General features: G+C 46.7%; 2 protein-coding genes across 2 annotated transcripts in view; both read right to left on the reverse strand.

The window, feature by feature from the left end:
- Nucleotides 1-3,922: 3,922 nt before the first annotated feature.
- On the reverse strand, nucleotides 3,923-54,682 carry LOC124009342 (zinc finger FYVE domain-containing protein 9-like). Its single transcript, XM_046321034.1, is given in 20 exon segments — nucleotides 3,923-4,662; nucleotides 6,185-6,367; nucleotides 6,840-6,945; nucleotides 8,761-8,923; nucleotides 10,314-10,388; nucleotides 11,068-11,218; nucleotides 16,130-16,234; nucleotides 16,413-16,495; nucleotides 16,587-16,811; nucleotides 21,667-21,822; nucleotides 23,048-23,170; nucleotides 23,506-23,617; nucleotides 27,513-27,676; nucleotides 27,801-27,977; nucleotides 33,097-33,196; nucleotides 34,818-35,077; nucleotides 35,080-36,627; nucleotides 43,679-43,786; nucleotides 43,990-44,304; nucleotides 53,855-54,682. Coding segments are annotated over 18 exon segments (3,963 nt in total). The 5' UTR covers nucleotides 43,749-43,786; nucleotides 43,990-44,304; nucleotides 53,855-54,682; the 3' UTR covers nucleotides 3,923-4,500.
- An 11,886-nt stretch (nucleotides 54,683-66,568) lies between these two features.
- Nucleotides 66,569-72,089, reverse strand: part of LOC124010244 (PDZ domain-containing protein GIPC1-like) — a 60,426-nt gene continuing 54,905 nt past the window's right edge. The window contains exons 5-6 of the mRNA XM_046322697.1: nucleotides 68,662-68,743; nucleotides 66,569-67,984 (exon numbers count right to left, since the gene is read on the reverse strand). Of these exons, the coding sequence (XP_046178653.1) occupies nucleotides 67,833-67,984; nucleotides 68,662-68,743 (234 nt within the window). The 3' untranslated portion in view covers nucleotides 66,569-67,832. The remainder of the gene's footprint in view (nucleotides 67,985-68,661; nucleotides 68,744-72,089) is intronic.

Below are 72,089 nucleotides of genomic sequence, written 5' to 3' on the forward strand. Positions count from 1 at the left end.
GCGCTCCAGAGCGTCTGCCCCCTTAAATGTAATGTCCCCCTCCCGCCCCAATATGTCCCCCCTCCGCTCCAATATGTCCCCCTCCGCTCCAATATGTCCCCCCTCCGCTCCAATATGTCCCCCCCTCCGCTCCAATATGTCCCCCCTCCGCTCCAATATGTCCCCCCTCCGCTCCAATATGTTCCCCCAATTTGTAAGTCGCTCTGGATAAGAGCGTCTGCTAAATGACTCCAATGTAATGTAAATGCAATATGTCCTCCCTCCGCCCCAATATGTCCCCCTCCGCTCCAATATGTCCCCCTCCGCTCCAATATGTTCCCCCTTCCGCTCCAATATGTCCCCCCCTCCGCTCCAATATGTTCCCCCCCCTCCGCTCCAATATGTCCCCCCCCTCCGCTCCAATATGTCCCCCCTCCGCTCCAATATGTCCCCCCTCCGCCCCAATATGTTCCCCCTTCCGCTCCAATATGTCCCCCTCCGCTCCAATATGTCCCCCCCGCTCCAATATGTCCCCCCTCCGCTCCAATATGTCCCCCCCTCCGCTCCAATATGTCCCCCCCTCCTCCCTCCAATATGTTCCCCCTCCGCTCCAATATGTTCCCCCCTCCGCTCCAATATGTCCCCCCTCCGCCTCCAATATGTCCCCCCTTCCAATATGTCCCCCTCCAATATGTCCCCCTCCGCTCCAATATGTCCCCCCTTCCGCTCCAATATGTCCCCCCCCTCCGCTCCAATATGTTCCCCCCCTCCGCTCCAATATGTTTCCCCTCCGCTCCAATACGTTCCCCCCTCCGCTCCAATATGTTCCCCCCCTCCCCCAATATTTCCCCCCCAATCCGCTCCAATATGTCCCCCCTCCGCTCCAATATGTTCCCCCCCTCCGCTCCAATATGTCCCCCCTCCGCTCCGATATGTCCCCCCCTCCGCTCCAATATGTTCCCCCAATTTGTAAGTCCGCTCTGGATAAGAGCGTCCCCCCCTGTAATGTAAATCCAATATGTCCTCCCTCCTCCAATATGTCCCCCCCCAATCTCCAATATGTTCCCCCTTCCGCTCCAATATGTCCCCCCCTCCCCCCTCCGCTCCAATATGTCCCCCCCCCCGATCCAATACGTTCCCCCTCCGATCCAATACGTTCCCCCACCTCCGCTCCAATATGTCATGTCCCCCCCCGCTCCAACATGTCCCCCCTCCAATACCGTTCCCCCCTTCCGCTCCAATACGTTTCCCCCTCCCGCTCCAATACGTTCCCCCCTCCGCTCCAATACGTTCCCCCCTCCGCTCCAATACGTTCCCCCCCGCTCCAATACGTTCCCCCCTCCGCTCCAATACGTTCCCCCCTCCGCTCCAATACGTTCCCCCCTCCGCTCCAATACGTCCCCCTCCGCTCCAATACGTCCCCCCTCCGCTCCAATACGTTCCCCCCCGCTCCGCTCCAATACGTTCCCCCCTCCGCTCCAATACGTTCCCCCCTCCGCTCCAATACGTTCCCCCCCGCTCCGCTCCAATACGTTCCCCCTCCGCTCCAATACGTTCCCCCTCCGCTCCAATACGTTCCCCCCTCCGCTCCAATACGTTCCCCCCTCCGCTCCAATACGTTCCCCCTCCGCTCCAATACGTTCCCCCTCCGCTCCAATACGTTCCCCCTCCGCTCCACTTGGTTCTAATGTTTATTCTAAAGAGACTTCAGTGTACAGCTTATAGGTTCTAGTGTGACATTCCAGAATGTGTATTTGGGAGGGAAAAAAGGAAAGATGCTTTTAACTTGTATATACATGTTTATTATACTACAGTTTGATTGGTTTAGACATTTGTAGTGAACGGTAAAGATGTACAGGGTTTTTTCATACAGATGTTTGTTTTGTTGGATTGATGCTATCAAAATGTTAAAATGAAGAAGAAAACAGGATTTTCTGAAAATCCAGCCATGTTCAAGGCTGATCCAATGGATGTTTTTGTGTTGGACTCGATCCACACGACGGCAGAATGTTGTCTGCAGAGAAGTTGGTTTGCTCTCGTCACCATTGCGAGCTTGTCGAGTTGGTTTCTGGATACATGCAGTACAGAGTTCTGGTAGAAAGTCTGTTTAAATTCAATAACAAAATGCTACCATCAAGAAAAACAAAAACAATTACACCTTCGGGTAACGCACACCTGAAGTAATGCCAGGGAGGGAGGAGAGTCAAAGGGTGTGTTCACTAGTGTACACCGTAAGCAAACGGAAAATGATTGGTCATAACAAGAGAGTTTCTATTGGACCATTTTAGGTAGGTCCCGCCCCGTTTCGTAAGGTTCCAATACATTCATGGAAAATCTTGGGACGAAAAAGAATCTTTCAAATGTTTCCTATTGAAGTTGCACACTGCAGTGTGAGGATAAGGAAGCCACTGACACACACACAATGACAATGATCGTCCCCCCCTCTCCAGAAAACTGGGTGCTGTTCATTAGGGCATGTTACAGAAAATAATTATGCAAAAGACACACAAAAAGAAAAGTGTTTCTTATTGGACAACTCCAACGCCGTATTAAATTAGCGCAAAACGTTTTACAGTGGAAAATGAAAACGAGTGTTCCTCATTGGACAGGTAGTTCAGTTAGTCCCTTCCTGTCACAGTCCGTTTTCTTCCGTTTGGTGCCGAATGAACACGACCCAGGAGGAATGAAACCCTCCAACAATAACCATTTTAATGTAAATTTCTCCATAGCAGTTTGTTTATTCATTGTCCTCATTATACTACGTCCTCAATTACTGTCCTGCCAAACACATTTATTTTATCGTCACAATCAAATGACTATCTTTAATACATACGGTATACAAACGTATACCTTAAATGATGTTTGTCAATGCATCTCCTGCAGATATTCATGCGTGATTGTCTGAGTTTACAGATGAGACTTGTCTATCTATCGTAGCACTGCTCGTTCATATCGTAGGCATATTGTTTTATACCAACAAAACCACAATGGTCATGTCTCAAGTTCTTAATAATATATTGATCTTTGTTTACACACAACTTCAGATTTACCGTCACCATCTTTACGAAATGTCAGCATGTCTATTGGGGGAGAGGGGCTTGTTCTGCCAAATTTATAGACAAAAATAAGACATTACAGTTTCTCATCCTCAAGAACAGAACTACATTATTCTTACAAAATCTGTTTAGGTCCTTATTCACACAGCAGAGGGCAGTCCTGGGCTGCGCTGCATCCCAAATCTATGGACCCCTATCCCTTATATAGATCACGACTTTTCACCGAAGACCTATGGGGTCAAGTTGTGCCCTAAATAGGGAGTAGGATGCTGTGCTGCATCTCTGCTACAGGAGGATCCAGTGAGACAACTACAATTGTGCTGTCTAGAAAACATTCCAACAACACAACCAGAGCAAACAAACTGTAGTCGGTCCACGTCAGGAAATAAAGAATCTGGTGATCATTGGATAAAGCTAAAAGAGGCCAGACTTAAGACCCCTGAGGAGAGTCCTTCCTTTTCTTGCATCCTTCCTTCAATCCTTCCTTAAACCCTTCCTTCCTCTGTGAAGAGTTGTGCCTGTAGGCACCGACACTGAGCACCGGGGTGCAAAATGAAACCACATCAACAGGAGGATGCTTCCTCTCTCTCTCTCTGAGTTTCTTTAACCTTCCTAGCTCACCGGACCGCGTGATGTCCCTGTCAGCGGAGATAGAAGTGCCGTTTCATCAGGCAGAGCTCTGGACACCTCTCCAAAGGTCCTCAGAGCACCCCATGCTACAACAAGGCCTTCAGAGAATAACATTTCCCAGAGTGCAGTGCTTATGCTTTGTCCTCTAGCTACCACAGTGGAACTGGAATGCTACTCAGACTTCCTGGATCATGTGATCTGGTCCACAGAGAAGGGTGCAGAGAGGGAGAGATGATAGCTAACCAGCAGAGGCTGTCCGTCTGGAAGGGATAGCAACATTAGCTAGCTGGTAGCTAACCAGCAGAGCTAGCTGTCCGTCTGGTGAAGGGATAGCAACATTAGCTAGCTGGTAGCTAACCAGCAGAGCTAGCTGTCCGTCTGGTGAAGGGATAGCAACATTAGCTAGCTGGTAGCCGACCAGCAGAGCTAACTGTCCGTCTGGTGAAGGGACAGTAACATTAGCTAGCTGGTAGCCAACCAGCAGGGCTAGCTGTCCGGTGAAGGGATAGCAACATTAGCTAGCTGGTAGCTAACCAGCAGAGCTCGCTGTCCGTCTGGTGAAGGGATAGCAACATTAGCTAGCTGGTAGCTAACCAGCAGAGCTAGCTGTCCGTCTGGTGAATGGATAGCAACATTAGCTAGCTGGTAGCCAACCAGCAGAGCTAGCTGTCCGTCTGGTGAAGGGACAGTAACATTAGCTAGCTGCCCTGCTCAGTTTTCAGCCCCTCTGAAGGGATGGGAGGCGAGGCAGAATGGGAGGGGGAAAAAAAGAGGTGGTGGAAGAGAGAAAGGGAGAACCAGGAGACGGGAGGGGGGGGTCCGTTGCATCCGTCTCCTAGGAGATAATCTCCAGGATGTAGAAAACCAGCTCCATGATGACAGGGCCCTCACTGAGTTGACATGCCCCGCTGTGGATGACAGGGATCAGGGTACTGTCCAGGTCGCTCAGGTAACGGGGGAGGAGAGGCTGGCCATTACTGCCCGCCAGGTAACCCACCTAGGAACAGGACAGAGACAGGTAGTTATGATTGATCGATCTATATTCATGGAAATTCTACACAATGTTGTGGAAATTACCACTTGAAGTCAATCTTAAATGAATAATTTTTTAAATGGTCAGCGCGCACCATAGTGAACGTCTGTCAGAAGCTCAAACGGGACGGTCCCGTTAGTTCCCTTATATACTGACAAGTCATATTTGTATGATTTAGCTTATTCATCAATTCATAATTAATTCGTTTGTTTCATTCATCTGACAGACCAATGCCACACGAGGCTTCTTCTCTACAAGCGGGAGACCTTGAAAAACGGAGATATCTTTCATTCTCAAAACAAGGTTTGGGCGTCCTGCCAAATTGCAGATACTGATAAGTGAGGATTCATTCGTTCAGTCACTTGCATGAACACAGAAATGGGTTATTAGAACAGGACATGAATAGAACACAGACATGGGTTATTAGAACAGCACATGAATAGAACACAGACATGGGTTATTAGAACACAGACATGGGTTATTAGAACAGCACATGAATAGAACACAGACATGGGTTATTAGAACACAGACATGAATAGAACACAGACATGGGTTATTAGAACACAGACATGGGTTATTAGAACACAGACATGGGTTATTAGAACAGGACAGGAATAGAACACAGACATGGGTTATTAGAACACAGACATGGGTTATTAGAACAAAGACATGGGTTATTAGAACAGGACATGAATAGAACACAGACATGGGTTATTAGAACAGCACATGAATAGAACACAGACATGGGTTATTAGAACAGCACATGAATAGAACACAGAAATGGGTTATTAGAACAGGACATGAATAGAACACAGACATGGGTTATTAGAACAGCACATGAATAGAACACAGACATGGGTTATTAGAACACAGACATGAGTTATTAGAACAGCACATGAATAGAACACAGACATGGGTTATTAGAACACAGACATGGGTTATTAGAACAGCACATGAATAGAACACAGACATGGGTTATTAGAACAGCACATGAATAGAACACAGACATGGGTTATTAGAACAGCACATGAATAGAACACAGACATGGGTTATTAGAACAGCACATGAATAGAACACAGACATGGGTTATTAGAACAGCACATGAATAGAACACAGAAATGTATTGAAAAAGCACAAGAAACATTTCCAATCAATCTATCCTGGGCGCACATACACACACACACACATACACAGGTTACTGTAGAACACAGCTACATTACTCTGTCACCTAGGTTACTGTAGAACACAGCTACATTACTCTGTCACCTAGGTTACTGTAGAACACAGCTACATTACTCTGTCACCTAGTCCAGCACCAAGTCATCACAAACAGCTTGTTGTTTCTTACCCTGGTTTAGAAGACAATTAACAGATGCTTTGGCTGCCATGATTGGCAGAAATCGTTGTGCTCTGCTGTCACAAGGGACAGAGGGATCTGGATTGTACCTTTGATGACAATATACAACAACAACAACAAACTATCTACCTGCTCTGAGTCGAGGGTGACGCGTAGGCTCAGCTTGGCCATGCCATCCTCCTTCAACAGTTTCAGGTGAGGGCACAACGCCACACAGAACGCCCTCGCTACGTTCTCCGTCAAACGGCTGTGATCAGCAGGGTCACTCAGACCGTCGGGCTGAGCCTGGTCATCACTCTGGAGGTAGAACACCTGGAGAGAGAGAGAGAGCGAGAGGGGGAAATTAGACATCAATATTTTCAACACCAATCCATTCCTTTTAAATCCATGAAGGGGAATGAACCATCCCTTCAGAGGGGCTGAACCTCGGGGGAGAAGCCTCGCCTCCCATCCCTTCAGAGGGGCTGAACCTCTGGGGAGAAGCCTCGCCTCCCATCCCTTCAGAGGGGCTGAACCTCGGGGGAGAAGCCTCGCCTCCCATCCCTTCAGAGGGGCTGAACCTCGGGGGAGAAGCCTCGCCTCCCATCCCTTCAGAGGGGCTGAACCTCTGGGGAGAAGCCTCGCCTCCCATCCCTTCAGAGGGGCTGAACCTCTGGGGAGAAGCCTCGCCTCCCATCCCTTCAGAGGGGCTGAACCTCGGGGGAGAAGCCTCTCCTCCCATCCCTTCAGAGGGGCTGAACCTCTGGGGAGAAGGGTGAAGGGAGGATGACAACACGTTACATACCTCTGTCCAGCGGATGACCTTCCCGTTGGCCTTGAACTCCGACCCTTGGAAGATCTTCACACTAGTGATGGACTCCATAGACTTCCCATCGATAGGACTGATCACTCTGTGTTGAGGAGGAGGAGGGGGGGGTAATAGTTAACATTTACTGTCAGTCATAGATGGACACAAGAAAGGCAGAGAGTACTGTAAATAAATAAATAAAAAAAGGTCCAAATCGATCTCTAACCTCCAGCCACTCCTGTAGATTGAGACAGGATTGGATCGTTGGAAGAAATATGGCAACATTACCTTGTCACCCACCCAATCAGTGTCGGGGCTAGGGGTTGATATCTATCCAATCCGCTCAGATCTATAGGAGTGTCGGGGCTAGGGGTTGATATCTATCTACTCCCCTCAGATCTATAGGAGTGTCGGGGCTAGGGGTTGATATCTATCTACTCCCCTCAGATCTATAGGAGTGTCGGGGCTAGGGGTTGATATCTATCTACTCCCCTCAGATCTATAGGAGTGTCGGGGCTAGGGGTTGATATCTATCTACTCCCCTCAGATCTATAGGAGTGTCGGGGCTAGGGGTTGATATCTATCTACTCCCCTCAGATCTATAGGAGTGTCGGGGCTAGGGGTTGATATCTATCTACTCCCCTCAGATCTATAGGAGTGTCGGGGCTAGGGGTTGATATCTATCTACTCCCTCAGATCTATAGGAGTGTCGGGGCTAGGGGTTGATATCTATCTACTCCCCTCAGATCTATAGGAGTGTCGGGGCTAGGGGTTGATATCTATCTACTCCCCTCAGATCTATAGGAGTGTCGGGGCTAGGGGTTGATATCTATCTACTCCCCTCAGATCTATAGGAGTGTCGGGGCTAGGGGTTGATATCTATCTACTCCCCTCAGATCTATAGGAGTGTCGGGGCTGGGGGTTGATATCTATCTAATCCCCTCAGATCTATAGGAGTGTCGGGGCTAGGGGTTGATATCTATCTAATCCCCTCAGATCTATAGGAGTGTTGTGGAGTTGATTTGAAATTCAGAAAACACTCCTTGTTGAAATTGTGATGGTCACCTACCCACTGTATGTGTTCCTCCCTTCTCTCTGCCTCCCCCTCCACTTCCTCCCTTCTCTCTGCCTCCCCCTCCACTTCCTCCCTTCTCTCTGCCTCCCCCTCCACTGCCTCCCCCTCCACTTCCTCCCTTCTCTCTGCCTCCCCCTCCACTTCCTCCCTTCTCTCTGCCTCCCCCTCCACTTCCTCCTCGCCTCTCCCTCCACTTCCTCCCTGCCTCTCCCTCCCTTCCTTCCTTTCCCTCCACTTCCTCCCTTCCTTCACCCTCCACTTCCTCCTTGCCTCTCCCTCCACTTCCTCCCTGCCTCTCCCTCCCTTCCTTTCCCTCCACTTCCTCCCTTCCTTCACTTCCTCCACTTCCTCCACTTCCTCTCCCTCCCTTCTCCCCCTCCACTTCCTCTCCCTCCCTTCTCCCCCTCCAATCCCTCTCCCTCCCCTCCACTCCCTCTCCCTGCCTCTCCCTCCACTTCCTCTCCCTCCACTTCTTCACCCTCCACTTCCTCCCTGCCTCTCCCTCTACTTCCTCCCTGCCTCTCCCTCTACTTCCTCCCTGCCTCTCCCTCTACTTCCTCCCTGCCTCTCCCTCTACTTCCTCCCTGCCTCTCCCTCTACTTCCTCCCTGCCTCTCCCTCTACTTCCTCCCTGCCTCTCCCTCTACTTCCTCCCTGCCTCTCCCTCTACTTCCTCCATTCTCCCTGCCTCCCCCTCCACTTCCTCCCTTCTCCCTGCCTCCCCCTCCACTTCCTCCCTTCTCCCCCTCCACTTCCTCCCTTCTCCCCGCCTCTTCCTCCCTCCACTTCCTCCCTTCTCCCCGCCTCTTCCTCCCTCCACTTCTTTCTCCACCTCTCCCCGTACCCCTTGTTGAAGTTGATGTCATCTTCTATCCACTGTATGTGAACATGTTCCTGTCTGTCCTCCTGGTCGACCAGGCCACAGGTGATACTGAAGTCCTTCATGTCCCTCAGGGCTTGCCGTAGAGCGTCCATAGTCTCTCCTGTGATCTGCACCATCACACCGTCTATAGGGGAACAACAGGTATATCACCCCCCCGTCTACAGGGGAACAACAGGTCTATCACCCCCCGTCTACAGGGGAACGACAGGTATATCCCCCCGTCTACAGGGTACAACCAACAGGTATATCACCCCCCCCCTCGTCTACAAGGGAACAACAGGTATATCACCACCCCCTCGTCTACAAGGGAACAACAGGTCTATCACCCCCCCATCTACAGGGGAACAACAGGTATATCAACCCCCCCTCCTACAGGGAACAACAGGTATATCACCCCCCGTCTACAGGGAACAACAGGTATATCCCCCCGTCTACAGGGGAACATCAGGTATATCCCCCCCCCCCCCCCCCCCCCGTCTACAGGGAACAACAGGTCTATCACCCCCCCCCCGTCTACAGGGAACAACAGGTATATCCCCCCCGTCTACAGGGGAACAACAGGTATATCCCCCCGTCTACAGGGAACAACAGGTATATCCCCCCGTCTACAGGGAACAACAGGTATATCCCCCCCGTCTACAGGGAACAACAGGTATATCACCACCCCCCCCCCCCCGTCTACAGGTGAACAACAGGTCTATCACCCCCCCCGTCTACAGGGAACAACAGGTATATCCCCCCGTCTACAGGGAACAACAGGTATATCCCCCCCCCCCCGTCTACAGGGAACAACAGGTATATCACCCCCCCCCGTCTACAGGGTACAACAGGTATATCACCCCCCCCCCCGTCTACAGGGAACAACAGGTATATCACCCCCCTACCAACAGGTCTACAGGGGAACAACAGGTATATCCCCCCGTCTACAGGGGAACAACAGGTCTATCACCCCCCCCCCGTCTACAGGGGAACAACAGGTCTATCACCCCCCCCGTCTACAGGGAACAACAGGTATATCACCCCCCCCGTCTACAGGGGAACAACAGGTCTATCACCCCCCGTCTACAGGGGAACAACAGGTATATCACCCCCCCCGTCTACAGGGGAACAACAGGTATATCACCCCCCCCCCCCGTCTACAGGGGAACAACAGGTATATCACCCCCCGTCTACAGGGGAACAACAGGTCTATCACCCCCCCCCGTCTACAGGGTACAACAGGTATATCAACCCCCCCCCGTCTACAGGGTACAACAGGTATATCACCCCCCGTCTACAGGGAAAAACAGGTATATCACCCCCCCCGTCTACAGGGGAAAAACAGGTATATCACCCCCCCCCCCCCCACATCTACAGGGAACAACAGGTATATCACCCCCCCATCTACAGGGGAACAACAGGTATATCACCCCCCGTCTACAGGGAACAACAGGTATATTAACAAGGTGGGTACATCCTATTAACAAGGTGGGTACATCCTATTAACAATATAACAGGTGGGTAAACGGGAGTACCTTCAACAATGCTGGTCTTGGCCAGGTGTCCTGCCTTTAGAGAACCACTGAACACGAAGAAGCAGGCGCCGGTCACTGGAAGAAAAACAACAAATACTGGTTTTAAAAATCGCCATGACATTTCCATTTAAATCGTAAGCCATCTGAAGGGGTGGGATTCAACACCAACACCACCTCTGGTTTAGTTAGTCCACTTCCCAGACTATGACTCCACCTCTGGTTTAGTTAGTCCACTTCCCAGACTATGACTCCACCTCTGGTTTAGTTAGTCCACTTCCCAGACTATGACTCCACCTCTGGTTTAGTTAGTCCACTTCCCAGACTATGACTCCACCTCTGGTTTAGTTAGTCCACTTCCCAGACTATGACTCCACCTCTGGTTTAGTTAGTCCACTTCCCAGACTATGACTCCACCTCTGGTTGAGTTAGTCCACTTCCCAGACTATGACTCCACGTTGTGGTGTGTCGACCCAACCAGACTATGACTCCACGTGACCCTACCAGACTATGACTCCACGTTGTGTGTCGACCCTCCCAGACTATGACTCCACGTTGTGGTGTGTCGACCCTACCAGACTATGACTCCACGTTGTGGTGTGTCGACCCTACCAGACTATGACTCCACGTTGTGGTGTGTCGACCCTCCCAGACTATGACTCCACGTTGTGGTGTGTCGACCCAACCAGACTATGACTCCACGTTGTGGTGTGTCGACCTTACCAGACTATGACTCCACGTTGTGTGTCGACCCTACCTTTGCGTGGTTGATGGTGAATGCTGATGGCCTGTGTCTGGTAGTTTCCGTCATCGTTCTGTACACACACCAGGTGGGAGTCGGCCCGCTCGTTGAAACACGCCCCCATGGCCAAGACGTGCTCATTGGACTTGTTCATAGCCTTCATTAGCTGGAGGGGACAGAGAATATGGTTGTGTCATTAGCTGGAGGGGACAGAGAATATGGTTGTGTCATTAAAAGGTCCCAATCTGTCATGTCACCGGACGAACCCTGTCACTTGTTCATAGCGAGGGTTGGAATAACATTTCATTCGTCTCTGTTGTAGCTGTGAGAAAAAAATCATATTTAATGAAAACAATAGCATGCCCTGGGGTGTAGAGGTTTGGGGGAAGTGGGGTTTGGACAAAGACCCTCTAAACCAGATCAGTTCTGCCTGTTCAAACGTGGTTACAGTATATGAACAGGACTCTAAATTAGATCCAATTTCTTTATCAACCCCCCCCCCCCCCCCCCCCACAGAGGTCTTGGCTGATTTTTGAAATACATCCACAGGTACACCTCCAATTGACTCAAATGATGTCAATTAGCCTATCAGAAGCTTGTAAAGCCATGACATCATTTTCTGGAATTTTACAAGCTGTTTAAAGGCACAGTCAACTTAGTGTATGTAAACTTCTGACCCACTGGAATTGTGACACAGTGAATTATAAGTGGAACAATTGTCTGTAAACAATTGGAAAAATGACTTGTGTTATGCACAAAGTAGATGTCCTAACAGACTTGCCAAAACTATAGTTTGTCAACAAGAAATTTGTGGAGAGGTTGAAAAACGAGTTTTAATGACTCCAACCTAAGTGTATGTAAACTTCTGACTTCAACTGTATGCGATTGACATTTCTAAACTGTAATTCACAAGGAAGAAAACAAATGAGAATCTGGAGCGTTTTAGACAAGACAGTTAAAAGCGTTCACACAAGCTGTTGTCCAACAGTCCACGCGTCATATCCCTGGGTTCCTCCGTGAGAAAGCAGAGAAACTATACATTTACTACGGCTTACAGGGAATAACGAAACCTATCCCTGGGTCCCTTCGTGTTAGAGTGGCTCATACAAGCTGTCATATCCCTGGGTTCCTTCGTGTTAGAGTGGCTCATATAAGCTGTCATATCCCTGGGTTCCTTCGTGTTAGAGTGGCTCATATAAGCTGTCATATCCCTGGGTCCCTTCGTGTTAAGAGTGGCTCATACAAGCTGTCATATCCCTGGGTTCCTTCGTGTTAGAGTGCAGAATGAGTGTGAGACAAGTATGGGGGTACAGAATGAGTGTGAGAGACAAGTATGGGGGTGCAGAATGAGTGTGAGAGACAAGTATGGGGGTACAGAATGAGTGTGAGAGACAAGTATGGGGGTGCAGAATGAGTGTGAGAGACAAGTATGGGGGTGCAGAATGAGTGTGAGAGACAAGTATGGGGGTACAGAATGAGTGTGAGAGACAAGTATGGGGGTGCAGAATGAGTGTGAGAGACAAGTATGGGGGTACAGAATGAGTGTGAGAGACAAGTATGGGGGTGCAGAATGAGTGTGAGACAAGTATGGGGGTACAGAATGAGTGTGAGAGACAAGTATGGGGGTGCAGAATGAGTGTGAGAGACAAGTATGGGGGTACAGAATGAGTGTGAGAGACAAGTATGGGGGTGCAGAATGAGTGTGAGAGACAAGTATGGGGGTGCAGAATGAGTGTGAGAGACAAGTATGGGGGTGCAGAATGAGTGTGAGAGACAAGTATGGGGGTGCAGAATGAGTGTGAGAGACAAGTATGGGGGTGCAGAATGAGTGTGAGAGACAAGTATGGGGGTGCAGAATGAGTGTGAGACAAGTATGGGGGTACAGAATGAGTGTGAGACAAGTATGGGGGTGCACCGCAGTCGCGTAGTTTCCATTGTAGTCCAGATGTAGTACAGGAGATGATGATTGTTTCACCCAGTGATGTAGTGGTCACTAAACCTCCAGATAATGACTGTTTCACCCAGTGATGTAGTGGAGTCACTAAACCTCCAGATAATGACTGTTTCCCCCAGTGATGTGGTGGAGTCACTAAACCTCCAGATAATGACTGTTTCACCCAGTGATGTAGTGGAGTCACTAAACCTCCAGATAATGACTGTTTCACCCAGTGATGTAGTGGAGTCACTAAACCTCCAGATAATGATTGTTTCACCCAGTGATGTAGTGGTCACTAAACCTCCAGATAATGACCGTTTCACCCAGTGATGTAGTGGTCACTAACTAAACCTCCAGATAATGACTGTTTCACCCAGTGATGTAGTGGAGTCACTAAACCTCCAGATAATGACCGGTTCACCCAGTGATGTAGTGGAGTCACTAAACCTCCAGATAATGACTGTATCACCCAGTGATGTAGTGGAGTCACTAAACCTCCAGATAATGACTGTATCACCCAGTGATGTAGTGGTCACTAAACCTCCAGATAATGACTGTATCACCCAGTGATGTAGTGGTCACTAAACCTCCAGATAATGACTGTATCACCCAGTGATGTAGTGGTCACTAAACCTCCAGATAATGACCGGTTCACCCAGTGATGTAGTAGAGTCACTAAACCTCCAGATAATGACTGTATCACCCAGTGATGTAGTGGTCACTAAACCTCCAGATAATGACTGTATCACCCAGTGATGTAGTGGAGTCACTAAACCTCCAGATAATGACCGTTTCACCCAGTGATGTAGTGGAGTCACTAAACCTCCAGATAATGACCGTTTCACCCAGTGATGTAGTGGAGTCACTAAACCTCCAGATAATGACCGTTTCACCCAGTGATGTAGTGGTCACTAAACCTCCAGATAATGACCGGTTCACCCAGTGATGTAGTGGAGTCACTAAACCTCCAGATAATGACCGGTTCACCCAGTGATGTAGTCAGTTTGGCCTAAAAACTATTATGACCCCCTCTATGGAACTTTCTGTCTGTAGCATCCGAACAGTTTGGGTTACATACTAATGTGACCCCTCTGTGGAAAGGTGAGACTCTCACGAATACGAACATGTCGGTTGTTTTGCTCTAGGCCTCAAGACTCATCTGAAGGTCCCCCGGGGACCGGGTAAACATTTTTATATATATATGGAGACTGTTCAGTGGCAAAAAATACAAGTAGCTAAGTCTACCTCTTTTCCTCAGAGAAAACAGCTTGAGAGATTAATATAATAGCCATAATAACTGTGTTTTTCTTTCTATGGTGCATTGGTGGACCACATTTTCCATTCATAAAGCATATCATGGGCTGCTCTGGGGGCAGCAGGGTAGCCTAGTGGTTAGAGCGTTGGACTAGTAACCGGAAGGTTGCAAGTTCAAACCCCCGAGCTGACAAGGTACAAATCTGTCGTTCTGCCCCTGAACAGGCATCACCTCTAGTCATAGAACTGTTTTGCAACTGAATGTAGTCATGGTAACATATATGCAAACATTTTGTGATACAGAAAGGAATTTCAAATAATTTAACTATTAACTCCTCTGTAGCCGACAGGGCAAACGGCTACTCTGTAGCCGACTGGGTAAATGACTAGTTATCAATGGGGAAGCAAGAGGGTCGCCTGTGGCGATATATGTATAATCGGAAGCGGAGCCTGTCTGCCCACACTTATCCCCCACAGCTCACCAGCTGGTATAGACCGTGTGTACCAGGTGTGGCTCATCCTTCCCACTGCTGAACAGGATTGCGCATCTCTGCTGCTAATATTAACCTCTAGTGACTCCCAAACCCGCATGCGGGAGCGTAATCATCGCCTGAAACTCATTAGCATAACGCAACGGACATAAATATCCCTAGAAAATATTCCTATTCATGAAAATCACAAATGAAATATATTGACACACAGCTTAGCCTTTTGTTAATCACCCTGTCATCTCAGATTTTCAAAATATGCTTTACAGCCAACGCTAGACAAGCATTTGTGTAAGTTTATCGATAGCATAGCATTATGCCTTGCTAGCAGCAGGCAACCTTGTCACAGAAATCAGAAAAGCAAGCAAATTAAATCATTTACCTTTCATGAACTTCGGATGTTTTCACTCATGAGACTCCCAGGTAGATAGCCAAAGTTCATTTTTCACAAAATATTATTTTTGTAGGCGAAACAGCTCCGTTTGTTCTTCACGTTTGGCTGAGAAATCGCCCGGAAATTGCGGTCACCACAACGCCAAAAAATATTCCAAATTAGCTCCATAATATTGGCAGAAACATGGCAAACGTTGTTTAGAATCCATCCTCAAGGTGTTTTTCTAATATCTATTCGATAATATATCCGTCAGGACAATTCGTTTTTCACTAGGACCGATTGGAGTAATGGCTACCTCTGTATTTTACGCGAGAATCTCTCTCGGAGCCACCATGTGACCACTTACGCAATGTGGCCGCCTACGGCTATTCTTCAACAGAAATGCGTAAAACTACGTCACAATGCTGTAGACACCTTGGGGAATACGTAGGAAGCGTAAGCTTGTTGATGGTACATTCACAGCCGAATAGGGAGTCATTGGAACGCAGCGCTTTCAAAACCTGGGGCACTTCCGGATTGGATTTTTCTCAGGCTTTCGCCTGCAACATCAGTTCTGTTATACTCACGGACAACATCTTTACAGTTTTGGAAACGATAGAGTGTTTTCTATCCAAAGCTGTCAATTATATGCATATTCTATCATCTTTTCCTGACAAAATATCCCGTTTAAAACGGGAACGTTTTTTTCCCAAAAATGAAAATACTGCCCCTTAGCACCTTAAATGTGTTCATTAGCAAAAAGCTCCCACTCATTACAAAAACTCTTGTCCAGTCCACTTAGTCACAGAGAAGATTGTCTTAAGTGTCTATGAATATGACGCACTATTTTTGTTGATGAAATTAACACTGGTCTGTTGTCTCTGGTTGAGGAACATGGCGACTAATGACTGGCTGGGAACATAACTGCAAAGGGGGTGGGGGTGTGATTGGTTGAGCCCCCCTGAGTAGGAATCTGATTGGCTAAGCCCCACTGGGAACTAATATGATTGGTTGAGAGAGCCTCACCTCGTTGTATCGGTTGCTGGGGATCTTGATGCAGGTCTTCTTCACCTCCATGTCCACCACCAGACCCTTCACCATGGACAACGTGTACTGGTAGTTACGGAAGTCCTGTAGGTATATAACATTATATTATATAGACCCTTCACCAGGGACAATGTGTACTGGTAGTTACGGAGGTGCTGCTCGTCAACACAAGACATTGAGGCAAAAAAATAACAAATATATAAAATCAGAAAGTAAACAAAACACTTAAAATCATTCAAAAGAAAATAATAAAAGTTCTTACTGCTAGCAGGTTCATGATGGTGTGGCCGGTCTCTCCGAAGAGGGGTTTTCTAAACCGCACACTGAACAGAGGGCAGGGGTAGACTGAAAACACAACGTAAATTACATCACTCTCTCTCTTCTAACAAGCCAAAAACATTATCCAGCCAAAAGAAAGCATCGCCTCTGTACTCACATCTGTACTCTGCACCCAGCCGGAACATGAGTCGGAGGGGGAACACCTTAGCCCAGGGGGTCTCCCACTTCTGCAGCAACACCCCAAACAGGTAAGGGGGGTTAGGGAGCATCAGGTCCTGGAGGGACTGGAAAGACGGGGAGACGTAGAGGAACCCTCCATGCTCCCTGCTGCCCAGGAAACTCTGGGTGAAGAACGAATGGCCCAGGTGGGTCAGGACATTACCTGGAGAGAGAAAAACGTTACCTGGATGGAAGACGGGGAGGGAGGAGAGGAACAAGAGGCCCAGGTGGGTCAGAACATTACCTGGCTCCAGGTGTAACAGTATCATTTTAAACCGTCCCCTCGCCCATACCCAGGCGCGAACCAGGGACCTTCTGCACACATCGACAACAGTCAACCACGAAGCATCGTTACCCATCGCTCCACAAAAGCCGCGGCCCTTGCAGAGCAAGGGGAACTACTACTTCAAGGTCTCAGAGCAAGTGACGTAACCGATTGAAACGCTATTTAGCGCGCACCGCTAACTAATCTAGCCGTTTCACATCCGTTACACAGGCCCAGTAGACCAAAGATAGTCCCATAACATCAAAGATCCACCACCACATTTTAGATGGGGTTCTTTTATGAATATGCATCTTTCATTAGACGCCCAACCCACTGCTGGTGGGCGTGACCACACAAACTCTATTTACATGTCATCTGAGATGATGCCGTTGACCTTAACAAGTCCCCAGGACCAGTAGACCAAAGAACTCTATTTACAGACAATCCAACACATTTGGATGACATGAAAGTTGGCTTAACGGCATTGACACTTGGATTGGAAGCAGTGCTATGGTCAGATGACACTTCAGGCTGAGGAGTAAGTGTCACACATACCCATGTGCTACGCTAGCTCACGTTAGCTAGCTTTCACACATACCCATGTGCTACGCTAGCTAACGTTAGCTAGCTTTCACACATACGCATGTGCTACGCTAGCTAACGTTAGCTAGCTCATAATCAAGTAAACATGCATTAAACATGTCATTAGGTTAACAGCTTGTGTTCAATGTTTAAACTCCAACTGACTAGCTACTATAAGATATCTGCAAAATAAAAATCAGGCAAACTAGCTAGATATCATTTGAGGGCTTCAGCTTACACCAACAAAAAAGATGTCAAACAAGCAATAACATTGTGTATTCTCTAGGAGAAAATAATGAGCGGATGAGGCTGTGACCAGACACCAGTCCTGAGTAATGGAAGACATAACCACTACTAATAATGTAGTCTGGTAAGGAGGTGCCCCCTTCCACTGTAATACCCCTGGTGAATTAGAAACTCTGATTGGCTATGTTCAACTGTCCATTTACTTTTGACTTCCATGACTGTATGGTGAGTCTCTTTATGAAGGCCTATGAAGGCCACCGCGGGCCTATGAAGGCCGTGGGGCCACCTCGGATGGGGCCACAGTGTCTCCTGTCCCCTCCTGTCTCAGCCTCCAGTATTTATGCTGCAGTAGTTTGTGTCGGGGGGCTAGGGTCAGTTTGTTATATCTGGAGTACTTCTCCTGTCCTATTCGGTGTCCTGTGTGAATCTAAGTGTGCGTTCTCTAATTCTCTCCTTCCTGAACCCAAGGACCATGCCCCAGGACTACCTGACATGATGACTCCTTGCTGTCCCCAGTCCACCTGGCCATGCTGCTGCTCCAGTTTCAACTGTTCTGCCTTACTATTATTTGACCATGCAGGTCATTTATGAACATTTGAACATCTTGGCCATGTTCTGTTATAATCTCCACCCGGCACAGCCAGAAGAGGACTGGCCACCCCACATAGCCTGGTTCCTCTCTAGGTTTCTTCCTAGGTTTTGGCCTTTCTAGAGAGTTTTTCCTAGCCACCGTGCTTCTACACTTGCATTGCTTGCTGTTTGGGGTTTTAGGCTGGGTTTCTGTACAGCACTTTGAGATATCAGCTGATGTACGAAGGGCTACATAAATCAAATACATTTGATTTGATTTTGATTTGAAGGCCGTGAGGCCACCGCGGGCCTATGGAGGCCGTGAGCACCGGCACACCAACTAACTCCAACAATTGAACTTGGGAGGTGAGGAAGATTGTTTCAGGACTACCAGAGTAACTCCTATAACCTAACAATATAACAAAAATTTGCACAGTTTTAGGAAAGGAGAAATCAATAGACCATAACATTTTGAATATGCTACTCGTTTTTTTTCTCAATTTGTTAAAGGCAGTTATGTAACCGTCATTTGGCCAATATGGCTTGTTTACTGATGGCAGGGGCCAGTTCGAGATTTCTTTCTCTCTCGTTCTACTGTTGGATCCGTTTCCAGCACAGGTCCGTTTCCACTGTCCTTTTCGGAATGGGTCCAAGTCTCTTGTTTATATTTTAATTATGCACATCCGGTTGGGTGGAAAAGCTACGGATACATTTCTGGAACAGGTCCAACTCTAGCCCGGAGTTCTCCTAGGGAGAATTTTAATGTAGGAGTAAGAAGCTCAGTTGTGGAAAGTTTATTTTAAATGACCATTCTATTCCAAAATTAAAATAAAATGATGCTGACAGAATCGCAAATATAATTTCCACCTCCGGAAACAGGCCAAATAACATATTGGTAAACTGTTCATTATTTTATACATTGGACCATGCACATAGCCTGTGACTCAGCGGCAGGTAGCCTAGTGGTTAGAGTGTTGGGCCAGTAACCGAAAGGTTACTGAGCTGACAAGGTAAAAAAAATCTGTCGTCCTGCCTTTGAGCAAGACAGTAAACCCACTGTTCCCCGGGCACCGAAGACGTGGATGTTGACTACGGTAGCCCCCAGCACCTCTCTGATTCAGAGGGGTTAGGTACCCCCCCACTGACTGACTAGCCACCCCCCCCACTGACTGACTAGCCTCCCCCCAACTGACTAGCCCCCCCAACTGACTAGCCTCCCCCCCCGGAGATCTACTGTCCTGTAGGTTCAGTCCAACCCTCTTCCCGGAGATCTACTGTCCTGTAGGTTCAGTCCAACCCTCTTCCCGGAGATCTACTGTCCTGTAGGTTCAGTCCAACCCTCTTCCCGGAGATCTACTGTCCTGTAGGTTCAGTCCAACCCTCTTCCCGGAGATCTACTGTCCTGTAGGTTTTCAGTCCAACCCTAACATAACAATTTGACAGAGCTTGAAGAATATTTGAAAAGAATAACAGGCAAATGTTGCACAATCCAGGTGTGGAAAGTTCTTAAAGAGTTAACCAGAAAGACTCGCTGCCAAAAGGTGCTTCTACAAAGTATTGACATTTCTGTATTTAATTTTCAATACATTTTTCACTTGTTTTCAATGTATCATTATGGGGTATTGTGTGTAGATGGGTGAGCATTTTTATTTTAGTTATTTTAATTCAGGCTGTAACACAACAAAAATGTGGAATAAATCCAGGAGTATGATCACTTTCTGAAGGCAATGTTCAAGAGGGTCTCTCTCCAGGAACAAGGTCAGAATTAAAACCTACAGGAGGGTCTCTCTCCAGGAAGAAGGTCAGAATTAAAACCTACAGGAGGGTCTCTCTCCAGGAAGGTCAGAATTAAAACCTACAGGAGGGTCTCTCTCCAGGAAGAAGGTCAGAATTAAAACCTACAGGAGGGTCTCTCTCCAGGAAGAAGGTCAGAATTAAAACCTACAGGAGGGTCTCTCTCCAGGAAGAAGGTCAGAATTAAAACCTACAGGAGGGTCTCTCTCCAGGAAGAAGGTTGGGCAGGCCTGATTTAGATAATACACAACGCTAGAACTGCTAAGGACGATGATGCAACATTCTCTCCATCACCGTACTGACTGACTAGGACTGAACCAGCAGAGACACAAACAATATGTCTGTCATCCCCACAGACTGTCATCTTTCCCTGGTTCCGCTGTGTATATCTAAACAACAGCCTGAGGCACAGAGACACCAACAATATGTCTGTCATCCCCACAGACTGTCGTCTTTCCCTGGTTCCGCTGTGTATATCTAAACAGCAGCCTGAGGCACAGAGACACCAACAATATGTCTGTCATCCCCACAGACTGTCGTCTTTCCCTGGTTCCGCTGTGTATATCTAAACAACAGCCTGAGGCACAGAGACACCAACAATATGCCTGTCATCCCCACAGACTGTCGTCTTTCCCTGGTTCCGCTGTGTATATCTAAACAACAGCCTGAGGCACAGAGACACCAATGTCACACAACATTTTTAACCCGCAGCATAAGGTGGTGAGACAGACACGGCGTCCAAAATGGCTCCCTAATCCCCATGTAGTGCACTTGTTTTGACCAAGTCCCACAGGGCTAGTAGTGCACTATAATAGGGAATAGGGTGCCATAGGGCTCTGGTCTAAAGTGGTGCACTATATAGGAAATAGGGAGACATTTTGGATGCACAGAGAACATTAGTGGGACGCTACAGAGTGCCTCCTGGCAATACTGTATAATATCACCTAAGTAGGCCTCCTGGTTGAGGTAACAAAGGTATTATTATACCTGTGAAGGCCTGGTAGAGATGTAAAATATATTAGTAGGCCTCCTGGTGGAGGTCTATTGATGGAGGTACATTATACTAACCTGTGAGGGCCTCCTGATGGAGGAATATTATACTAACCTGTGAGGGCCTCCTGATGGAGGTACATTAAACGAACCTGTGAGGGCCTCCTGATGGAGGAATATTATATATATGGTTAAGGCCTCCTGGTAGAGGTACAGTATGTTAAACTAACCTGTGAGGGCCTCCTGATGGAGGTACATTAAACTAACCTGTGAGGGCCTCCTGATGGAGGTACATTAAACTAACCTGTGAGGGCCTCCTGATGGAGGTACATTAAACTAACCTGTGAGGGCCTCCTGATGGAGGTACATTAAACTAACCTGTGAGGGCCTCCTGATGGAGGAATATTATATATACGGTTAAGGCCTCCTGGTAGAGGTACAGTATGTTAAACTAACCTGTGAGGGCCTCCTGATGGAGGTACATTAAACTAACCTGTGAGGGCCTCCTGATGGAGGAATATTATATATACGGTTAAGGCCTCCTGGTAGAGGTACAGTATGTTCAACTAACCTGTGAGGGCCTCCTGGTAGAGCTGTACGAAGTGGCTGAAGAGGTCTTTGGGAATGCTCTTTTCGTCAGGCAGACACTGCAGCAGCACCACCACCTCAGCCTGGCCCACTGCATGCATCCCCTTACTGGTCACATACCAACACTTCCTGTTTACGTCTACAAGGGGAGAAGGGACACCAGAGAGCGGGTTAGATACCGTAGCAGCCTAGGGGGAGAGGGGGTTAGATACCGTAGCAGCCTGGGGGGGAGAGGGGGTTAGATACCGTAGCAGCCTAGGGGGAGAGGGGTTAGATACCGTAGCAGCCTGGGGGTGAGAGGGGTTAGATACCGTAGCAGCCTGGGGGGGTTAGATACAGTAGCAGCCTAGGGGGAGAGGGGTTAGATACAGTAGCAGCCTAGGGGGAGAGGGGTTAGATACAGTAGCAGCCTAGGGGGAGAGGGGGTTAGATACAGTAGCAGCCTAGGGGGAGAGGGGTTAGATACCGTAGCAGCCTAGGGGGAGAGGGGTTAGATACAGTAGCAGCCTAGGGGAGAGAGGGGGTTAGATACAGTAGCAGCCTGGGGGGGAGAGGGGTTAGATACAGTAGCAGCCTGGGGGGGGGGTTAGATACAGTAGCAGCCTAGGGGGAGAGGGGTTAGATACAGTAGCAGCCTAGGGGGAGAGGGGTTAGATTAGATACCGTAGCAGCCTAGGGGGGAGGGGGTTAGATACAGTAGCAGCCTAGGGGGAGAGGGGTTAGATACAGTAGCAGCCTAGGGGGGAGAGAGGGTTAGATACAGTAGCAGCCTGGGGGGGAGGGTTAGATACAGTAGCAGCCTAGGGGGAGGGGGGATTAAATACCATTGCAGCCTAGGTGGGGGGGTTAGATACAGTAGCAGCCTGGGGGGATACAGTAGCAGCCTTAGATACCGTAGCAGCCTGGCAAGGGAGGGGAGGGTAGATACTGTAGCAGCCTAGGGGGGGAGGGGTTAGAGGGGGTTAGATACAGTAGCAGCCTAGGGGGGAGAGGGGGTTAGATACAGTAGCAGCCTAGGGGGGTAGATTAGATACAGTAGCAGCCTAGGGGGGGGTTAGATACAGTAGCAGCCTAGGGGGAGATACCGGGCCTGTTAGATACAGTAGCAGCCTAGGGGGGTAGATACCGTAGCAGCCTGGGGGGGGTTAGATACAGTAGCAGCCTAGGGGGGTAGATACAGTAGCAGCCTGGGGGGGGGGGGGAGATACCGTACAGTGTATAGCAGGGTTATTCACTAACAGTCCCGGAGAGCTAAACACTCAGGTTCTCATTTTCTCCTTCTAGTCAGGGACAAGTTCAGACCTAGGAGAGCGTACGTTCTAATCAAATCACCGAGACAATGGAGCTGGAAGACGTTAACTCACAGTTTACCAGTTTGACCATGGCCAGCAGGTTAGCGTTGAGCACAAACACCAAGGGGTCAGGACCTCCCTCCTCCAGCTGCTGTATCAGAACCATCTCAGAGGGACGCTCCTCCACTGCATAGTCTGATGGTGGTGGGAGGAAAAACAAAAGCGTTAACATCTCACATCCCACCCCACTGAAGAGGGTTCCCCATGTACATGTACCCCCAGACCCCTCCCAGCATGCAACATGGGCCCATGAAAGCAGACCCAGACCCCTCCCAGCATGCAACATGGGCTCATGAAACTTGAAAGCAGACACAGACCCCTCCCAGCATGCAACATGGCCTAATTGAAAGTAGACCCAGACCCCTCCCAGCATGCTACATGGGCCCATGAAAGCAGCCCAGACACAGCATACAGCAGGATCGACAGTGAGGACGACTAAGGTCAAGCACCTGTGCTGTGGCCTCCCGTACCTCCTTTAACTCCGGTGGAGATGAGGATGGGAGGAAGTCCGTCCTCAGGAATTAGACTGATGGAGCTGCCTACAGGGCTTCCCACTGGGGCTGCAGGGGCCGGGGACAATGCCTGGAGGGAGGGGTGTGGTTACAGCATAAAGTGGTAGTTGTCAAATGCAGGTGGACTGGTGAAGTGGACAGATCTCTGCTGTGATTGGTTGTAAATACAGTGATAGAAAGTTATTTGGTCAATTGTTATATTCTAGAACACTGCAGTTGAATGATCTTCCATTCATATATACAGGGGATTACGGTACAGAGTCAATGTGGAGGCTATATACAGGGTATTACGGTACAGAGTCAATGTGGAGGCTATATACAGGGTGTTACGGTACAGAGTCAATGTGGAGGCTATATACAGGGTATTACGGTACAGAGTCAATGTGGAGGCTATATACAGGGTATTACGGTACAGAGTCAATGTGGAGGCTATATACAGGTGGTACCGGTACAGAGTCAATGTGGAGGCTCTATACAGGGTGTTACGGTACAGAGTCAATGTGGAGGCTATATACAGGGTATTACGGTACAGAGTCAATGTGGAGGCTATATACAGGGTATTACGGTACAGAGTCCATGTGGAGGCTATATACAGGGTATTACGGTACAGAGTCAATGTGGAGGCTATATACAGGGTGTACCGGTACAGAGTCAATGTGGAGGCTATATACAGGGTATTACGGTACAGAGTCAATGTGGAGGCTATATACAGGGGGTACCGGTACAGAGTCAATGTGGAGGCTATATACAGGGGGTACCGGTACAGAGTCAATGTGGAGGCTATATACAGGGGGTACCGGTACAGAGTGCATTTGGAGGCTATATACAGGGTATTACGGTACAGAGTCAATGTGGAGGCTATATACAGGGTATTACGGTACAGAGTCCATGTGGAGGCTATATACAGGGGGTACCGGTACAGAGTCCATTTGGAGGCTATATACAGGGTATTACGGTACAGAGTCAATGTGGAGGCTATATACATGGTATTACAGTACAGAGTCAATGTGGAGGCTATATACAGGGTATTACAGTACAGAGTCAATGTGGAGGCTATATACAGGGTATTACGGTACAGAGTCAATGTAGAGGCTATATACAGGGGGTACTGGTACAGAGTCAATGTGGAGGCTATATACAGGGTATTACGGTACAGAGTCCATTTGGAGGCTATATACAGGGTATTACGGTACAGAGTCCATGTGGGGTAAAGGTTAGTTGAGGTAATGTAGGTAGAGGTAAAGTGTCTATGCATAGATAAACAGAGTAGCAGCAGCGTAAAAGGAATATGAATGTGTGTGGGGGGGTAGAAGCTGTTCAGCAGTCTGATGGCTTGGGGAGGCTGTTCAGCAGTCTGATGGCTTGGGGGTAGAAGCTGTTCAGCAGTCTGATGGCTTGGGGGTAGAAGCTGTTCAGCAGTCTGATGGCTTGGGGTAGAAGCTGTTCAGCAGTCTGATGGCTTGGGGGTAGAAGCTGTTCAGCAGTCTGATGGCTTGGTGGTAGAAGCTGTTAAGCAGTCTGATGCAGAATCTGATCTGATGGCTTGGGGGTAGAAGCTGTTCAGCAGTCTGATGGCTTGGGGGGTAGAATCTGTTCAGCAGTCTGATGGCTTGGGGAGTAGAAGCTGTTCAGCAGTCTGATGGCTTGGGGAGTAGAATCTGTTCAGCAGTCTGATGGCTTGGTGGTAGAAGCTGTTCAGCAGTCTGATGGCTTGGGGGTAGAAGCTGTTCAGCAGTCTGATGGCTTGGGGGTAGAATCTGTTCAGCAGTCTGATGGCTTGGGGAGTAGAAGCTGTTCAGCAGTCTGATGGCTTGGGGGGTAGAAGCTGTTCAGCAGTCTGATGGCTTGGGGAGTAGAAGCTGTTCAGCAGTCTGATGGCTTGGTGGGTAGAAGCTGTTAAGGCGCCTTTTGGTCCCAGACTTGGTGGTCCGGTACAGCTTGTCGTGCGGTAGCAGAAAGAACAGTCCTGGACTTTAAGTAGAGGACACCGCCTGGTATAGAGGTCCTGGATGGCATGAAGCTCAGCACCAGTGATGTACTGGGCGGTATGCACTACCCTAGGTAGGGCCTTGTGGTCAGATGCCAAGCAGTTTCCATACCAGGTGGTGATCTAACCAGTCAGGGTGTTCTCGATGGTGCAGCTGTATAACTTTGAGGATCTGGGGACCCATAACAAATCTTTTCAGTCTCCTGAGGGAGAATAGGTGTTGTCGTGCCCTCCTCACGACTGTTGGTGTGTGTGTGTTGGGGGGGACCATGATAGGACAGCAGCCCCATCGATGTGAATGGGAGCGAGTTTGGCCCTCTATGATGTTGACCGCTGAGCTGTAGTCAATGAACAGCATTCTCACGTAGGTGTTCCTTTTATCCAGGTGGGAAAGGGCAGTGTGGAGATTGCGTCGTCTGTGGATCTGTTGGGGCGGTATGTGAATTGGAGTGAGTCCGTGGTTCCTGGGATGGTGGTGTTGATGTGAGGCATGACCAGACTTTCAAAGCATTTATGGCTACAGTGCTACGTGGGGTAGTCGTTTAGGCAGGTTACCTTGGGTACCTTGGAGTTCTTGGGCACAGGGACTACGGTGCTCTGATTGAAACGTAGGTATTACAGAGAGAGGGAGGTTGAAAATGACAGTTAAAGACACTTGCCAGTTGGGCAGCGCATGCTCCGAGTACGCATCCTGGTAATCCGTCTGGCCCTGCAGCATGGTGAATGTTGACCCGTTCAAAGTTGTTTGCCTTGAAGCGAGCATAGAAGGCATTTAGCTCGTCTGGTAGGTTTGCGTCACTGGGCAGCTCGCGGCTGGGTTTCCCTTTGAAGGTCATGATTGTGTCGGGGCTTGCAAACTTCTGCCGCGCATCAGACTGTTTAGTAGGACTTTCACATACACTGACAAAAATATGAAACGTTCAGGCTTTTGAAAAGCACCCTGGTCTTTGTAGTTGAATCTGTGCTTGATTTGTAATACTTGACTGAGGGACCTAACAGATATATTGTCTGTATGAGGGACAAAGGCTAATCTCAGAAATCAGGTCAACCCCTATTAACTTGTGTAAGTGACGAAAACATATAGAAACTTACATGTAATTAAAAACATTTACATAAAACTTTTTTTTTTTTAAACACGTTTCTCCATGTGATTTGTTAAACCACATTTAATCCTGAACTAATTTATGCTAAAAGGGCTAAATAATTATATTTTAGTTTGAACAAAAATAAATGAATGAATAAAAATATATGCAACAATTTCAAATATTTTACAGAGTTAAAAGTTCATAGAAGGAAATCAATCAATTGAAATAATTTCATGAGGCCCTAATCTATGGATTTCACACGACTGGGAATACAGATCATCTGTTGGTCATGCTAACCACATGATGGAAATGTTCAACAAGGTGGTCCTGTGTAAAACAACAGATCATGATTAGTTAAATTCTAAAAACAGGGATATCCTGGGGTGGCAGGTAGCCCAGTGGTTAGAGCGCAGTGCCAGTAACCGAAAGGTTGCTTGATCGAATCCCTGAGCAGACAAGGTCAAAATTCTCATTCTCCCCCTGAACAAGGCAGTTAACCCCACTGTTCCGAGACAGTCATTGTAAATAAGAATGTGTTCTTTAACTGACTTGCCTAGTTAAAAAAACATTTTAATTATAAAGTCCAACCAGCATAGGGTGCCACCTTGACGTCTGAGGGCACAGCAAAAGGGGGGAGCCGGGGGGTCAGGAAGACTTCGAGAGCTGGTGTCAGCCAGACTATTTTAGCACAGGGTTACAAACATCTCTCTTGGCTAAGGTCAATGAAGTGACAATTTCACTGCTGTGGGTTCCCTCCTAATCCTAACCCAGCTCACCAGCCCCAGGTCACCTCAGAACATCAATTTTAAACTGGAAATACTCAACTTTTGCAAATGTTCCTCTTCAAACAAACTGTAAAATAAAGACTTTTTGACCTGTGGTGCAGACCGTACCTCTGACGAATCAGCAGTGGAGGATTTGTTGGAACACTGCGAGACGGCCAATGGACGCGAGGGAGCGGGGCTGGTAGCAGGGGGCTTGGGGGATTCCGCTGCTTCCCCATTGGGTAGGATCCCGTCTGCAAAACACACCCTCCTCTGCTCCCGAGCGAGAGACCCTGTGACGCACAGACAGGACACTGTTGGTAAATACTTCAAACACAGAGGAAGAAACCAGAGTAAAAACTAGCGCCGGTGAGATGAAAAAGTTATAACACAGGTGGGTGTATGTGGGATGGTTACCCTCGGAGCCGGGTGTTTTAGGAACTCCCACAGGGACCATGACAGTGGGGGGAAGGGAGGTCAGCGTCCCTGAGGATTGGATCTGCTGCAGAGGTGGGATGGTACTGCAGTACTCTGCTGGGTTGTTGGAGTTAGGACTCTGGTTAGACATGTCACACATACCCTCTCTCGAATGAGCTGGGGGCAGAGAGAGACAGAGGAACAAGATAAAGGGAGAAGTAAAGGACTGAGAGACACACGCACCGTACCAGTCAAACAGTTCAGACAGACCTACATTGTAGAATAATAGTGAAGACATCAACACTATGAAATAACACATATGGAATCATGTAGTAACCAAAAAAGTGTTAAATAAATCCAAATATATTTAAGATTCTTCAAAGTAGCCATCCTTTGCATTGACAGCTTTGCACACGCTTGGTATTCTCTCAACCAGCTTCATGACTTAGTCACCTGGAATGCATTTCAATTAACAGGTGTGCCTTGTTCATTTGTGGATTTTATTTCCTTCTTGATACGTGTGAGTTAATCAGTTGTGTTGTGACAAGATTGTCTTTTGTATACCACCCAGTCTTTTACCAAATAGGGCTAAGTCCATACCTTAAGTCAAAGGTCAGAGGGCCTCCTGAGTGGCACAGCTAGCACTGTGACAGTGCTTTAGACCGCTGTGCCACTGGCACTAGAGAATCTGGATTCGAGTCCAGGCTCCGTCACAGCCGACCGGAAGACCCATGGGGTGGCTCACAATTGGCCCAGCATTGTCCAGGTTAGGGGAGGGTTTGGCCGGCAGGGATGTCCTTGTCCCATCACGCACAAGGAACTCCTGTGGTGGGCCGGACGCAATGCACAGCATTTCCACCGACACATTGATGCGGCTAGCTTCCGGGTTAAGTGGGCATTGTGTCAAAATGTTTGGATGTTTTGGTTTGGATGTGTTGTGTTTCGGAGGACGCACGGCTCGCGACCTTTGCCTCTCCCGAGTCCGTACTGTAACTACCAATTGGATAGGATTTTTTTTTTCAATCAATCCGGAAAATTAAAAACTTTGAAAGTTTCTTCAAGTCTCAAAAAACCATCAATAGGAGGAAACTGTCTCTCTCCTGGATAAATTCATTAGAGGGAACTGCACCTCAAATCTTGCTTGTTTGTAGGTGACATTACTTATTTTCCACCATGATTTGCAAATAAATTCATTAAAAATCCTACAATGTGATTTTCTGGATTTTTTTTCTCATTTTGTCTGTCATAGTTGAAGTGTACCTATGATGAACATTACAGGCCTCTCATCTTTTTAAGTGGGAGAACTTGCACAATTGGTGACTTGACGAAATACTTTTTTGCCCCACTGTATTTGGTTTGTTTAACACTGTTTTGGTTACTATATGATTCCATATGTGTTATTTCATAGTTGTGATGTCTCCACTATTATTCTACAACGTAGAAAATAGTAAAAATAAAACCCTTGAATGAGTCGCTGTGTCCAAACTGTTGACTGGTTTTTGCTTTTGTCACTTCTAGATTAGACAACTGCGCAATGCTCTACTTTCCGGCTACCCGGATAAAGCACTAAATAAACTTCAGTTAGTGCTAAATATGGCTGCTAGAATCTTGAATAGAACCAAAAAAATTGATCATATTACTCCAGTGCTAGCCTCCCTACACTGGCTTCCTGTCAAAGCAAGGGCTGATTTCAAGGTTTTACTGCTAACCTACAAAGCATTACATGGACTTGCCCCTACCCATCTCTCTGATTTGGTCCTGCTGTACATACCTACACGTACGCTATGGTCACAAGACGCAGGGCTCCTAATTGTCCCTAGAATTTCTAAGCAAACAGCTGGAGGCAGGGCTTTCTCCTATAGAGCTCCATTTTTATGGAACGGTCTGCCTACCCATGTCAGAGACGCAAACTCGGTCTCAACCTTTAAGTCTTTACTGAAGACTCATCTCTTCAGTGGGTCATATGATTGAGTGTAGTCTGGCCCAGGAGTGTGAAGGTGAACGGAAAGGCTCTGGAGCAACGAATCACCCTTGCTGTCTCTGCCTGGCCGGTTCCCCTCTTTCCACTGGGATTCTCTGCCTCTAACCCGATTACAGGGGCTGAGTCACTGGCTTACTGGTGCTCTTCCATGGCGTCCCTAGGAGGGGTGAGTCACTTGAGTGGGTTGAGTCACTGACGTGATCTTCCTGTCCAGGTTGGCACCCCCCTCGGGTTCATGCCATGGGGGAGATCTTTGTGGAATATACTCGGCCTTGTCTCAGGGTGGTAGGTTGAAGATATCCCTTTAGTGGTGTCGGGGCTGTGCTTTGGCAAAGTGGGTGGGGTTATATCCTTCCTGTTTGGCCCTGTCCGGGGGTATCGTCGGACAGGGCCCCAGTGTCTCCCGAACACCCCTGTCTCAGCCTCCAGTATTTATGCTGCAATAGTTTGTGTGTCGGGGGCTAGGGTCAGTCTTATATCTGGAGTATTTCTCCTGTCTTATCCGGTGTCCTGTGTGAATTTAAGTATGCTCCCTCTAACTCTCTCTCCGTCTCAGAGGACCTGAGCCCTAGGACCATGCCTCAGGACTACTTGGCCTGATAACTCCTTGCTGTCCCCAGTCTACCTGACCTTGCTGCTGCTCCAGTTTCAACTGTTCTTCCTGCGGCTATGGAACCCTGACCTGTTCATCGGACGTGTTACCTGTCCCAGACCTGCTGTTTTCAACTCTCTAGAGACAGCAGGAGAGGTAGAGATACTCTCAGTGATCAGCTATGAAAAGTCAACTGACATTTACTCCAGAGGTGCTTTCCTGTTGCACCCTCGACAACCACTGTGACTATAATTATTTGACGCTGCTGGTCATCTATGAACATTTGAACATCTTGGCCATGTTCTGTTAGAATCTCCTGTTGGTCATCTATGAACATTAGAACATCTTGGCCATGTTCTGTTAGAATCTCCACCCAGCACAGCCAGAAGAGGACTGGCCACCCCTCATAGCCTGGTTCCTATCTAGGTTTCTTCCTAGGCTCTGGCCTTTCTAGGGAGTTTTCCCTAGCCACCGTGCTTCTACACCTGCATTGCTTGCTGTTTGGGTTTTTAGACACACAAAAATCCCCCTTCAAAGAGTGGATTCGGCCATTTCAGCCAGACCCGTTGCTGACAGATATATAAAAACCAAGCACACAGCCATGCAATCTCCATAGACAAACACTGGCAGTAGAACGGCCTTACCGAAGAGCTCAATGACTTTCAACGTGGCACCGTAATAGAATACCACCTTTCCAACAAGTCAGTTCGTCAAATTTCTGCCCTGCTAGAGCTGCCCCCGGTCAACTGTAAGTGATGTTATTGTGAAGTGGAAACATCTTGGAGCAACAACGGCTCGGCCGTGAAGTGGTAGGCCACACAAGCACAGAACGGGACCGCCGAGTGCTGAAGCGCGTAGAACGTAAAAATATGTCCTCAGTTGCAACAATTACTACGGAGTTCCAAAACGCCTCTGGAAGCAACGTCAGCACAATAACTGTTTAGCGTGAGCTTCATGAAATGGGTTTCCATGGCTGAGCAGCCACACACAAGGCTAAGATCACCATGCACAATGCTAAGAGTCGGCAGGAGTGGTGTAAAGCTCACCGCCATTGGACTCTGGAGCAGTAGAAACACGTTCTCTGGAGGGATGAATCACGCTTCACCATCTGGCAGTCCGACAGAGGAATCTGGGTTTGGCGAGTGCCAGGAGAACTTTACTTGCCCCAACACATAGTGCCAACTGTAAAAGTTTGGTGGAGGAGAAATAATGGTCTGGCTGTGAGGAATCTTAACGCTATAGTATACAATGATATTCTAGACGATTCTGTGCTTCCAATTTTGTGGAAGGCCCTTTCCTGTTTCAGCATGACAATGCCGCCGTGTACAAAGTGAGGTCCATACAGAAATGGTTTGTTGTGGATGAACTTGACTAGCCTGCACAGAGTCCTGACCTCAACCCCATCGAACACCTTTAGGATGAATTGCAACAGCGACTGCAAGTCAGGCCTAACATCAGTGCCCAACCACACTAATGTTCTTGTGGATGAATGGAAGCAAGTCCCTGCAGCAATGTTCCAACATCTAGTGGAAAGCCTTCCCAGAAGAGAGGAGGCTGTTATAGCAGCAATGTTCCAACATCTAGTGGAAAGCCTTCCCAGAAGAGTGGAGGCTGTTATAGCAGCAATGTTCCTACATCTAGTGGAAAGCCTTCCCAGTAGAGAGGAGGCTGTTATAGCAGCAATGTTCCAACATCTAGTGGAAAGCCTTCCCAGAAGAGTGGAGGCTGTTATAGCAGCAATGTTCCTACATCTAGTGGAAAGCCTTCCCAGAAGAGTGGAGGCTGTTATAGCAGCAATGTTCCAACATCTAGTGGAAAGCCTTCCCAGAAGAGTAGAGGCTGTTATAGCAGCAATGTTCCAACATCTAGTAGAAAGCCTTCCCAGAAGAGTAGAGGCTGTTATAGCAGCAATGTTCCAACATCTAGTGGAAAACATTCCCAGAAGAGTGGAGGCTGTTATAGCAGCAAAGGGGGGGGGGGGACTACTCCATATAATGCAGATGATTATGGAATGAGATGTTCGACGAGCAGGTATCCACATACACTACATGACCAAAAGTATGTATAGAGATACAGTATACAGGATTGGTCAAGGGAGCTCTCGGGGCCCGGGTTGATCTAGGGAGCTCTCTGGGCCCGGGTTGATCTAGGGAGCTCTCGGGGTCCGGGTTGATCTAGGGAGCTCTCGGGGCCCGGGTTGATCTAGGGAGCTCTCGGGGCCCGGGTTGATCTAGGGAGCTCTCGGGGCCCGGGTTGATCTAGGGAGCTCCCGGGGACCGGGTTGATCTAGGGAGCTCCCGGGGACCGGGTTGATCTAGGTAGCTCCCGGGGACCGGGTTGATCTAGGGAGCTCTCGGGGACCGGGTTGATCTAGGGAGCTCTCGGGGACCGGGTTGATCTAGGGAGCTCTCGGGGACCGGGTTGATCTAGGGAGCTCTCGGGGCCCGGGTTGATCTAGGGAGCTCCTGGGGCCCGGGTTGATCTAGGGAGCTCCTGGGGACCGGGTTGATCTAGGGAGCTCTCGGGGACCAGGTTGAAATAGGATACTTGATCAAGATCGATATAGGATCTGGAAACGTAAAACACCCAACCCCGTCCGAACCCAAGGAAGATGTACTAGTAGATGCTGATCTAGGACCAAGTATTGTGTTTAAATCCTAATGGATACAATTCTGAAGGGGATGTAGTAAGCTGATCCTAGACCAGTAGTAATAGTGACCCACCACTCATTAGGGCAGAGTGACAGGTGATGCAGACTCTGGCCTCCTTCCTGTCCATGTAAATCAGTCTGCTCCTCAGGCTGCAGCAGGCAGCACAGAACACCTGGAGAGAGACACACACAATTATATCAGACAGACAGACAGACAGACAGACAGACAGACAGACAGACAGACAGACAGACAGACAGACAGACAGACAGACAGACAGACAGACAGACAGACAGACAGACAGACAGACAGACAGACAGACAGACAGACAGACAGACAGACAGACAGACAGACAGACAGACAGACAGACAGACAGACAGACAGACAGACAGACAGACAGACAGACAGACAGACAGACAGACAGACAGACAGACAGACAGACAGACAGACAGACAGACAGACAGACAGACAGACAGACAGACAGACAGACAGACAGACAGACAGACAGACAGACAGACAGACAGACAGACAGACAGACAGACAGACAGACAGACAGACAGACAGACAGACAGACAGACAGACAGACAGACAGACAGACAGACAGACAGACAGACAGACAGACAGACAGACAGACAGACAGACAGACAGACAGACAGACAGACAGACAGACAGACAGACAGACAGACAGACAGACAGACAGACAGACAGACAGACAGACAGACAGACAGACAGACAGACAGACAGACAGACAGACAGACAGACAGACAGACAGACAGACAGACAGACAGACAGACAGACAGACAGACAGACAGACAGACAGACAGACAGACAGACAGACAGACAGACAGACAGACAGACAGACAGACAGACAGACAGACAGACAGACAGACAGACAGACAGACAGACAGACAGACAGACAGACAGACAGACAGACAGACAGACAGACAGACAGACAGACAGACAGACAGACAGACAGACAGACAGACAGACAGACAGACAGACAGACAGACAGACAGACAGACAGACAGACAGACAGACAGACAGACAGACAGACAGACAGACAGACAGACAGACAGACAGACAGACAGACAGACAGACAGACAGACAGACAGACAGACAGACAGACAGACAGACAGACAGACAGACAGACAGACAGACAGACAGACAGACAGACAGACAGACAGACAGACAGACAGACAGACAGACAGACAGACAGACAGACAGACAGACAGACAGACAGACAGACAGACAGACAGACAGACAGACAGACAGACAGACAGACAGACAGACAGACAGACAGACAGACAGACAGACAGACAGACAGACAGACAGACAGACAGACAGACAGACAGACAGACAGACAGACAGACAGACAGACAGACAGACAGACAGACAGACAGACAGACAGACAGACAGACAGACAGACAGACAGACAGACAGACAGACAGACAGACAGACAGACAGACAGACAGACAGACAGACAGACAGACAGACAGACAGACAGACAGACAGACAGACAGACAGACAGACAGACAGACAGACAGACAGACAGACAGACAGACAGACAGACAGACAGACAGACAGACAGACAGACAGAAATATTACACCTGGAGAGAGTCTCTCTACAGGAACAGGGTTGTAATTAAAACCTACAGCAGGGTCTCTCTCCAGGTACAGGGTTGGAGTTAAGAACTACAGGAGGGTCTCTCTCCAGGAACAGGGTTGAGTTAAAACCTACAGGAGGGTTTCTCTCCAGGATCAGGGTTGAAAAGCCCTGCCGTATAGACTCCACCCACCTTTCCACAGGCCCTGCAGTGATGCCTCCTCTTGGTGAAGGTGAAGCGGACCTCGCACTTCATACAGACTGGAGCCTGGGAGTCAGGGACCCACACGGGGGCTACATCCCCCAGGGAGGAGAGCTGTTTCCTGGGCAGAGCCCCTTGGTGATGCTGCCCTGCCTGGAAGTCATTATCCGGGCTGCTCTCAGACACCTCCACCAGGCCCGACGATGATGACGGAGACTCCCCGGTTAGCACCTCCCCCTTCACAACACCACCACCACCACCACCACCACCAGGGTCGCCCAAGGCAAGTACAGTTGCCGTATCCATGTTTCCGGCACCGCCACGGTTCTCAAGGTTCTTGTTCTTTCCTCCACCAGTAACGTTGCCAGCGGTGTAACAGAAGGAGCCAGCTGGTTCTGGACCTGTTCGTATAGGGGCCGGGGGATCTGCAGTTTGAGACTGACCGGCTGTTTAGGACGTGCCCCTCCGAACGGCAAGCTCACCGGCTGCAAACAACTGTTGTTCAGTTTCTTGGGTAAAGAGCTACCACCTCTTTCTCCTCCTCCTTCGTGCTCTTGCTTGCTCTCCTCCATCTCCTTCTCCTCTGTTACAGAGTCCTCCTTGGAGGGGGGAGGGGTGAGAGACCCTCTCTCTTCTTCCCCTGCAGTAGCCAGGCCGTTGGTGAGAGCCACCTCTCCATTCTGACCTCTACTCTTGTCCAGCTCTCCATTCAACCTCTTCTCCTTCTGAGAAGACTTCCTACACTCTTTTCTCCCCCCTCTCAGTTCTTCCATCACCCCTCCATTCTGTCCTCTCCCCCCAATGTCCTGTGACTGTCCCCCAGCCATGTCAGCCTCCTCTCTGTCCCTCTCCTGTGTGGGTGACGCAACCCAAGTGCTCTCCGTCTCCAGACGGGGGTTAGACTCATCTACTGCCACCTGTCTGTCTGCCACCTGTCTGTCTGCCACCTGTCTGTCTGCCACCTGTCTGTCTGCCACCTGTCTGTCTGCCACCTGTCTGTCCCCTCCCAGGCTTTCCTCATAGGTAAAGTGTGAATGACTAATGTGAGTGCTTCCACCACTCCTCTCCCCCTCCCTACCCTCCAGAGGGACATCAGGACGTGGGTCAGAGGGGGCAGGCGGCTGGTGGTTTGAAGGGGTCACCCTAATGTGAGAGCTTCCACCACTCCTCTCCCCCTCCCTACCCTCCAGAGGGACATCAGGACGTGGGTCAGAGGGGGCAGGCGGCTGGTGGTTTGAAGGGGTCACCCTAATGTGAGAGCTTCCACCACTCCTCTCCCCCTCCCTACCCTCCAGAGGGACATCAGGACGTGGGTCAGAGGGGGCAGGCGGCTGGTGGTTTGAAGGGGTCGTTTGGATCCCCTTGCAGGGTTCCTCACGGAGCCCGTTGAGAGCAGGACAAGAGGAGCTGATAGAGGTGAAGCCGTTCTCTAGGGCCAGGTGGTGGTAAGGAGGGGGGCTCGAGGAAGCCGGCACAGGGGGAGACAAGCCCTCCTCACCCCCCACCAGCTTGCCGATGTTGGGTTGGGGGAGCGGAGGGCTGTGGACGTCCGCAGCGCAGCCTGGCCTCTCCTCTCCCCAGGAAGGAGGCTTGGCAGCGGGGTGGCGTTTGGAGTCAGGCCCCTGGAAGTCGTTAGAGGACGGGTCGAGGGTTGGGAGGGTCTTGAAGGGGAGGGGACTGTCCCCGTCCCTGGGGTCAGGGGTCAAAGCCAGAGCAGGGTTCAGAGACAGGAAGTGGGTCGGAGGGGCCAGGATCTGACTCCACTTTGCATCCGACAGAGTGGGACTGTCTGTCTCATCATCTAGAAGAGGGGCAGAGAGAGAGAGAGAGAGAGAGAGCGATTAGGGGCACGTTCTTCTGCGCAGGCGTTGCCAGATCTTACAACGACTGGATAGGTATTTTAACTATCAGCTAACCACATATGTTATAGCTACTATAGCTATATGTTATAGCTAGATGCACTATTGTAAAGTGACTGTTCCACTGGATGTCATAAGGTGAATGCACCAATTTGTAAGTCGCTCTGGATAAGAGCGTCTGCTAAATGACTTAAATGTAAAATGTAAATGTACTCTACAGCACAGTCAATGATGTGGCATGCAGCCATTGGTTGATGCATGCAGCACCAGAGCAGGGGAACGTGACCTATAAAACCATGATGCCACCATCTCCCGGGCACAGTAGGTGGGGATGACGCACCAGCGATGCCAACCGCTGGGGGGGAAAAAAACCCACCAGAGGCGGCTGCTAGCAGGACAGTGTCCTACAGCACTACAGTGTCCTACAGCAGTAGTGTCCTACAGCACAGCAGTACAGTGTCCTACAGCAGTACAGTGTCCTACAGCAGGACAGTGTCCTACAGCAGTAGTGACCTACAGCAGTAGTGTCCTACAGCAGTAGTGTCCTACAGCAGTAGTGACCTTCACCCCCACCTGCCGAGCACTTCTTTAACCGTAGTTCTGTTAACGTTACGCGGAGGTTAGTATCTATCTAGTGTACCCATCCCTACTCCCGTAGCACTACAGTGTAGTGATTACCCTCCCCAACAGCAAATTACAAATAAAAAAACTGAAATACATTTACATAAGTACTCAGACCCTTTACTCAGTACTTTGTTGAAGTACAATTCCTTTGACCTCATGGCTTGGTTTTTACTCTGATACGCACCTGTCAACTGTGGAACCTTATATAGACAGGTGTGTGCCTTTCCAAATCATGTCCAATCAATTGAATTTACCACAGGTGGACTCCAATCAAGTTGTAGAAACATCTCAAGGATGATCAATGGAAACAGGATGCACCTGAGCTCAATTTCGAGTCTTGTAGCAGAAGGGTCTGAATATTTATGTAAATAAGGTATGTTTTTCAATTTTTAATACATTTGCACAAATAAAAAAATTAAAATGTTTTCGCTTCATCTTTATGGGGTATTGTGATGTCATTATGGGGGAGTGTGATGTCATTATGGGGTATTGTGATGTCATTATGGGGTATTGTGATGTCATTATGGGAGAGTGTGTAGATTGATGAGGGGTTAAAAAAACAATTAAATCCATTTAAGAATAAGGCCGTAACGAAACGTGGTTTAAGTCAAGGGGTCTGAATACTTTCTGAATGCACTGTACAAATATTTACGTCACTGTTAGTGAGCATTTCTCCCTTTACCAAGACAACCCATCCTCCTGACAGCTGTGGCATATCAAGGAAGCAGACTAAACAGCATGTTCATTACAGAAATGCACCTTGTGCTGGGGACAATAAAAAGGCCACTAAAATGTGCAGTTTTGTCACATGCCACAGGATGTCTCAAGTTGAGGGAATGTGCATTTGGCGTGCTGACTGCAGGAATGTCCACCAGAACTGATAACTTAATGTTAATTTCTCTACCATAAGCCGCCTCCAACATCATTTTAGACAATTTGGCAGTACATCCAACTGGCCTCAACTGCAGATCAGGGCCTAATTAATTTATTTCAATTGACTGATTTCCTTATATAAACAAACAGTAAAATTATTGAAATTACTGCATTTCTATTTTTGTTAAGTTATCAGGGCCGCAGGGTCTCTGTCCTCTAAGGCTTAAGAACGTGCTCTTTAGAAAAGCTCTCAAGGACCTCAGCTAATCCGGTTCTCCTCTGGACCCGTATATAGCTTTGATTGTAGTCTCAGTTCTGGATCATCTTTATCATCATCATTTTTAAAATGTGTGCCTTGGGTGTGAGAAATGCTCTTTACAAATTAAATGAATGATTTGTTATTTTTGGCTTCACATAGGGACAAGCATGTTCCAGGGCTGCATTCAGCAGGACACAACGTTGGCAAATGTTCAGATAGATATGTAGAACAAACCTCTGACTCAAGGAATCATGTCAGTTCTATCTGCAGCTTTCCAAAACATTTTTTTGTTTTTGTACTGAACATGCCCTGGGGCTGCCCTGGGGCGTACTCATTAGGCCGATTCTGAAACAAAACATTCCTTTAAAAAACTGAAGCAAACGGAACGGAGAGGGAACTGAATTTGTCCAAAAGAAACTAGTGTCTGTTTGCTTCCGTTTAAAAACGGTTTCCCTTAATGACTACAACCCAGACAACCCAGAGCTACACAAAACCCGCTCTGCCCATCACTTGTGTCTATGGAAAGCCTCCGCAAATGAAACTGAGGGGTGGGCAAGCATCGCCCATAGTGGACTCTGCGCCAGTAAGAGGCTTCTCTCTGCCGTTCGCCCTCTGTGCTCTTCCATCCCTCCTCCCCTGTTCTCTCCCTCTCTCCTCTGAGACCCATCAATCACTCTGGTACATGAATACAGTCTGAGGAATGTGGGAGTCGACGACATTCCTGAACATTCGCTTCCCATAACACACACACACACACACACCCCCGACGGTGAGTCACCTTTCAGGAACAGCGGGGGGAGAAAAACAATCTCTTTATGACCCATCCAGCTTCATCACAGCATGGCTCCAACCCTATACTGCTGATCTCTGCACTAGTCTTAAATAGACACAGTCAGCAACAACACACAGTAGACACTGTACTGTGCTATCCACTGGATACAATGATGTCGGAAAAGAAGAAGCTGAGATCCACAAAAGGTGAAACGACCCCCCCCCCCCCCCGGGCGCCACCACTGGTCCCCCCCCTGACGAGTTTCAGAAGAAAGTTCTTTGTTTCTGGCCATTTTGAGCCTGTAATCGTACACACAAATGCTGATGCTCCAGATAGTCAACTAGTCTAAAGAAGGCCAGTTTGATTACTTCTTTAAAATCAGTACAACAGTTTCCAGCTGTGCCAACATAATTGCAAAATGTTTTTTTAATGACCAATTAGCTATTCCAAGTTTATAATTTTAAAAGGCCAACACAACGTGCCATGGTAACACATGAGTGATGGTTGCTGATAAATGGGCCTCTGTACACCCATTTAGATATTCCATAATAAATTGTCCGTGTCCAGCTACAATAGTCATTTACAACATTAACAATGTCTACACTGTAATTCTGATCAATTTGATATTATTTTAAATGGACAAAAAATGTTGCTTTTCTTTTTTTTTTTAAAGACATTTCTAAGTGACCGCAAACTTTTGAACGATAGTGGAAGTATTCAGACCCTTTTACTCAGTACTTTGTTGAAGCACCTTTGGCAGCGATTACAGCCACAAGTCTTCTTGGGTAGGAAGCTACAAGCTTGACACCCCTGTATTTGGGGAGTTTCTCCCATTCTCCTCTGTAGATCCTCTCAAGCTCTGTCAGGTTGGATGGGGAGCATCGCTGCACAGCTATTTTAATGTCTCTCCAGAGATGCCAAGTCCAGGCTCTGGCTGGGCCACTCAAGGACATTCAGAGACTTGTCCCGAAGCCACTCCTGCATTGTCTTTGGCTGTGTGCTTAGGATCGTTGTCCTGTTGGAAGGTGAACCTTCGCCCCAGTCTGAGGTCCTGAGCAGGTTTCATCAAGGATCTCTGTACTTTGCTCTGTTTATCTTTCCCTCAATCCTGACTAGTCTCCCAGTCCCAGCTGAATAACATCCCCACAGCATGATGTTGCCACCTCCTCCATGCTTCACCAGAAGGATGGTATTGGGCAGGTGATGAGCGGTGCCTGGTTTCCTCCAGACGTGACGTCTTTGGCCTGAATGCCAAGCGTCAACTTTGGTTTCATCAGAACTGAGAATGTTGTTTCTCATGATCTGAGAGTCCTTTAGGGGCCTTTTGGCAAACTCAAAGCGGGCTGTCATGTGCCTTTTACTGAGGAGTGGCTTCCGTCTGGCCACTCAACCATAAAGGCCTGATTGGTGGAGAAATGCAGAACTGGTTGTCCTTCTGGAAGGTTCTCCCATCTCCACCGAGGAGCTCTGTCAGAGTGACCATCAGGTTCTTGGTCACCTCCCTGACCAAGGCCCTTCTCCCCTGATTGCTCAGTTTAGCAATGTGGTCAGCTCTAGGAAGAGTCTTGGTGGTTCCAAACTTCTTTCATTTAAGAATGACATTGGCACTGTGTCCTTGGTGCCCTTCCCCCAGATCTGTGCCTTGACACCATCCTGTCTCAGAGCTCTAAGGACAATTCCTTTGACCTCATGGCTTCATTATGGGCTATTATGTGTAGATGGATGAGGAAAAAGAATAAGGCCATAACCTAACAAAAATGTGGAAAAAGTCAAGGGGTCAATACTCTGTAAATCAATATTTAAAGGGGGGGGGGGGTGCATGCGATTCCACAATAACGTGGACTATACAACAGTCAGTCAAATAGACCTGATAGTTGCTTTGATGATCAGGACATGCTGTTGGACTAGTTAGTTAGTTAGTTAGTTAGTTAGTTAGTTAGTTAGTTAGTTAGTTAGTTAGTTAGTTAGTTAGTTAGTTAGTTAGTTAGTTAGTTAGTTAGTTAGTTAGTTAGTTAGTTAAAGGACACTTCCATCCATGAACAAGTGTTGGAACACATCTAACTGTTTGACATTTTGTGCATAACATTTAACTTTAAAACGCTCGCAAGGCCCCACAGCGTTGGTTGTTTGAAGGAACATCTCGTTGTCCCAAACAACAAACCCAGAAGCAGTGGAGGAACTTAAATCCGGTTTGTCACATCAGCAACCAGGAAGAAAAAAAATAAACTCTGGACCAACTTTACTCCACACAGAGACGCGTACAAAGCTCTCCCTCACCCTCCATTTGGCAAATCTGACCATAAATATATACTCCTGATTCCTGCTTACAAACAAAAACTAAAGCAGGAAGTACCAGTGACTCGCTCAATAAAGAAGTGGTCAGATGCTACAGGACTGTTTTGCTAGCACAGACTGGAAAATGTTCCGGGATTCACCCAATGGCATTGAGGAATGCACCACCTTAGTCATCGGCTTCATCAATAAGTGCATCGACGACGTCGTCGTCCCCACAGTGACGGTGTACATGGTCCTTCTGTAGCTCAGTTGGTAGAGCATGGCGCTTGTAACGCGGGTTCGATTCCCGGGATCACCCATACGTAGAATGTATGCACACATGACTGTAAGTCGCTTTGGATAAAAGCGTCTGCTAAATGGCATATATTATTATCATTATTACATATCCCGACCAGAAGCCTTGGGTAACAGGCAACATCCTCACTGAGCTAAAGGCTAGAGCTGCTGCTTTCAGGGACACTAATCTGTACAACTGACGCTCATCAGATGTTGATTTTCATTTTATTAAAACTAGGCAAGTCAGTTAAGAACAAATTCTTATTTACAATGACGGCCTACCCCGGCCAAACCCTGAACCGGACGATGCCGAGCCAATTGTGCGCTGCCCTATGGGACTCCCAATCACGGCCGGGTTGTGATACAGCCTGGAATCGAACCAGGGTCTGTAGTGATGCCTGACTTACAGTGCCTTAGATCGCTGCGACACTCGGGAGTCCTAATGTGGCAGGGCTTGAAAACCATTAGAGACTACAAAAGGGAAACCCAGCCGTGAGCTGCCCAGTGACGCAAGTCTACCGGAAGAGCTAGTTGCCTTTTATGCTCACTTCGAAGCAAGCAACACTGAAGGATGCATGAGAGCATCAGCTGTTCCGGACGACAGTGTGATAACGCTCTCGGTAGTATGAGCAAGACCTTTAAACAGATCAACATTCACAAAGCCGCGGAGCTAGACGGATTACCAGGAAATGTACTCAAAGCATGCAGGGACCATCTGACTAGTGGTAGGCCCTGATAACCGACAGCCAATAGGGAGGAGGTCAGAGACAACCTCTCCCTCAATGTGAGAAATACAAAATGAGCTGATTGTGGATCACTGATTGTGGACCACGGGGCTGTAGTGGAGTCGGTCGAAAGTTAAGTTCCTTCGTGTCCACATCACCAATCACCAACAAACTAGAATGGTGCAAACACACCAAGACAGTCATGAAGAGGACACGACAAAACCTTTTCCCCCTCAAGAGACTGAAAAGATTTGGCATGGGTCCCCAGATCCTCAAAAAGTTCTACAGCTGCACCATCGAGAGCATCACCGGTTGCATCACCTCTTGGTATGTCAACTGCTTGGCAGTTGGCGGCAAAGAGGCTAGTGCGTACGGCCCAGTACATCAGTTTCCTAACATCCAGAACCTATATACTAGGCGATGTCAGACTCCAGTCACCCAAATCAAACTGTTCTCTCTGCTACCGCTAAAGCAAACGGTACCGGAGCGTCAAGTCTAGGTCCAAAAGGCTCCTTAACAGCTACTATCCCCAAGCCATAAAACCGCTCAACACTTAATCAAATGGCCACGTGGACTATTTACATTGATGCTGCTGCCCCCTGTTTAAACACTGCTGCTGCTCGCTGTTTATCATCTATGCAGTCACTATACCCCTAACTACATGTACAAATTACCTCAACTAACCTCTATCCCCGCACATTGACTTGGCACCCCTTGTATATATAGCGTTGTTATTGTGTTACTTTAGTTTATTAGGTCAATATGTTCTTAACTCTCATTGGTTAAGGGCTTGTAAAGTAAGCATATCACTGTAAGGTTGTATTCGGACGCTTAATGGGTTAATGGGATTTAATGGGAAACGGATGTGACAGATCCACCGTTAAGGACTCCAGATTCAACACCCTTTAAAAATGAAGAACGATGTGAACGTCACACAGACAAGTGCTCGCACACACCTCAACCCAAATATATATGACACCAATTACCCAGAACCCTGAGGGAGAGGCTGATCCTATTCTCTGCATTCCCTCTCCACAGTTACCCTCCTTTAATAACCACATAACACACCCTATAAAACTCTGGAGAGAAGAGGAGAATCGACTCTCAGCCCAGCAACAGTACATCTGATTGCTTCATTGATAATTGGCTAATTGGTTAATTGGTCTCACCTTGGTTCTGTTCAAAGTCATCCAGCACCTTGTCCAGGTTGAAGGCCTCTGTCTGGAAGTAATTCTCCATGGGTCAGGTAACTCCACCCTGACACACGCTGCAGGAACCTGTTCATACCACAGGGTTAACAACATAGCCATCAGTATGACTCCCCTTCCCCTTAGAAGTCCTCTCCAGTAGCAGTCCCATGTAGTCTCTTCTCCCCAGGCTACTCTCAGCCCCCCTCCTCTCCCCACCACCCAGAGGTAGTCTTCAAAAGCAGTCCCAGGTAGTATCTACTCAAAAGCTTCTCAGTCCCTTCCCCCCTCACCTGCCCAAAGGTCCTCTTCCTGCCGCAGTCCCAGGTAGCCGTTGTCTATCTGCTGACCTCTCTCTCCTCTGCCCAAAGGTCCTCTTCCTGCCGCAGTCCCAGGTAGCCGTTGTCTATCTGCTGACCTCTCTCTCCTCTGCCCAAAGGTCCTCTTCCTGCCGCAGTCCCAGGTAGCCGTTGTCTATCTGCTGACCTCTCTCTCCTCTGCCCAAAGGTCCTCTTCCTGCCGCAGTCCCAGATAGCCGTTGTCTCTCTGCTGACCTCTCTCTCAGCCTCACTTCCTCATCTAGTCTGGCCAGCGCCAAGCGCCCATACCTGCAACGACAAAAACATGGCACACTTGAGCTCGTCAAGAAATGGCCCGTAGTTTGTGTCCATTTACGTCACCTGTATCTCTCTCACAAAGCGTGCACACTTCAGGGAGAAGTGGTAGTGAACGAGTGCACACTTCAGGGAGATGTGGTAGTGAACGAGTGCACACTTCAGGGAGAAGTGGTAGTGAACGAGTGCACACTTCAGGGAGAAGTGGTAGTGAACGAGTGCACACTTCAGGGAGAAGTGGTAGTGAACGAGTGCACACTTCAGGGAGAAGTGGTAGTGAACGAGTGCACACTTCAGGGAGAAGTGGTAGTGAACGAGTGCACACTTCAGGGAGAAGTGGTAGAGATAAATAGGAGCAGAACAGTAGAACTGGACTACAGTAACACGGCCAATAGGAGCTGGACTACAGTAACACGGCCAATAGGAGCTGGACTACAGTAACACGGCCAATAGGAGCTGGACTACAATAACACGGCCAATAGGAGCTGGACTACAATAACACGGCCAATAGGAGCTGGACTACAATAACACGGCCAATAGAAGCTGGACTACAATAACACGGCCAATAGGAGCTGGACTACAATAACACGGCCAATAGGAGCTGGACTACAATAACACGGCCAATAGGAGCTGGACTACAGTAAAACGGCCAATAGGAGCTGGACTACAGTAACATGGCCAATAGGAGCAGAACAGTAGAGCTGAACTGCAGTAACATGGCCAATAGGAGCTGGATTACAGTAACACTCCTGGCCAGAGTAAAACCTACACCGTTTCAACTTCAGGGTCATGACAGTATAAACAAGGACAATAAACCAGAGAGGAGAGACCCAGGCTTTACACCAGAGACCTGATATTCTGAGGTGACTGCTTTACAAAAAGAAGCCGACTCCACACATTTTCCACTTAGTTTGAGATGCAAGCTCCCCCCCTCCCCCTCCCCACACACACTGCAGGGTGGAAGACACTGGAGGTTGCTACTAGAAAATGCTGCTGGAGATGTACAGTATGTGGTAAGGTTGGCCCCGCCCCATCCAACATCTCAGGGTAGCCTAGTGGTTAGAGTGTAGAGGTGGCAGGTAGCCTAGTGGTTAGAGTGTAGAGGTGGCAGGGTAGCCTAGTGGTTAGAGTGTAGAGGTGGCAGGGTAGCCTAGTGGTTAGAGTGTAGAGGGGGCAGGTACCCTAGTGGTTAGAGTGTAGAGGTGGCAGGGTAGCCTAGTGGTTAGAGTGTAGAGGTGGCAGGGTAGCCTAGTGGTTAGAGTGTAGAGGTGGCAGGGTAGCCTAGTGGTTAGAGTGTAGAGGTGGCAGGGTAGCCTAGTGGTTAGAGTGTAGAGGCTGCAGGTAGCCTAGTGGTTAGAGTGTAGAGGCGGCAGGGTAGCCTAGTGGTTAGAGTGTAGAGACGGCAGGGTAGCCTAGTGGTTAGAGTGTAGAGGTGGCAGGGTAGCCTAGTGGTTAGAGTGTAGAGGTGGCAGGGTAGCCTAGTGGTTAGAGTGTAGAGGTGGCAGGGTAGCCTAGTGGTTAGAGTGTAGAGGTGGCAGGGTAGCCTAGTGGTTAGAGTGTAGAGGTGGCAGGTACCCTAGTGGTTAGAGTGTAGAGGTGGCAAGGTAGCCTAGTGGTTAGAGTGTAGAGGGGGCAGGTACCCTAGTGGTTAGAGTGTAGAGGGGGCAGGTACCCTAGTGGTTAGAGTGTAGAGGTGGCAGGGTAGCCTAGTGGTTAGAGTGTAGAGACGGCAGGGTAGCCTAGTGGTTAGAGTGTAGAGACGGCAGGGTAGCCTAGTGGTTAGAGTGTAGAGACGGCAGGGTAGCCTAGTGGTTAGAGTGTAGAGGCGGCAGCGTAGCCTAGTGGTTAGAGTGTTGGACTAGTAACCGGAAGGTTGCAAGTTCAAATCCCCGAGCTGACAAGGTACAAATCTGTCGTTCTGCCCCTGAACAGGCAGTTAACCCACTGTTCCTAGGCCGTCATTCAAAATAAGAATTTGTTCTTAACTGACTTGCCTAGTTAAATAAAGGTAAAAAACAAAAACACAGCAGGGTTGGCCCGCCCCATAAGGTAGGGCACTATATAGGGAATAGGGTTACATTGGGCTCTGGTCTAAAGTAGTGCACTATATAGGGAATAAGGTTACATTGGGCTCTGGTCTAAAGTAGTCCATTATGTAGGGAATAGGGTCCCATTGGGCTCTGGTCTAAAGTAGTGCACTATATAGGGAATAGGGTCCCATAGGGCTCTGGTCTAAAGTAGTGCACTATATAGGGAATAGGGTCCCATAGGACTCTGGTCTAAAGTAGTGCACTATATAGGGAATAGGGTCCCATAGGACTCTGGTCTAAAGTAGTGCACTATATAGGGAATAGGGTCCCATAGGACTCTGGTCTAAAGTAGTGCACTATATAGGGAATAGGGCCCCATAGGACTCTGGTCTAAAGTAGTGCACTATATAGGGAATAGGGCCCCATAGGACTCTGGTCTAAAGTAGTGCACTATATAGGGAATAGGGTGCCATTAAGGGCGCGTCCTTGTAACCATGACAGTGGACGTTAGGTAAAGTGATGACGGGACAATGACACACTGGGTGACAAAAGTCAAACAAGAAATTCTGACCCCAATCACTCACTGCTCTGACCGCCCCCTCCCCCAATCACTCACTGCTCTGACCGCCCCCCCAATCACTCACTGATCTGACCACCCCCACCACAATCACTCACTGCTCTGACCGCCGCCCCCCCACCCAATCACTCACTGCTCTGACCGCCCCCCCCACCCAATCACTCACTGCTCTGACCGCCCCCCACCCAATCACTCACTGCTCTGACCACCCCCCCACCCAATCACTCACTGCTCTGACCGCCCCCCCACCCAATCACTCACTGCTCTGACCACCCCCCACCCAATAATGCAGTCACTGCTCTGACTGCCCCCCCACCCAATAATGCAGTCACTGCTCTGACTGCCCCCCCACCCAATATTGCAGTCACTGCTCTGACTGCCCCCCACCCAATAATGCAGTCACTGCTCTGACTGCCCCCCCACCCAATAATGCAGTCACTGCTCTGACTGCTGGTCTAATGCAGTCACTGCACTGACTGCCCCCCCCAATAATGCAGTCACTGCTCTGACCGCCCCCCCCCAATAATGCAGTCACTGCTGGACTGCCCCCCCACCCAATAATGCAGTCACTGCTCTGACCGCCCCCCACCCAATAATGCAGTCACTGCTCTGACTGCCCCCACCCCCCACCCAATAATGCAGTCACTGCTCTGACTGCCCCCACCCCACCCAATAATGCAGTCACTGCTCTGACTGCCCCCCCCACCAATAATGCAGTCACTGCTGGACTCCCCCCCCACCCAATAATGCAGTCACTGCTCTGACTGCCCCCCCCATAATAATGCAGTCACTGCCCCATCAGACTGCCCCCCCCATCCAATAATGCAGTCACTGCTCTGACTGCCCCCCCATAATAATAATGCAGTCACTGCTCTGACTGCCCCCCCACCCAATAATGCAGTCACTGCTCTGACTGCCCCCCCACCCAATAATGCAGTCACTGCTCTGACTGCCCCCCCACCCAATAATGCAGTCACTGCTCTGACTGCCCCCCCACTGCCCCCCAATAATGCAGTCACTGCTCTGACTGCCCCCCCCCAATAATGCAGTCACTGCTCTGACTGCCCCCAATAATGCAGTCACTGTCTGACCGCCCCCCAATAATGCAGTCACTGGACAATGACCGCCCTGGGTGACCCAATAATGCAGTCACTGCTCTGACCGCCCCCCCCACCCAATAATGCAGTCACTGCTCTGACCCCCAATAATGCAGTCACTGCTCTGACCGCCCCCCCCCCCCAATAATGCAGTCACTGCTCTGACCGCCCCCACTGCTCTGACCGCCCCCCCACCCAATAATGCAGTCACTGCTCTGACCACCCCCCCCCAATAATGCAGTCACTGCTCTGACCGCCCCCCCCACCCAATAATGCAGTCACTGCTCTGACTGCCCCCCACCCAATAATGCAGTCACTGCTCTGACTGCCCCCCCACCCAATAATGCAGTCACTGCTCTGACCGCCCCCACCCAATAATGCAGTCACTGCTCTGACTGCCCCCCCCACCCAATAATGCAGTCACTGCTCTGACCCCCCCCCACCCAATAATGCAGTCACTGCTCTGACTGCCCCCCCCACCCAATAATGCAGTCACTGCTCTGACTGCCCCCCCACCCAATAATGCAGTCACTGCTCTGACTGCCCCCCCACCCAATAATGCAGTCACTGCTCTGACTGCCCCCCCCACCCAATAATGCAGTCACTGCTCTGACTGCCCCCCACCCAATAATGCAGTCACTGCTCTGACTGCCCCCCACCCCCACCCAATAATGCAGTCACTGCTCTGACTGCCCCCTGACTGCCCCCCACCCCCCAATAATGCAGTCACTGCTCTGACTGCCCCCCCACCCCCAATAATGCAGTCACTGCTCTGACTGCCCCCCCCCCCCAATAATGCAGTCACTGCTCTGACTGCCCCCCCCCAATAATGCAGTCACTGCTCTGAAATGCAGTCACTGCTCTGACTGCCCCCCCCCACCCAATAATGCAGTCACTGCTCTGACTGCCCCCCACCCAATAATGCAGTCACTGCTCTGACTGCCCCCCACCCAATAATGCAGTCACTGCTCTGACTGCCCCCCACCCAATAATGCAGTCACTGCTCTGACTGCCCCCCATAATGCAGTCACTGCTCTGACTGCCCCCCACCCAATAATGCAGTCACTGCTCTGACTGCCCCCCACCCAATAATGCAGTCACTGCTCTGACTGCCCCCCCCCCACCCAATAATGCAGTCACTGCTCTGACTGCCCCCCACCCAATAATGCAGTCACTGCTCTGACTGCTCTACATTTACACCCAATAATGCAGTCACTGCTCTACATTTACATTTACATTTAAGTCATTTAGCAGACGCTCTTATCCAGAGCGACTTACAAATTGGTGCATTCACCTTATGACATCCAGTGGAACAGTCACTTTACAATAGTGCATCTAAATCTTAAGGGGGGTGAGAGGGATTACTTATCCTATCCTAGGTATTCCTTAAAGAGGTGGGGTTTCAGGTGTCTCCGGAAGGTGGTGATTGACTCCGCTGTCCTGGCGTCGTGAGGGAGTTTGTTCCACCATTGGGGGCCAGAGCAGCTCTGACTGCCCCCCACCCAATAATGCAGTCACTGCTCTGACTGCCACCCCCCAATCACTCACTGCTCTGACTACCCCCCCACCCAATAATGCAGTCACTGCTCTGACCGCCCCCACCCAATAATGCAGTCACTGCTCTGACTGCCCCCCACCCAATAATGCAGTCACTGCTCTGACCGCCCCCCACCCAATAATGCAGTCACTGCTCTGACCGCCCCCCCACCCAATAATGCAGTCACTGCTCATACTAAGACAAGACAGACAACCCTTGTTCTCTCTCTTTCTGTGTGAAACTACTAAGACAAGACATGAAGAGGACTAAAGCCTGAGATTTAAATGCTGAGACATGTGTGTGTGGCAGGGGTACAGAGAGGAAGGGGGTGCTCTCTCTCTCATATATATATATATATATATAGTGCACTACTACTGACCAGAGCCCATCATACGTAGGGCACTATGAAGGGAATAAAGGTGCCATTTGGAACACATCCCCAGAGACAAACCCCAGTAGGAACATGCTGCCTGTCATCAGAGACAAACCCCAGTAGGAACAAGCTGCCTGTCAGAGACAACCCCCAGTAGGAACAAGCTACCACAGACCACAACCTACATCAGAGAAGTCAGTCTGAAGCCCCCCCCCCCCATTCTATAGGTAAGACATCCCACCATAGGCCGGGTCCCCAACTAAACCCTAAATAGTGCACTACTTTTGATTCTGTAGAGGTTCTGCCGCGAGGAACCACCCCGTAGGAGGTTCTGCCGCGAGGAACCACCCCGTAGGCGGTTCTGCCGCGAGGAACCACCCCGTAGGAGGTTCTGCCGCGAGGAACCACCCCGGTTCTGCCGCGAGGAACCACCCCGTAGGAGGTTCTGCCGCGAGGAACCACCCCGTAGGAGGTTCTGCCGCGAGGTTTCTGCCGCGAGGAACCACCCCGTAGGAGGTTCTGCCGCGAGGAACCACCCCGTAGGAGGTTCTGCCGCGAGGAACCACCCCGTAGGAGGTTCTGCCGCGAGGAACCACCCCGTAGGAGGTTCTGCCGCGAGGAACCACCCCGTAGGAGGTTCTGCCGCGAGGAACCACCCCGTAGGAGGTTCTGCCGCGAGGAACCACCCCGTAGGAGGTTCTGCCGCGAGGAACCACCCCATAGTTAAGACATCAAGCGTTAGTAAATACTGTATCTCCTGTGTGAGTTACTATCCGCCCTCCAGACGGGAGAGAGGTCAGATGAGACCAGCATTGACCAAGGTAAACGTTGACTAGTTTAACAACATCAATATACTGGATGATGACTGCATAGAAGTCTTTTCTGATTACAGTCCAATATTCATCTTCACATCTACAAACACAGTCTCAGATTGTTATTTAGCCTTGTCAAAAACTAAATACCCGGTTCCGTATGTATCAAGCTTCTCAAAGTAGGACGACTGAACTATGATCAGAGGCTGTGGCCACAAATGCTGATGAGAGATTTTACTCCTCCTGTTATGGGTCAAAACAAAATCTATGCATGAAGCATAGTCATTCATGACAGCTGCAGAGCCGGTTGTAGTCATTCATGACAGCTGCAGGGCCGGTTGTAGTCATTCATGACAGTGCAGGGCCGGTTGTAGTCATTCATGACAGTGCAGGTTGTAGTCATTCATGACAGTGCAGGTTGTAGTCATTCATGACAGTGCAGGTTGTAGTCATTCATGACAGTGCAGGTTGTAGTCATTCATGACAGTGCAGGTTGTAGTCATTCATGACAGTGCAGGTTGTAGTCATTCATGACAGTGCAGGTTGTAGTCATTCATGACAGTGCAGGTTGTAGTCATTCATAACAGTGCAGGTTGTAGTCATTCATGACAGTGATGGTTGTAGTCATTCATGACAGTGATGGTTGTAGTCATTCATGACAGTGATGGTTGTAGTCATTCATGACAGTGATGGTTGTAGTCATTCATGACAGTGATGGTTGTAGTCATTCATGACAGTGATGGTTGTAGTCATTCATGACAGTGATGGTTGTAGTCATTCATGACAGTGATGGTTGTAGTCATTCATGACAGTGATGGTTGTAGTCATTCATGACAGCTGCAGGGCCGGTTGTAGTCATTCATGACAGCTGCAGTGCAGGTTGTAGCGTGAGTGGAAGTAGGGAGAAACCTCATGTTATAGCTAATAAAGATAAAGTGTTGAACAACGTGTTGACAGTGCTGAGTAACAACTTGAACATACTCATAAAAACAGCAGCGCGCCACAGGATTCGTTGAAGCCTTCACATGGTTTTAACAGTTTTGAAATCTCACAGTATCAACTTGTCAGTGAGCTCAAGGTTATCTTTTTACAGTCTATGGCTCGAGGAAACGGTGCAGTCACGGTGATCAGAGCAATCCGATTGGCCAATGGTAGGCCTGTAGGTGCACTTGTTCTCGAGGCCTGGCGTGTAGAAGTTCTACCTTCAGTCACATGAAATGACTCAAAATGGGAACACTTTGCCTTCCGACACTAAACCTGCTAAATCAAGTGCACCGACAACACAAAACAAATAATAAAAGTAGAAACACAAGGCTTTATCTTTGTTTGTTTTTTTACAGAAATGTTTGGCGATCGACTAGGAATGCCTTGGAGACCACTGCACTAAGCTAATAACTGTGAACTGTCTTAACAATCACCCTAAAAACCAACTCTGAGCAGTGTCTTATCACCATCCTAAAACCTACTCTGAGCAGTGTCTTATCACCATCCTAAAACCTACTCTGAGCAGTGTCTTATCATCCTAAAACCTCCTCTGAGCAGTGTCTTATCATCTTATCACCATCCTAAAACCTACTCTGAGCAGTGTCTTATCATCCTCATCCAGCAGTGTCTTATCATCCTAAAACCAGTGTCTTATCTGAGCAGTGTCTTATCATCCTAATCAGTGTCTTATCATCCTAAACCTAGCAGTGTCTTATCATCCTCTGAGCAGTGTCTTATCATCCTAAAACCTACTCTGAGCAGTGTCTTATCATCCTAAAACCATCCAGTGTCTTATCATCCTAAAACCTACTCTGAGCAGTGTCTTATCATCCTAAAACCTACTCTGAGCAGTGTCTTATCATCCTAAAACCTACTCTGAGCAGTGTCTTATCATCCTAAAACCTACTCTGAGCTGGGAGTATTTTTAGTCTTATAAAACAGGTTAACTGGATTCCTGGAACCTTTTCTGAGATGTTTTGTGAATAAGGGAACTGGTCCATGTTCTCTTTTTAAAAATGGGGATCTACAAAGGCTGAACGGATCAATCTGCAATCCAACTTCAAGACGCATGATAAATACGTCACCTAGCTTCTTGGATAGGCCAGGATCTTCCACTTAATCTAACAAACCATCCTACACAAGGAATGAGTTCAATACTTAAGCATATTATTATTATTATTATTATTCCATTAAACAGTTGATAGTTAGTCTGGCCTCTTGAAAGTACGCTACTACACCACTCCGGGAACCACTTACCCAACAACAGCTGTGTGAAGTAGTTGAAGCCACAACAGGCCAAACATAAGCTCCACCTAAGTCACATTCAGTACCTTGTCAACAATAATGGAACCCTAGGTCGTTACATTTCATAATATACTATAACTTAATAGCTAAGCTATCATTAAAAGAAGCAACAGCTAGTTAGTCGTTTATGGTTAACTTGTGGCCAGGCAGTTTATGGGGTTTGCCATCAGCACAAGGGTCTGATCCCGGGGTCATATGCTAGTAGCTAAAACCTAAATGTAATGCAGAGGCAGCACAAGTTACAGTCAATAACGCGAAGGCTACAATGTTGCATCAACGTGATCAAATGTAGCTAAATAGCAGCACCAGAGATAATGTTTCCAAGTAGCTGTTTTGGACAACGGATATATTGTCTCCTGTAAATCACCAGTATAATGTTGCGGCTGGTCGAGTTGACCAGGGCTACTGTGTTGCTGTGACCATGGACAGGCATATCGTCCTATATTATTATTATTATTATTATGGCTAAAAGCCTGGGGCACCGATTGTTTCTGAACAAAGCGGACACCCTAAAGCAGTCTAAATGTAGTCCACTACCAGCCAAGACATTAGCTGGCGTTATATCCCGTCTGTTAGCTCGCCTGCTAATGTTGTTTGTGTGGCTTTGCTACTCAACGTTTGGTAGGCAATGTTACAATTAGTCACATATGCGTCATCTTTATAAAAAATGTCCCTATCAGATCTTATAATGAGGACTTCCAGACTGCCATAAGTATAATACATAATCCCCAGCACTAGGACTCAACGCAATGGCCGAAGCCTAGTGACTGTGTACCGTCAGAGACTAGATTACATGGAAAAACAAACCGACGGTATAAACTATACTCACCGGTGGAATTCCCATCATCCCGAGTAGTGCCACGAAATCCTCCCGTTGGTATCCCTCATTCTCTCTCTTACACACACATACATACACGCAGAGAGATCATTTACAACGATCGCCTTTTTAAAAAAAAGAGATTTTACAAGTATCGCCGTGAAAACCAAAACCCACAACCACTTCCAGTTCTGTTGTTGCCAGACTCGAACAGCAGAAGTCGGAAAGTAATAGTTGTGCGACAGCACTCAAGAATCCCTCCTCCCCCAAGGGTTAACATGAGGAACGGTTACCGGAGCTGCGACAGCAGTAAAAAGCACGACATCTTGGCTCAACCCATCCGAATAGTGACCGAGTCCAGGATTAAAAAACGAGCTCCACCGTTAAGTCAAAATGACACTCATTTCATAACCTTGCGAGAAGGCTTTTCCAGGCAACAGAAAAGGCCGCAAAGCCAGAGCAAGAATAAACAGCAGCACAGCGCCCCTTGATCCTGAGGAAATACGTCTTAAAACGACACCCAATTCCCTATCTAGTTCAACGCAGTCAAAAGTAGTGTACTACATATGAGATAGAACTCCGTCTCGCCATAATTAAACGTAACCGATGGCAATCATTTTGATATAGGCTTTCACATTGCCTGTGGAACCATGCAATGATGCATTAGCCTGAAGCCCCGATGTTGAATTTGCAATGAATTCTTATGTCAGGCAGAAATTAACGATCAGGAAAGTTGTTTCCAGACAGTATATTGAATTAAATTACATGTGAACTTGTTTGTCCGTGCGGTTGGTCCTTTTTGGAGGAAGGAATGTGAGAGAATATATCCGCAGGAAAGTAGAATTAGATCAACTTTTCAAAGCGCTCACCTGAAGCATGCGTAGATAGAACCATGTAAACACGTGCACGATCTCGGCAGGTATGAACGCGTCTGTTTTCATCTGGTGCGCATGTCTCAGGTGACCTGCGCTCTGAACAGGTGACTTAGTTATACTTCTCTGTGGATACATAGTGTCTCACCTTCCTCCCTGCAAAAGTACCAACCACACGGACAACCTTGGAAAAGTATGTTCAAATATAATTATATTTAACATTCTGGTTTGTGAGAGGTATTTTCCAAACCTATGGCATTAATCACAGACTTTGAACCAGAGGTATCACAGTCTGGCTGTCAGGCAAAGAGGTGACCTAGGGTAGAAAATAGCCTGTACACTGTCACACATTCCTGGTGAGGGTCTATTCTGTTGTCTTGTGATTCTTTATTTAACCAGGTAAGTCAGTTAGGAGCAAATAATTTTTTACAATGACGGCCTAACCCGGCCAAACCTGAACGACTGCTGTGATGCAGCCCGGAATCAAACCAGGGTCTGTAATGGCACCTCTAGCCTGAGACCACTGCTCCACTCGGGACCATGCAGATCCAGTCTGCTTTGGAGCCCTCAATAACTAGAAAAATCTAAATATGTTATAAAAAAATAACTAAACTATGCACAGGCTTCCTCCCAAATGGCAGCTATTTCCTACACACCATTACACTATGCACAGGCTTCCTCCCACATGGCAGCTATTTCCTACACACCATTACACTATGCACAGGCTTCCTCCCACATGGCAGCTATTTCCTACACACCATTACACTATGCACAGGCTTCCTCCCACATGGCAGCTATTTCCTACACACCATTATTACACTATGCACAGGCTTCCTCCCACATGGCAGCTATTTCCTACACACCATTACACTATGCACAGGCTTCCTCCCACATGGCAGCTATTTCCTACACACCATTACACTATGCACAGGCTTCCTCCCACATGGCAGCTATTTCCTACACACCATTACACTATGCACAGGCTTCCTCTCAAATGGCAGCTATTTCCTACACACCATTACACTATGCACAGGCTTCCTCCCACATGGCAGCTATTTCCTACACACCATTACACTATGCACAGGCTTCCTCCCAGATGGCAGCTATTTCCTACACACCATTAAACTATGCACAGGCTTCCTCCCAGATGGCAGCTATTTCCTACACACCATTACACTATGCACCAGAGCCCCATATAGGGTGCCAGTTCAGACACACACATTGTATCTCAACTATTCAATGTTGTTATCCCTAATACAGCTAATATCCCTAACACAGCTAATATCCCTAATACAGCTAATATCCCTAACACAGCTAATATCCCTAACACAGCTAATATCCCTAACACAGCTAATATCCCTAACACAGCTAATATCCCTAATACAGCTAATATCCCTAACACAGCTAATATCCCTAACACAGCTAATATCCCTAACACAGCTAATATCCCTAACACAGCTAATATCCCTAATACAGCTAATATCCCTAACACAGCTAATATCCCTAACACAGCTAATATCCCTAACACAGCTAATATCCCTAACACAGCTAATATCCCTAACACAGCTAATATCCCTAACACAGCTAATATCCCTAATACAGCTAATATCCCTAACACAGCTAATATCCCTAACACAGCTAATATCCCTAATACAGCTAATATCCCTAACACAGCTAATATCCCTAACACAGCTAATATCCCTAACACAGCTAATATCCCTAACACAGCTAATATCCCTAATACAGCTAATATCCCTAACACAGCTAATATCCCTAACACAGCTAATATCCCTAACACAGCTAATATCCCTAACACAGCTAATATCCCTAATACAGCTAATATCCCCAATACAGCTAATATCACTAACACAGCTAATGTCCCAAATACAGCTAATATCCCTAACACAGCTAATATCCCTAACACAGCTAATATCCCTAATACAGCTAATATCCCTAACACAGCTAATATCCCTAACACAGCTAATATCCCTAATACAGCTAATATCCCTAACACAGCTAATATCCCTAATACAGTTAATATCCCTAATACAGCTAATATCTCTAACACAACTAATAAAACCACAATGTTGATATCCCTAATACAGATAATATCCCTAACACAGCTAATATCCCTAACACAGCTAATATCCCTAATACAGCTAATATCCCAAACACAGCTAATATCCCTAACACAGCTAATATCCCTAATACAGCTAATATCCCTAACACAGCTAATGAACCACAATGTTGGTATCCCTAATACAGCTAATATCCCTAATACAGCTAATATCCCTAATACAGCTAATATCCCTAACACAGCTAATATCCCTAACACAGCTAATAAAACACAATGTTGTTATCCCTAATACAGCTAATATCCCTAACACAGCTAATATCCCTAACACAGCTAATATCCCTAATACAGCTAATATCCCTAACACCGCTAATAAAACACACTGTTGTTATCCCTAATACAGCTAATATCCCTAACACAGCTAATATCCCTAACACAGCTAACATCCCTAATACAGCCAATAAAAACACAGAAAACGAAATATTAAAATGGATCACATATTTTGTTTTTAATACACACAGGAAGAAAAACTATTCAATAAGTCTAATGATGTCTGACACGCCTGGGTTGGAAGGTGTTCGCCATGCTAGTAAGGGCCATTTAAACCTTCTGGGATGTTCGACTGCCAACTGTTGCTTCTGGGATGTTCGACTGCCAACTGTTGCTTCTGGGATGTTCGACTGCCAACTGTTGCTTCTGGGATGTTCGACTGCCAACTGTTGCTTCTGGGATGTTCGACTGCCAACTGTTGCTGATAGTAAAGGTGCGTTCGAAGTGAGACTCTTATTTATTCACTACAATAGTACAAGAGGCAAAGAGTAAAATACACATACTGTTGCATTTTATTTTACCTTTATTTAACTAGGCAAGTCAGTTTTAAGAACAAATTCTTATTTTCAATGACAGCCTAGGAACAGTGGGGTTAACTGCCTGTTCAGGGGTAGAACGACAGATTTGTATCTTGTCAGGTCGGGGGTTTGAACTTGCAACCTTCCGGTTACTAGTCCAACTCTCTAACCACTAGGCTACCCTGCCGCTATGGCGTTGGTACACTGGGCCTCTGTCCAAAATGGCCTCCCCTATTCCCTACATGGGGCTCTCGTTAAAAGTAGCGGACTATGAATAGGGAGGCATTTGGGACAGAGCCCAGGTCGGTTTCTCTGAGGTTAAAAATACCAGACGATGGCGGTCGTTTCTTTAACAACAGTTTCACCGTAACAGAGAGGTCCGGGGTGTATTCAGTTCAATGTGAAACGTTCCGAACGTCACAGATATCGATAGAATGGATAGAGCAGACATGATTCCCTATTGCATTTGACAAGACATATCTGTTCTATACGTTACATTTATTTTAGCTGAACGTTCTGTAACATTACGTCTTCCTGAACAGGCCCCTGTTTGAGCCCATTTGATAGAGGGTTTGGGCACTGGATAGTAGGCGGGGTACTGGGTAGTAGGCGGGGTACTGAGTTGGTACATGATAGAGGGTTTGGACACTGGATAGTAGGTGGGGTACTGAGTTGGTACTGGGTAGTAGGTGGGGTACTGAGTTGGTACTGGGTAGTAGGTGGGGTACTGAGTTGGTACTGGGTAGTAGGTGGGGTACTGAGTTGGTACTGGGTAGTAGGTGGGGTACTGAGTTGGTACTGGGTAGTAGGTGGGGTACTGAGTTGGTACTGGGTAGTAGGTGGGGTACTGAGTTGGTACATGATAGAGGGTTTGGGCACTGGATAGTAGGTGGGGTACTGAGTTGGTACATGATAGAGGGTTTGGGCACTGGATAGTAGGTGGGGTTCTGAGTTGGTACATGATAGAGGGTTTGGGCACTGGATAGTAGGTGGGGTTCTGAGTTGGTACATGATAGAGGGTTTGGGCACTGGATAGTAGGTGGGGTTCTGAGTTGGTACATGATAGAGGGTTTGGGCACTGGATAGTAGGTGGGGTTCTGAGTTGGTACATGATAGAGGGTTTGGGCACTGGATAGTAGGCGGGGTACTGGGTAGTAGGTGGGGTACTGGATAGTAGGTGGGGTACTGAGTTGGTACATGATAGAGAGTTTGGGCACTGGATAGTAGGTGGGGTACTGAGTTGGTTCATGATAGAGGGTTTGGACACTGGATAGTAGGCGGGGTACTGAGTTGGTACATGATAGAGGGTTTGGGCACTGGATAGTAGGCGGGGTACTGAGTTGGTACATGATAGAGGGTTTGGGCACTGGATAGAAGGTGGGGTTCTGAGTTGGTACATGATAGAGGGTTTGAGCACTGGATAATATAATAATAATATATGCCATTTAGCAGACGCTTTTATCCAAAGCGACTTAATAGGTGGGGTACTGAGTTGGTACATGATAGAGGGTTTGGACACTGGATAGTAGGTGGGGTACTGAGTTGGTACATGATAGAGGGTTTGGACACTGGATAGTAGGCGGGGTACTGAGTTGGTACATGATAGAGAGTTTGGGCACTGGATAGTAGGTGGGGTTCTGAGTTGGTACATGATAGAGGGTTTGGGCACTGGATAGTAGGTGGGGTTCTGAGTTGGTACATGATAGAGGGTTTGGGCACTGGATAGTAGGCGGGGTACTGGGTAGTAGGTGGGGTACTGGATAGTAGGTGGGGTACTGAGTTGGTACATGATAGAGAGTTTGGGCACTGGATAGTAGGTGGGGTACTGAGTTGGTACATGATAGAGGGTTTGGGCACTGGATAGTAGGTGGGTACTGAGTTGGTACATGATAGAGGGTTTGGGCACTGGATAGTAGGCGGGGTACTGGGTAGTAGGTGGGGTACTGGATAGTAGGTGGGGTACTGAGTTGGTACATGATAGAGGGTTTGGGCACTGGATAGTAGGTGGGGTTCTGAGTTGGTACATGATAGAGGGTTTGGGCACTGGATAGTAGGCGGGGTTCTGAGTTGGTACATGATAGAGGGTTTGGACACTGGATAGTAGGCGGGGTACTGAGTTGGTACATGATAGAGGGTTTGGGCACTGGATAGTAGGCGGGGTACTGAGTTGGTACATGATAGAGGGTTTGGGCACTGGATAGTAGGTGGGGTTCTGAGTTGGTACATGATAGAGGGTTTGGGCACTGGATAGTAGGTGGGGTTCTGAGTTGGTACATGATAGAGGGTTTGGGCACTGGATAGTAGGTGGGGTTCTGAGTTGGTACATGATAGAGGGTTTGGACACTGGATAGTAGGTGGGGTACTGGGTAGTAGGTGGGGTACTGAGTTGGTACTGGATAGTAGGTGGGGTACTGAGTTGGTACTGGGTAGTAGGTGGGGTACTGGGTAGTAGGTGGGGTACTGAGTTGGTACTGGATAGTAGGTGGGGTACTGAGTTGGTACTGGGTAGTAGGTGGGGTACTGAGTTGGCACTGGATAGTAGGTGGGGTACTGAGTTGGTACTGGATAGTAGGTGGGGTACTGGATAGTAGGTGGGGTACTGGATAGTTAAGGTGGGGTACTGGATAGTAGGTGGGGTACTGAGTTGGTACTAGATTGTAGGTGGGGTACTGAGTTGGTACTGGATAGTAGGTGGGGTACTGAGTTGGTACTAGATTGTAGGTGGGGTACTGGATAGTAGGTGGGGTACTGGATAGTTAAGGTGGGGTACTGGATAGTAGGTGGGGTACTGAGTTGGTACTAGATTGTAGGTGGGGTACTGAGTTGGTACTGGATAGTAGGTGGGGTACTGAGTTGGTACTAGATTGTAGGTGGGGTACTGAGTTGGTACTGGATAGTAGGTGTGGTACTGAGTTGGTACTGGGTAGTAGGTGGGGTACTGGGTAGTAGGTGGGGTACTGAGTTGGTACTGGGTAGTAGGTGGGGTACTGGGTTGGTACTGGGTAGTAGGTGGGGTACTGAGTTGGTACTGGGTAGTAGGTCGTATACTGATTTGGTACTGGGTAGTTGGTACTGGGTAGTAGGTGGTATACTGATTTGGTACTGGGTAGTAGGTGGGGTACTGAGTTGGTACTGGGTAGTTGGTGGGGTACTGATTTGGTACTGGGTAGTAGGTGGTATACTGATTTGGTACTGGGTAGTAGGTGGGGTACTGAGTTGTACTGGGTAGTTGGTACTGGGTAGTTGGGTACTAGGTAGTTGGTACTAGGTGGAGGGTAGAAGGTGGCTGCAGTTGGATTGGTTAGTCTGCTTCATTCTTTGACGTCTCATCAAAGTTTTCTACAAGATCTGTGGAGAGGAGAGATGGGAGTTAATTCCAGGCGAGTCTCATATGAAGCAAACATAAAACACAAACGTAATTCAACATGCAATGAGAAACTAGCCTGGCCGTGGCCAGAACGATTATTCTGCTAAACCAAATTTCAAAGTGAAACCCAAGCAAATCACCTGTTCTCAGGTTAGCAAATGAACATATTTAAAATGACTGAAAACTGTTCCAAGATCACACGAAGATAGTCCTAAACACCGTGGCGTACTAGCACAATATCACACCAGGGAGGGAGACCAACATACTGCAACTGTGAACATTTACATCACAGTAAAAGGTCAAAGGTCACATGATGCTGCCATTTAACGACGATGTGTGTCGTGTGAAACAATACCTGGAACGTCGTCCTCCTCTTCAATATCTTCTGGTTTGCTGATTGACATCGATTTGTCGTCAAGTACTGCAATTGGAGAACAAATGGGTAAAACATATACATTTTTAAAGAGGACAGTGTGTGTCTGTATAGGGGACAGTGTGAATCTATATAGGGGACAGTGTGAATCTGTATAGGGGACAGTGTGAATCTATATAGGGGACAGTGTGAATCTATATAGGGGACAGTGTGAATCTATATAGAGGACAGTGTGAATCTATATAGGGGACAGTGTGAATCTATATAGGGGACAGTGTGAATCTATATAGGGGACAGTGTGAATCTATATAGGGGACAGTGTGAATCTATATAGGGGACAGTGTGTGTCTGTATAGGGGACAGTGTGTGTCTGTATAGGGGACAGTGTGTGTCTGTATAGGGGACAGTGTGTGTCTGTATAGGGGACAGTGTGTGTCTGTATAGGGGACAGTGTCTGTCTGTATAGGGGACAGTGTGTGTCTGTATAGGGGACAGTGTGTGTCTGTATAGGGGACAGTGTCTGTCTGTATAGGGGACAGTGTGTGTCTGTATAGGGGACAGTGTGTGTCTGTATAGGGGACAGTGTGAATCTATATAGGGGACAGTGTGTGTCTGTATAGGGGACAGTGTGAATCTATATAGGGGACAGTGTGTGTCTGTATAGGGGACAGTGTGTGTCTGTATAGGGGACAGTGTAAATCTATATAGGGGACAGTGTGTGTCTGTATAGGGGACAGTGTGAATCTATATAGGGGACAGGGGACCGTGTGAATCTATGTAGGGGACAGTGTGTGGCTGTATAGGGGACAGTGTGAATCTATATAGGGGACAGGGGACCGTGTGAATCTATATAGGGGACAGTGTGAATCTATATAGGGGACAGTGTGAATCTATATAGGGGACAGTGTGAATCTATATAGGGGACAGTGTGTGTGTCTATATAGGGGACAGTGTGAATCTATATAGGGGACAGTGTGAATCTATATAGGGGACAGTGTGTGTGTCTATATAGGGGACAGTGTGAATCTATATAGGGGACAGTGTGTGTCTGTATAGGGGACAGTGTGTGTCTGTATAGGGGACAGTGTGTGTCTGTATAGGGGACAGTGTGTGTCTGTATAAGGGACCGTGTGTGTCTGTATAGGGGACAGTGTGAATCTATATAGGGGACAGTGTGAGTCTGTATAGGGGACAGTGTGTTTGTCTATATAGGGGACAGTGTGTGTCTGTATAGGGGACAGTGTGTGTCTGTATAGGGGACAGTGTGAATCTATATAGGGGACAGTGTGTGAGTCTATATAGGTGACAGTGTGTGTCTGTATAGGGGACAGTGTGTGTCTGTATAGGGGACAATGTGAATCTATATAGGGGACAGTGTGCGTCTGTATAGGGGACAATGTGAATCTATATAGGGGACAGTGTGTGTCTGTATAGGGGACAGTGTGTGTCTGTATAGGGGACAGTGTGTGTCTGTATACTGTCTGTATAGGGGACAGTGAGTGTCTGTATAGGGGACAGTGTGTGTCTGTATACTGTCTGTATAGGGGACAGTGAGTGTCTGTATAGGGGACAGTGTGTGTCTGTATACTGTCTGTATAGGGGACAGTGAGTGTCTGTATAGGTACTTAGGTAGCCTGGGTTTCAATTTTGGTCTGTGGGTCTGTCACCACAAACTGTTTCGGTTTGTTTTTTGCGTTCATGTTCACATTAAATTTGATTTGATTTGCATGTCACCTCCATTCGCTATTCCAGTACAGAATATGGATGCCGTTTTTTTTACGGGCCATTCTAAATTTAAAAAATAATTCCACTCGTATGCTATATGTTTATATAACTGATAAACATGAAGCATAGTCTGATGGTTGAGAATATTATCATGTGCTTGTCAAACTGGACAAAGAGTGTGCAACCTGCGCAATCGGCAGAGCAGAGCTTGTGCCCTTCATGCGACTTTTTTTTTCATATCATCGTTAGTAGCATCATGCGGCCTTATAATGTATTAAACATCAAAACATATAGCCCAACTAAAGTTCCATAAAATAACTAAATTAAGCATATAGGAGAAGAATTTTATTTCTTAACTGCTCAACACAGAACAGCTGTATGTGATTTCTCTTGGAAATCGTTCAAGTTGTTGACTGGTTCAACGAAGCACGTCGGAAATGTCAGTTTCCTCGTTCCCGACGAGCACGTGAACGCTGAATTAGTCATGCGTCGTGCAGGACCACTGACTAGCTATTCAAAGACGATAACACGTCGTGGTCCAGTTTGATCTCCTGCGGGCCTCTGTAGCTCAGTTGGTATAGCAGGGTGCTTCTAGTGGTAGTGGGTTCGATTCCCGCGACCACTCATATGTAACATGTATGCACAGATGACTAAAAGTCACTGGATAATAGTGTCTGTTGAATGGAGTATGCAGAATATATACACATGGATTCCTTTGAAGTAAATGGATAATAATACAACACTAAGTTGTGAACTAGTATTTTTTATTTGAATCTAACAAACATAACAGTGATTGATCCCTTTATGTATTGTCAGAAAACACTATGAAGCTGCAATGTTCAATAGAAAACAACTCAATACAAATACTACACTAAGAATTACTATTCAAATTCAGTGTGTTGATTTCAATTCAATCTACAGTAGTTTCTTTCAACAGTGTAAGACGTTTTTTAACAGTGACACCTCGATAGCCTTTCAAGATGGCCGCCGAATTCCAAAAGAGAATTCTGACTTCCAAAAGAGAATTCTGAATTCCAAAAGAGAAATCTGAATTCCAAAAGACAATTCCAAATTCCAAAAGAGAATTCTGAATTCCAAAAGAGAAATCTGAATTGCAAAAGACAATTCTGAATTCCAAAAAGAGAATTCTGAATTCCAAAAGAGAAATCTGAATTCCAAAAGAGAATTCTGCATTCCAAAAGAGAATTCTGAATTCCAAAAGAGAATTCTGCATTCCAAAAGAGAATTCTGAATTCCAAAAGAGAATTCCGCTTGTTGGTGGAGCCAGGTCTTGAGATGGTATAAAACATTTTCCAGCTTAAAATATCAAGTGAACAATTTTCTATTTGAACAAATAAAAAATAAAGTAGAAGTATTTATCTACTACAGTTCAATTACATACTAAGCAGCCTGTAGAAAAAAATGATACGAAAAGTGAATGTTAGTTCACTCTCCATAGCTAGAATAAAACCCCATCAAAGTCCTCTGTAGGCTCTAGAGGACATGGTGTTTCACAATGTTCCTCACAGATTCAGACATTTGTATCAGTCTCTATATCAGTCACTATATCAGTCATTATATCAGTCACTATATCAGTCTCTATATCAGTCATTATATCAGTCACTATATCAGTCACTATATCAGTCATTATATCAGTCACTATATCAGTCACTATATCAGTCACTATATCAGTCATTATATCAGTCACTATATCAGTCACTATATCAGTCACTATATCACTCTATATCAGTCATTATATCAGTCACTATATCAGTCATTATATCAGTCATTATATCAGTCACTATATCAGTCATTATATCAGTCACTATATCAGTCACTATATCAGTCATTATATCACTCTATATCAGTCATTATATCAGTCATTATATCAGTCTCTATATCAGTCACTATATCAGTCATTATATCAGTCACTATATCAGTCACTATATCAGTCATTATATCAGTCTCTATATCACTCTCTAAATCAGTCATTATATCAGTCACTATCAGTCTCTATATCAGTCACGATAAGTCTCTATGTCAGTCACTATATCAGCCACTATATCAGTCTCTATATCAGTCACGATCAATCTCTATATCAGTCACTATATCAGTCACAGGTATAGTCTTATGGTCCAAAGGCCAGGCTTGTTTTTAAGACATAATATCCTCAATGCTGTGTAGAATAACAGCATTATCGATGGAGTAGAGGGGGTGGGGGGTCTTTATGGAGTAGAGGGGGTGGGGGTCTTTAACAGCATTATCAATGGGGTAGAGGGGGTGGGGGCGTCTTTATCAGCATTATCAATGGGGTAGAGGGGGTGGGGGGTCTTTAACAGCATTATCGATGGAGTAGAGGGGGTGGGGGGTATTTACCAGCATTATCAATGGAGTAGAGGGGGTGGGGGGTCTTTAACAGCATTATCAATGGAGTAGAGGGGGTGGGGGTCTTTAACAGCATTATCAATGGAGTAGAGGGGGTGGGGGTCTTTAACAGCATTATCAATGGGGTAGAGGGGGTGGGGGTCTTTAACAGCATTATCGATGGAGTAGAGGGGGTGGGGGTCTTTAACAGCATTATCAATGGGGTAGAGGGGGTGGGGGTCTTTAACAGCATTATCGATGGAGTAGAGGGGGTGGGGGTGGGGTATTTAACAGCATTATCAATGGAGTAGAGGGGGTGGGGGGTCTTTAACAGCATTATCAATGGAGTAGAGGGGGTGGGGGTCTTTAACAGCATTATCAATGGGGTAGAGGGGGTGGGGGTCTTTAACAGCATTATCAATGGAGTAGAGGGGTGGGGGCGTCTTTATCAGCATTATCAATGGGGTAGAGGGGCTGGGGGGTCTTTAACAGCATTATCGATGGAGTAGAGGGGGTGGGGGGTCTTTAACAGCATTATCAATGGAGTAGAGGGGGTGGGGGGGTCTTTATCAGCATTATCAATGGGGTAGAGGAGGTGGGGGTCTTTAACAGCATTATCGATGGAGTAGAGGGGGTGGGGGGTATTTAACAGCATTATCGATGGAGTAGAGGGGGTGGGGGTATTTAACAGCATTATCAATGGAGTAGAGGGGTGGGGGCGTCTTTATCAGCATTATCAATGGGGTAGAGGGGGTGGGGGGTCTTTAACAGCATTATCGATGGAGTAGAGGGGGTGGGGGGGTATTTAACAGCATTATCAATGGAGTAGAGGGGGTGGGGGTCTTTAACAGCATTATCAATGGAGTAGAGGGGGTGGGGGGTCTTTGACAGCATTATCAATGGAGTAGAGGGGGTGGGGGGTCTTTAACAGCATTATCAATGGGGTAGAGGGGGGTGGGGGTCTTTAACAGCATTATCAATGGAGTAGAGGGGGTGGGGGTCTTTAACAGCATTATCAATGGGGTAGAGGGGGTGGGGGTCTTTAACAGCATTATCGATGGAGTAGAGGGGGTGGGGGGTATTTAACAGCATTATCAATGGAGTAGAGGGGGTGGGGGTCTTTAACAGCATTATCAATGGAGTAGAGGGGGTGGGGGTCTTTAACAGCATTATCAATGGGGTAGAGGGGGTGGGGGGTCTTTAACAGCATTATCAATGGAGTAGAGGGGTGGGGGCGTCTTTATCAGCATTATCAATGGGGTAGAGGGGGTGGGGGGTCTTTAACAGCATTATCGATGGAGTAGAGGGGGTGGGGGGGGGTATTTAACAGCATTATCGATGGAGTAGAGGGGGTGGGGGTCTTTAACAGCATTATCAATGGAGTAGAGGGGGTGGGGGTGGGGGGTCTTTAACAGCATTATCGATGGAGTAGAGGGGGTGGGGGGTCTTTAACAGCATTATCAATGGAGTAGAGGGGGTGGGGGGTATTTAACAGCATTATCAATGGAGTAGAGGGGGTGGGGGGTCTTTAACAGCATTATCAATGGAGTAGAGGGGGGGGGGTCTTTAACAGCATTATCAATGGGGTAGAGGGGGTGGGGGGTATTTAACAGCATTATCGATGGAGTAGAGGGGGTGGGGGGTCTTTAACAGCATTATCAATGGAGTAGAGGGGTGGGGGGTCTTTAACAGCATTATCAATGGAGTAGAGGGGTGGGGGCGTCTTTATCAGCATTATCGATGGAGTAGAGGGGGTGGGGGGTATTTAACAGCATTATCGATGGAGTAGAGGGGGTTGGGGGGGTATTTAACATAAGTATCAATATATAATACATCACTATAACTACATCGCTGCTGTTCAGACTACAGCAACATTTTAAGAACTATTCTAAAAAGCCCTGAGAAACAGTAGTCTACTGTATGTGATCACCATGTCGGTTCACCACAGTCATTAAAGACAAGTGCTGTAGTGGTGATTCAGACATCAGAACCCTTTTGTCACCTGTGGAAAAAGGACATAGAATGTATATCCCAAATAGCACACTATTCCCTATATAGTGCACTACGTTTGGCCAGGGCCCTATGAGTAGTGCACTATAAAGGGAATATGGAGGGGCCATTTGGGACACAAGCAGAAAACTAGGTTGAGTGGGACATGACTGAAGCGATTCTGTCTTTTAGGGTGCAACACTGGTAACCCTACAAAACAGAGCCTCTTTCTCTACTGGCTGGTATTTGTCCAGTTGGCTGGTTGAGGACGTGGAGCTGTGGTACTCAGGGGGATTGGTAGCCTGGTCCCAGATCTGTTTGTGAGGTCTTGCCAGCTGTAAACAGATCTGGGACCAGGCTAGGGAATCAGGGGAAAGTTCAAACGTGTCCCTGTTTGGCGTCTCCGATAGCGCCCCAGACGTCGAACACAAACTCGTCAGGAAAAGCGAAGTCCCCGAGAGCCTCGTCCAGAGCCATGGCAAACTCATCAGGGTTCTTCTTGTCCCGACCCACCTCCACCATGGTTGCCGCTAGAGAGTGGGGGAGAGGAGAGAGGGGAGAGAGGAGAGGAGAGAGGAGACAGGAGAGGAGGCAGGAGAGAGGAGAGGAGACAGGAGAGGAGACAGGAGAGAGGGGAGAGGGGAGAGGGGGGGAGATAGGAGAGAGGGGAGAGAGGAGAAAGGAGAGGAGAGGAGACAGGAGAGGAGACAGGAGAGAGGGGAGAGGGGAGAGGGGGAGATAGGAGAGAGGAGAGGAGACAGGAGAAAGGAGAGAGGGGGGAGATAGGGGAGAGAGGATAGAGGAGAGAGGAGAAAGGGGGAGAGAGGAGAGGAGACAGGAGAGAGGGGAGAGAGGGGAGAGGGGAGAGGAGACAGGAGAGAGGAGAAAGGGGGAGAGAGGAGATAGGGGAGAGAGAGAGGAGAGAGGGGAGAGAGGAGAGGAGACAGGAGAGAGAAGAAAGGGGGAGAGGAAAGAGGGGGAGAGGGGGAGACAGGAGAGAGGAGAGAGGAGAGGAGACAGGAGAGAGGAGAAAGGGGGGGAGAGAGGAGAGAGGGGGGAGAGGGGAGAGAGTTAGTTAGCTCGGGGAGCTTTCACAAATTTATACAACTCTCTCAGTGGTTGAAATGTTGCTGTTGAAACTGTGTGTGTGCGTGTGCGTGTGTGTGCGTGTTCGTGCGTGCGTGTGTGTGCGTGCGTGTGTACTCACCCAGTTCTGTATCTCTGATACCCATGTAAGTCTCCAGTAGGTCATCCACCTTCTTCACTGCTCTCTCCTCAAACTCTGTAGGCTGGAAAACACAAGATATTCCACACTCCTCTCTGAGTAATAGATAATATACTGTATAGTAATATATAATATACTGTATAGTGATAGATACTGTACAGTAATATATAATATACTGTATAGTGATAGATAATACACTGTACAGTAATAGATAATATACTGTATAGTAATAGATAATATACTGTATAGTAATAGATAATACACTGTATAGTAATAGATAATATACTGTATAGTAATAGATAATATACTGTATAGTAATAGATAATATACTGTATAGTAATAGATAATACACTGTATAGTAATAGATTAATATACTGTATAGTGATAGATACTGTATAGTAATATATAATATACTGTATAGTAATATATAATATACTGTACAGTAATAGATAATACACTGTATAGTAATAGATAATATACTGTATAGTAATAGATAATATACTGTATAGTGATAGATACTGTACAGTAATAGATAATATACTGTATAGTAATATATAATATACTGTATAGTAATAGATAATATACTGTATAGTAATAGATAATATACTGTACACTAATAGATAGTATACTGTACAGTAATAGATAATATACTGTACAGTAATAGATAATATACTGTATAGTGATAGATAATATACTGTATAGTAATAGATACTGTATAGTAATAGATAATATACTGTATAGTGATAGATACTGTATAGTAATAGATAATATACTGTATAGTAATAGATAATATACTGTATAGTGATAGATACTGTATAGTAATAGATAATATACTGTACAGTAATAGATAATATACTGTATAGTGATAGATACTGTATAGTAATAGATAATATACTGTATAGTAATATATAATATACTGTATAGTAATAGATAATATACTGTATAGTAATATATAATATACTGTATAGTAATAGATAATATACTGTATAGTAATATATAATATACTGTATAGTAATAGATAATATACTGTATAGTAATATATAATATACTGTATAGTAATAGATAATAACTGTATAGTAATATATAATATACTGTATAGTAATAGATAATATACTGTATAGTAATATATAATATAATAGATAATATACTGTATAGTAATATATAATATACTGTATAGTAATAGATAATATACTGTATAGTAATATATAATATACTGTAAATAGATAATATACTGTATAGTAATATATAATATACTGTATAGTAATAGATAATATACTGTATAGTAATATATAATATACTGTATAGTAATAGATAATATACTGTATAGTAATATAATATACTGTATAGTAATATATAATATACTGTATAGTAATAGATAATATACTGTATAGTAATAGATAATATACTGTATAGTAATAGTTAATATACTGTATAGTATTAGATACTGTATAGTAATAGATAATATACTGTATAGTAATAGATAATATACTGTATAGTAATAGTTAATATACTGTATAGTAATAGATACTGTATAGTAATAGTTAATATACTATATAGTAATAGATACTGTATAGTAATAGATAATATACTGTATAGTGATAAATATAATAATAATAATAATAATAATATATGCCATTTAGCAGACGCTTTTATCCAAAGCGACTTACAGTCATGTGTGCATACATTCTACGTGTGGGTGGTCCCGGGGATCGAACCCACTACCCTGGCATTACAAGCGCCATGCTCTACCAACTGAGCTACACAGGACAATATACTGTGATAGATACTGTATAGTAATAGATAATATACTGTATAGTAATAGTTAATATACTGTATAGTAATAGATACTGTATAGTAATAGATAATATACTGTATAGTGATAGATACTGTATAGTAATATATAATATACTGTATAGTAATAGATAATATACTGTATAGTAATATATAATATACTGTACAGTAATAGTTAATATACTGTATAGTAATAGATAATATACTGTATAGTGATAGATACTGTACAGTGATAGATAATATACTGTACAGTAATATATAATATACTGTATAGTAATATATAATATACTGTATAGTGATAGATACTGTACAGTAATAGATAATATACTGTATAGTAATATATAATATACTGTATAGTAATATATAATATACTGTATAGTAATATATAATATACTGTACAGTAATATATAATATACTGTATAGTAATATATAATATACTGTATAGTGATAGATACTGTACAGTGATAGATACTGTATAGTAATAGATAATATACTGTATAGTAATAGATAATATACTGTATAGTAATATATAATATACTGTATAGTGATAGATACTGTACAGTAATAGATAATATACTGTATAGTAATAGATAATATACTGTATAGTGATAGATACTGTACAGTAATATATAATATACTGTATAGTGATAGATAATACACTGTACAGTAATAGATAATATACTGTATAGTAATAGATAATATACTGTATAGTAATATGTATAGTAATAGATAATATACTGTATAGTAATAGATAATACACTGTATAGTAATAGATAATATACTGTATAGTAATAGATAATATACTGTATAGTAATAGATAATATACTGTATAGTAATAGATAATACACTGTATAGTAATAGATTAATATACTGTATAGTGATAGATACTGTATAGTAATATATAATATACTGTATAGTAATATATAATATACTGTACAGTAATAGATAATACACTGTATAGTAATAGATAATATACTGTATAGTAATAGATAATATACTGTATAGTGATAGATACTGTACAGTAATAGATAATATACTGTATAGTAATATATAATATACTGTATAGTAATAGATAATATACTGTATAGTAATAGATTAATATACTGTATAGTGATAGATACTGTATAGTAATAGATAATATACTGTACACTAATAGATAGTATACTGTACAGTAATAGATAATATACTGTACAGTAATAGATAATATACTGTATAGTGATAGATAATATACTGTATAGTAATAGATACTGTATAGTAATAGATAATATACTGTATAGTGATAGATACTGTATAGTAATAGATAATATACTGTATAGTAATAGATAATATACTGTATAGTGATAGATACTGTATAGTAATAGATAATATACTGTACAGTAATAGATAATATACTGTATAGTGATAGATACTGTATAGTAATACATAATATACTGTATAGTAATATATAATATACTGTATAGTGATAGATAATATACTGTATAGTAATATATAATATACTGTATAGTAATAGATAATATACTGTATAGTAATATATAATATACTGTATAGTAATAGATAATATACTGTATAGTAATATATAATATACTGTATAGTAATATATAATATACTGTATAGTAATA

The sequence above is a fragment of the Oncorhynchus gorbuscha genome, linkage group LG22, assembly GCF_021184085.1.
Source record: "Oncorhynchus gorbuscha isolate QuinsamMale2020 ecotype Even-year linkage group LG22, OgorEven_v1.0, whole genome shotgun sequence".
NCBI classification, from domain to species: domain Eukaryota; kingdom Metazoa; phylum Chordata; class Actinopteri; order Salmoniformes; family Salmonidae; genus Oncorhynchus; species Oncorhynchus gorbuscha.